The sequence below is a fragment of the Neomonachus schauinslandi genome, chromosome X, assembly GCF_002201575.2.
Source record: "Neomonachus schauinslandi chromosome X, ASM220157v2, whole genome shotgun sequence".
In the NCBI taxonomy this organism is placed as follows: domain Eukaryota; kingdom Metazoa; phylum Chordata; class Mammalia; order Carnivora; family Phocidae; genus Neomonachus; species Neomonachus schauinslandi.
This window is the reverse complement of record NC_058419.1, coordinates 8,920,004-8,992,092: the sequence shown is the minus strand read 5'-3', so window position 1 is coordinate 8,992,092 and position 72,089 is coordinate 8,920,004. Positions and strand designations below refer to the sequence as shown.

Below are 72,089 nucleotides of genomic sequence, written 5' to 3'. Positions count from 1 at the left end.
ACACTGTATGATTCAATTTGTATAGATTCTTACAAAATGTAATCTATAGTGACAGATAGCAAGCAGATCAGTGATTGCCTAGGGATGAGAATGGAGGCAGGTTGGAATACAGACAGACTTGAAAACACTTAGGAGACTGAAAACACCATTATCTTCACCATGGTGATGACTTCATGGGTGCAGATGTATGTCAAAATTCATCAAAGTATATACTATAAATTATTAGTTATGTTAATTATACCTCAGTAAAGTTATTTAATAGGTAAGCTATTTGATTTTACCCTTTCTATACATCCAATCCTTAATTTTGCATAGTGGGGATTATAAAACTAATACCCACCATGTAGGACAATTTTGAATTATAATTTAGATATTTTTCTAGGTATTTCATACATACTAAGATATAGTAAATGCTAATAAATTCTTACTACTACATACTAGATGTTGGGACATACTATCTCATTTAATCTCAAATTACCCTAATATTTCTGTAAGAGAGGTATTTGTATGCTCATTTGACAGACGATATGACAGAAGTTCAAATCAATGAAGTGAAATATCTAGTTCTACAGCTCACATTTGGCAAAACTGCAATTTGAATATAGACCCACCTGACTACAAACCCCTTGCTAGTCTCCATGGCATATTATCAATATATTTATTGATGTCCTACTGTTCAATACTTTTACTTGAAACATAAATCAGTATTTATAATTTCTCCAACTGACTATCACACAGGCATGGTGTAGGACATTGTTGATGGCCAGAATTCCTAAGCCCAGCATTTCCACAGTTGTCATGTAAAGATAGCCCTTGGTCATCAACACAGGACAGATATTCTTGCCTCCAAACCTTGGGAAAGGCCAGACACTACAGTGATGGGAACTGGAAGTACTTCCCTTTATCTGCTTGTAATCCTGTACCTGGTGCTGTAAGAGCTTAAAAGTCTGGTTTTTTTCCCTAGAATCATGCCATAGATCCCAACAATCTTGGTTACTGAATGCCTCGTCACTGAATAAATTAAGTTTTATGGATGTCTGTAAAACATTTATCTTCTTGCTTATATCAACAGTACTCATTCTGTGCGAAGGCATAGATCTTATATCATTTATATTTCAAAATCAACTACCTCCGTGTTGTTTTGGTTGTTACTAGTAACACTCATTCATTATTCACTCAACAAATAATGAAGCACCGACTCTGTATTTACGATGTTGAATAAGATCTATTCCCTGATCTCACTGAGCTTATAGTCTAGGGCAGTATATATGATTTAAGGACTTCTATCATCAGTTATTTGAGTGCTTATTAAAATGTGTGATTCTAGGCCTCACCCAGACCTACAGTATCAGAATCTCTAGGGATGGGCCTCAAGCATCTACATATCTACATGCTGGTAAGAGCTCTCAAGTGATGCTGATGTAGGGCAAAGCCTATGGGTTAATGTCAAATTCAAAAAACATCCCAGCACTGGATCAAGTACTAGCCCTTACAGCTGCAAGATAATTTGGTAATCTTCTGGTGTCTCAAAACCTTATTTTACACATGAGGATCTGGAGATCAAAACAGTAGCTTGTCCAAAGTCACCTGTCCTCTGGGCACATCCACCACTGTAACGTCAGTCTCCTCGTCATACTAAGTTCACTACATATTTTACTGGCCAAACTGGTTTAGTTTTGAGAGTGGAAAAAGTGAACTATTAATAATTCCAGTGGGACAACAGATGTAAACTGGAACTTTTCTGGGCAAACCAAGACCTAGCACCACCTTTCCTAATCCCCAATGTTTCATAATTCTATAATCACATATAGGTTAACCTACCCTCAAATGTCTTCCTTCTTTTAGGATCAGTTTCTCATGCATAGCCATTTATAAGTTCCCCCACTGGCACCTCCTGCACATTTGAACTTAGTGGAAATGTATTTATTTCTCCTCTTCTAACAAAGGAGAGATGGGACCTTTACCTTCCCAGGTCACATTAGGGCTTTATGGTAGAATGCAGGTTTTGAGTTCAGGCTATGGAATCTTACAGCTGAGTTTAGATCACAGCTATATCAGATAGATGTGTGACCTTGAGAAACCTACTTCATCTTTCCGTGACTCAGTTTCCTCACTGAAAAACGAATTATTCAGAGTGTTAAATAAGTTAATGCAACCAAAGTGATCAGAAGAGGGGTGCCTGGCTGGCTCAGTTGGTAGAGCATGTGACTCCTGATCTCGGGGTGGGGAGTTCGAGCCCCACGTTGGGGGTAGGGTTACTTAAAATAATAAGTAAAAATGATAAAGTGATCAGAAGAATATACAGCACATGGTGAGCACTTAGGTAGTCTTCCTCATTATTGCTATTAATAGAACTTGCCACACTGATATTTTAAAACATTTTTTAAACAAGAGATTATACGTAGAAAGACTAATTAGAACATCATATACTTTAGGACAGAGGTTGTTATTTGCATTCTCTTTATGGTTTCAAATCAGGCCAACCCAAGTTTGAATACTCACTTAATCATTACATGTCCCTAGTCAAGTTACTTCACCACCCTACCACCTCAGTTTTCTCAACTATAAAACGGTAATAAGTCTACTAACAGTCTTACAGTCGTGTTGTCATGTTTAAAAATCATCAGTACAAGTGATTTCCAGAGAACTGTGGATAGTAGGAACACAATAAATATCAGATCCCATGGGGCACCAGGGTGGTAGAGTCGGTTAAGCATCCAACTCCTGATTTCGGCCCAGGTCATGATCTCGGGGTTGTGAGATTGAGCCCCACAATGAGCTCCATGCTGGGCGTGGAGCCTGCTTAAGAGTCTCTCTCCCTCTCTCTCCCCACCCTTCTCCAACCCCTAGGCATGCTGGCTCTTGCTCACTCTAAAAAGAAAAAAAAAAAACCTATCCCATTACTGTTAATATTTTTATTATAGATCATCAATAATTACTTGGTTTTAAAATAAAGGAGAATTATAAAGGACACAAAGCTTAGAATGTTTGATAAATATGATTCAAAATCTAACAGGCTGGTGGCTTTTGCACACATATTTATGCTGCTACATTTTCATAAATCCAACTCCTGGCTTGCCCATTCCAAAATTTTTCAGTAAAACTGGACAAAAACATAGTATTCACAATGTATTACTCAAAATAAAATAGCTAAATGTTCACGCTTATATGTGCTAGGATTTCTTGTCTTTTTGGTATGGATGATACATAATGTAAGATTCATTTTAGAAGTACAAACCAAAAAGTGTGTTCTTCTAAAAACTACTCATCCTTTTATAACACTGGATATCAAAATAATCTACTTGCAACCAACTTTCTATCCTCTAAATATTTTAGCAACACCAGTGTGATAATGAGAACTTAACTAGAAATTATAAATTTTTGAAATGTGCATTTTGTTAAATTTGACTACAACCCAAGGTCAATGAATAAGATCATGAACAAGCCCTCACTACTTAGCAGTGACCACTAATGATATTCATTTTAAATTTGCCTTTGGGGATTTTAATTGTTCTTATGCAGCTGTGGTTCCTCATTATTTGAATATCATACATGTCATTGTAAACATCAAAAATCTCATTCAGGGCGCCTGGGTGGCTCAGTCGTTAAGCGTCTGCCTTTGGCTCAGGTCATGATCCCGGGGTCCTGGGATCGAGTCCCGCATCGGGCTCCCTGCTCAGCGGGAAGCCTGCTTCTCCCTCTCCCACTCCCCCTGCTTGTGTTCCTGCTCTCGCTATCTCTTTCTCTGTCAAATAAATAAATAAATAAAATCTTTAAAAAATAAATAAATAAAAATAAAAATCTCATTCAGAGGAATATTTCAAAATGACATTAAAATGAGGCCATGTATTTGAGGGCATTGGGATGGTACACTGCTCCCAAGAGTGTGCCTATGTGGGGGTCATATATGAATGTATGTGTGGGTCCAATTCCATATAGTATGAAAGAGACAATTTAACCTTGAACATTAAGAAAAATTACATTTTTATAACTGTATTAATTATCAGCTTGGCATAGGAAACTCTGATTATCCATTCTCCATAATAGATGAGCTCAGAGTTGTTTTTCCAATGTTGGGGATGAGTCTGTACAAACAAATCCAAGGGTTATGGAATAAAACCTTTTTAAGAACATTTTTGCAAAAAACACCTGGCTCAGATTAGATATTCTGTACCTGGCTCCAGACTGGAGTTTCACCCAGTGCAAGGTTAAATGCCCCATATGGAAATTTAACCAACATATTTAAACCCAAGATTTGGTCTTCAATGGTTCTAGTTCTTACATACGTGACCATTCATAAGTGTCATTATGTTTTAGGATATTCATGTAGGAGTATTTCTTTCCTATACTTTTCTTCCCAAGTTTAAGTATTGTTTTACTCTTTAATGATCAGCTCCATCAAACTGGCATTACCTTAATAATTACTTAAACGTTTTAAGCAAGCTCTCATAACACTAAGTTTAGATATTGGATAAAAATGATTATTTAATGAATATCATTATTTTAGTGCCATTCTACCCAACCAAATATATGCTCTGGCAAGCACAAGCTGAGTTGAAAGTCCTTGCCATGACTGTTCTGCTTAAGATACTGAAGACATTCATGAATATTTCATAGGAGTACATAGTCTTAGGAATTTCTAATTGCCAACATAATTTCTCGAAAGGTAGAATACAGAAGTGGTAGGTCAGAAATAGAGGGCATTTTTAGAGGCTGCTCTAGCATATATCTGCCATTTCCATTCTATAACCTTGAGTTATTAATAATCCAAATAATTCCTAAATACCCACTATGTACCAGGTACTTTCTGAAGTGCTAAGGATAGAAGGAAGAAATGGATACAGTCAAAAACTTTGAGGTTTTATTGATTGGAGTTTAGATTTCATTAGTTTGAAATGTTTTCTATCTTGTTATAAACAAATATTCCCAAGTCAAGTGATTCTATGTCAATAGTACTTCCTCTCCACTGGGGATGGAATTCCCCTGAAGTAAGGTTAGGACAATTATTGACAAGAAAATAATGTTGTAAATGCAAGGCATTTCTTCCAATTCTTAAGTTTTAGAAATGTTGGATGGATTTAAAATTGTGTTTCCTCATCTGGCTTGTGCTCTCTGCCAGTTCGTGTCTTGATCTTATTCCAAGAACTATCCAGTTATTTTCTTCCCTCACCAGTAGTGGTACAAGGATGACTTTTAGCCAAACAGCTATGACATGCTTCATTCTTGGGAACTGCAACTTGGACAGATGTTTCCTCAGCTTGTCTTTTAGACTCTGGGCTGAAGTTCAATCCAGATTTCACAATGAGTAATGTCAACCAGAATATACTAACACCCCAATAGAAAAATGATCCACAGGTCATCACTAGAAAGCAAAAACAAAACAACAAAACATAAAAACTCACAAGGACACAGAATTATATTGATAAATTCATTCTCTTTGCCATAAAAATTTTTCTCCACGTTGTAATCCTGGCTTGTATGCAATATAAGAAACCTTGTATTTGGATTAGTGTTTTGTTAGTAAAATTTCAATTAAAAATTATTATGACATGTGCTTAATGCATTTATATTATTAGGTCATGTAGATTTTTGGATCTAAAACGATCATATAATCAATAATAAATATCAACAGGTAATAAGAGTTTTAGTAAAGACCAAATCTCAAGTAGGTCTTACATTTATTGAAGCATCAGATATAATTATTTAAACCTCTGAAAACAAGTACGTGTAATGACAATATAGAATTTTCTAAAAATCCTTTATCCAGACAATTTCTGCCTGTAAAGCAAATCATATTTATTTCAGGTTCAAGATAAGGAATAAGTGTAATGAGATATTGTCCTTATAATCAGGTGTCTAAAGTATTCACAGTGAACATGCAAGAAGTCTTGAATAGTGAAACATTATTTCCATACCTCAGAACAGAGCTAGGCTTATTTAACAGCAGGAAGAGGTTTGAAAAAGGATTATCTGGGCTGCCGTATTAAAAAGATGGCAAAAATTAAAGAAACACACAAAAACAAGATAAGTATGTTGATGGGGGTTAAAATGGCTTAACCTTTTTGTAGAGAAAGTTTCAATATTCAAATTATGTAGAATTTGCATACACTGACCCTGAAACTCAACTTCCATTATTATATCTAAAGAATTTTAAGGAGGACCCGGGTGGCTCAGTTGGTTAAGCGTCCGACTCTTGGTTTTGGCTCAGGTCATAATCTCACGACTCTGAGATTGAGCCCTGCATCAGGCTCCACACCAGTGCGGAGTCGGCTTGAGATTCTCTCCATCTCCCTCTGCCCCTCCCCCACTCCCACCCATGCCTACACACATGTGCTCTCTAATAAAATTCTTTCTTTTTAATGATTTTAACACAAAAGAATATGATAAAGGAATAAATGAATACCACCACAAAAAGTCATCAAATCACAAGGGAAGACAGCAAGAGAAGAAAGATCTATAAGAGACAATAATTACCAAAGTAATAAGTAATTGTACATCCTTACCTATCAATAATTACTTAAATGTAAATGGACTAAATTATCAAAAAACACAAAACTATAGTAATCCAAAAAATATGGTACAGGCATAATAATAGACACAGACCAATGGAACAGAATGGAAATCCCAGAAATAAAACCACATATGTATAGTCAACTAATATTTGCAAAGAGAACCAAGAATAGTCAATGGGGAAAAGATAATTTCTTCAATAAACCATGCTGGAAAATTTGGATGATATCTACATGCAGAATAAAAGTGAACCCCTATTTTATACTACTAAAATTAACTAAAATGGATTAAAGACTTAAATGTAAGACCTGAAACTGTAAAACTCCTAGAAGAAAATGTAGGGGAAAAGCTCACTGACATTTGTCTCAGCAATGATTTTTTTGGATGCAACATCAAAAGCAAAAGCAAGAAAAGCAAAAATAACAAACTAAAGGCTTCAGCACAACAAAATGAAGTAAAATAAACTAAAAAGGCAACCTACAGAATAGTCGAAAATACTTATAAATTATATCTGACAAAGGGTTAATATATAAGGAATTCCTACAATTCAACAGTAAAAAAAAAAAAAACAAAAAAACGAACAAACAAAAACAACTAGATTTAAAAAACAGGCAACAGGGGAGGCTGGCTGGCTCAGTCGGTGAAGTGTCTGCCTTCAGCTCAGGTCATGATCCCAGGGTCCTAGGATCAAGCCCTACATCATCGGGCTCCCTGCTCAGCGGGGAGCCTGCTTCTCCCTCTCCCTCTGCCTGCTGCTCCCCCTGCTTGTGCTCTGTCAAATAAATAAAATCTTTAAAAATAAATAAAAAATAGGCAACAGACCTACACAGATCTTTTTTTCCAAAAAAGACCAATGGACAACAGGGAAATGCAATTTGAACCACAAGGAGATATCACCTCACACCTGTTCAAAGGGCTATTATCAAAAAGCCAAGAGATAAGAAGTCCTGGCACCTAATGTAACACTGTATGTTAACTAAATGGAATTAAAATAAAAACTTAAAAAAAATTTTTAAATTTTTAAAAAAGAAGTCCTGGCAAGATGTGGAAAAAAGGGAACCCTTGTGTCCTTTGGTGGGAATATGATTTGGGACAGGCATGAATGGAAAACTGTATGGAATTTCCCCCCAAAATTAAGAATAGAATTACTATTTAATCCAGCATTCCACTTCTGGGTATATATCTGAAGGAAAAAAAAATCATGATCTCTAAAAGATATCTGTACCCCCATATTTACTGCAGCATTACTTACAATAGCCAAGACATGAAAACAACCTAAGCATCGTCCATTGACAAATGGATAAACTGTGGCATATATAAAATGGAGTATTATTCAGCTATAAAAAAAGGAAATCCTTCCATTTGTGACAATGAGGAAACTTGAGGGCATTATGCTAAGTGAAATAGTGAAAGACAAATATTGTATGATCTCACTTTTATATGGGATCTAAAAAAAGATAAGCTCACAGAAACAGGTTAGTGGTTTCCAGCTGTGGGAGCGTGGGGGAAATGGGTAAAGGTGGTCAAAATGTAAAAACTTCCAGTTACAAAATGAGTAAGTTCTGGGAATCTAATGTACAGCATGGTGACTATAGTTAAGAATACTATATTGTATACCTGAAAGTTCCTAATAGATGTATTAAAAGTTCTCACCCCCAACAACCAAAACAACAAAAAGGTACCTATGTGAGGTAGTGAATATGGTAATCATTCTGCAACATGTATCTGTATCAAATCATCACACTGTTCACCTTAAACTTACACAATGTTACATGTCAATTACATCTCAATAAAGCTGGGAAAATAATCTGTATTTCAAAGCAGGCTTTTATCTCCCCACTGAGGGAATTAATCCTAAAACTTCTTTAGAGATTAGTTCCCTTTCACTGCACCCTAGAGAAAAAGTATGACTTATTGGAGAAGAGACAAAATATAGTACATTACAAGCTACTGCCTGGTTGTAGGCTCTAGAGAAGTCCTTGACCTACACAAAGGATTTATTATTTTGCTGTCAATGTTGTAAGTGGAACTTTATGTACAACAAAATTAATTAATCCTAGCCCATTTGATTCTTGCTCTAAGATCAATGGTGAGCCCGTTGACAGCCAGAGTTTGAAAAACATTCAGATCATTCTAGTCCAACCCACTCACTTAACAGTGAAAAGTCAAGCCCAGGGAAGTTTCTTATGCAAGAACACACAGTAAATTAGTCATTGACCTGAGAATTGAAAACATGTGCTCACATTCTAATCAAACACATTTTTCCCCCACCACACCACGTTACCCATATTTCTCACCAATTTTAATCATGCACCAACTTGTACACAAGGGCAGATGCCTGGTTTTAGTAACTTTTACATAACACATAATAGCACAGTGTGGGCCACAAAGCAGATGTTTGCTAAAATGTTATCTAAAGAAAGAGGTTATTACCACCAGAGAGGCAGTAACTAAGAGGTGATACAGACACAGAAAATCTGAGTTTGAACCTTAACTATGTTCCCAGTTGAAGAACAGGCTGAAATGGAAGAGCTAGTTAACAAGTGGCTAAAGAAGTAGAAACAGTATACTCAAGGAATATAAGAACTCCTAGTTTATACGCCCTGAAGAGCAAGGACCCGGTTACGTTTTTTTGCAACATCACCATGTTTGACTCACAGAACCCTAAACCTCCCAGACTGAGATCACAGTCAACTTAGGTTTTGGAGGGAATTTTCTTTTCACTGGCAAATATTTGACCTATTTAAGGAGTATCCTCACAAAATTACAAGTTGCAAAGATTTCTTCAATGTAAGCAACTCAGGAACTTTCCACCATGATGCCAATGCCATGCATGAACAGATGTTCGGTAAACATTTCTTGACACTGCTAAGAAAAGTTGTCTTGGAATTAGGGTGCTCAAGCAGATATTACATGAACAAGCCTTAGGCATATAATCATCGAGTTACTTGTAGCCAGAAAAATAACTGAGGCAGCAGAATCTTCTCTCAAGCTCTGTAGAGAAACACCAAACAGATTCCCTCCAGGAGAAATCTGGTCTTGGCCTTGGCTATTTTATAGAGTTCACTATAGATTAAGTAGTGATATGGATATTGCTGCTGATAATAAACCAACTATGACTCTTATGTGAATGTATTATTTCCAGGTTCGGTAATTAAGCTCTAATAGACACATTTAAGGTAATTATTTCTAGGTTCTAGGCATTTCCCTCTATGTGGAAAACAGAGGATTTATTTCCAAAAAAGCCTAAGTTGAGATGAATATATTGATCTTCCTCAAAATTACAGGAAGGAATGTGTAATAGCCTCATCTCTTCTACTCCTCATCTTCTATTGCTGGTAGCAAGTTTTAAAAGTAAGCAGGTCTCCTGATGCTAATAAACTGACATTTGTGGCAAAGCCTATAAACTATGTTCACAGGTCTAGTGTAAGCCACACGATATTCAAGAATACCTGCTTCAATAAGCTATCCAACATAAGGAATATGCATTCCCCCCTCACTATTTTCATTTCATCTCTTTTGAAGTAAACCATTTCATTAATACAAAAAATAGACCAACGTAATAGACATGATATAAATTATTTGGATAGAGACTTATATTGTTACATAAACCAATTAAATTTCCAGTGACATGTCATCTGATAAAATGGTGAAATAGTGCTTGCAGCAAACATTCCACAAGGATTTGGCTCAATTGTATATCATTTGACACTTTGGAAATAAATTCCTTGTTAAGTTGAAAGTGATAAATTTGGTTTATAGTAATTATACATAGACCATATAATTAAAATGTAATAACATTTCAACTCTTAAAAATGGGCTCTATTTAGGATTTAACATAGTAGCAACTTGAAGATAGCATAAAACAAACTTATTTTTAATCATTTTCTAAAAAATTCTAATTAAGGGAAAACATGGTTCTGAAGTCAAAATAGATCAATAATGCAATGGAAATCTCAGGTGACTGAATTAAGGTATACAAAACAGAAATAGAAAGCCTTTTAAATACTATGAAAATATCTCATTCTTGCCTCAATCACCTGCATATTACAGAGAGGGGAAGAACTGCATAAAATATGGTTCTTTAAAATAGCAGCTAATCCAAAAATAATTCACACTTATATTTTGGGAATTCACAACTTTTCAAGTAAAACAGTGACCTACAATTAAAAAAAAAAAACCCTTAGGAATAATGTCAATTTAATTCAATTTTACAAACATTTACTGAATACCTACCAGGAGCTAAGAAGGCTCTGGAGATATAAAAAAACCATTAAGATCAAGGTTTCTGCCTGTGAGAATGGCAGTAATGAAGGGAAGCCAGATGTGTAAACAAGTTTTAAAAATGTGAGGACTGCTATACTCTCATGTGCACATAGAACCATGAGGGCACAGATGAAGAATTCATTCAGTCTCGTTTGAGGGTGTCAAGGGAAGCTACAGAAGAAAGCACCCGAGATCAGACTTCATCAATGAGTTCACCAGGTTGGGAAGCGTGGAAGGGACATTCCAAGTGTATATGACAGCATGATCAAAGACCTGGGAGAACTCAATGCGCATGGCAAAGAGCATGATGGGAGATTCGGACATTGATTCTTGAAATGGAGTACAAGAATCAACCCCACCAGAATCTGGAGTTAAATGAAACTAAGATTCTTAGGTCCCACTTCTAAAGATTCTGTTTCAGTAGAACTGGGATGCCGCTCAAGAAACCTTTTAAAATCTTCTTAGCTTACTTTGTTGTCCAACATTTTTGATTCTGTAGATCTAGACTGGTCCCTGGACCACACTGCAGGGACGCCAGCTTAAAGTGCTGGTGATAGGAAGGAAGGGGGACTTGAATTGAGGCTATAGACCTAGATCATGGCAAAAATGTAGAAGATTTCATATTTCATGGTAATGAGTTTGGTCTTCATTTTGTAGACAATGGAAGTTATGAAAAACACAGTGGCTTAAAATGACAACCAGCTATTTAATTCAATTCTGCAGACTGGCTTAGCTGGATGTTTCTTCTGATCTTGGCCAGGCTCCCTCATGCATCTGTGGCCAGATGTGGGTCACGTAAGCAGTTTTGCTGATCTGTGCTAGCTCTCATCTCTGGTGCTTCAATTAGGGCAATTGGGCTGACTCAGCTCTGCCCCCTGTGGTCTCTCATCTTTAGGAGTCTGGCCCAGACTTGTTCGTGACAAGAGCTGGATTCCAAACGAGTGGAAGCACTCAAGGACACTTGAGACCTAGCCTTGTAACTGATAGAGCATTAAATCTGCCACATTCTATTGGTCAAAATAAGCCACAAATCCACCCCCACATTTAAGGGGTAGAGAGGATTACCTCTTGATGGGTGTGAAGGGGAACAGAATTCACCACTCCAAAATAAGCCTCTTTGGCCTAAGGATTTGATCTTGAGCTGGTTATTTTTAAGAAACAGCAGACATAGGAAAAGCTCTGAAAACCTAGAAGTTACTCTTTTGTAAGATATTTACAAGGGAGACCTCCATTTCTAAGGGTGTCTCCTCCTCTGTACCAGGAAGAGAAGGAGGACTCTAATCTCTAGAAACCCTTATCAGTGGAGAAGGCCCCCCAAGTTAAATCTGCAGAACAGTCTTACCCTTGTTATTGTTATCAGCAAGAGCATGGTAAACCTCCCCCACCTGGTTTCCCTCATCCCCAGATCTTTCTTGTGTCTTTAGCTGGAGATGGTATTTAAAGTGGTGGCTTGGGCCATTTCAGGGAGTTGCTCAGTTTTCCTGGGTCTCTCCCATGGATACAGAAGGGATCCAAATTATTCAACTTCTGTTTCTCTCCTCTTAATCTATCTTTTACTATGGGGGCAGGGGGGCATCGCAGCCAAGAGCCCTGAAGGAAAATTAGTTTCCTCCCCCACAGGTGGAACTTTAAAGTCATGTTGTCAAGGGGCATGGATAAAGGGGAGCCACTGATTAGGGCCATCATTGCCCATCAATCCACCACTGAAGTTCTCTCATGTCCTGTTTCTCTTCATTTTCATAAGTAAAGCACCTAGCAGAGCCTCTGGCACAAGATAGGAATTTAAAAGGGACAGGGAAAAGTGGTAGCCATCTACTAAACAGGATAGAGATGTTAGCATAGCAATGTTTCAGGAAGATTCCATTGACCATGCCATTGAAAAATCAATTAGAAGTAGTGGAGACCAGAGCCAGAAAAATTATTTTAACATTTTCACCCAAACTATGAAAAGGGGAAGAATGCCGACTGAAGCAACGGAAATGGAACAAGAGAACAGAATTGAGAACTGTTCTGTAGGGTATATTCAACCGGTCAGTATGGCCGAGTGGCTGAGAATATGAACCCTGGACTGTGAATAAGAACTCTGGATTCAGGAAGATCGAGGCTTACATTCAAACCCTGTCATCTTGATCAAATCACTTGATTTATTTAACCTTCAATTTCTTCATCTGTCAGATGGTGCATGCACCGAGAACAAGGTGCAACACACATGTAGTAAGGATCAGGGCTCCGGAGAGACACAATCGTCCTCTGAATCCTCTCTGCAAGGATCTGGAGCAACGATGAGAGCTGTTCCTGAAAACCACAGGCATAATCTATGTAGAGACCATATTACTCACAGAAATCACCACCAGCAGGCCAATATGCATCAGAAATATGGGTGCATGCTCTCTGTACTGCTGCCTCCGGAAGTACTTAGAGCCAAATGCAGACACTGGTTTCCCTATATCCCAGTAGAGGACAGAATATTGACACTAGCAATTGGAGAAAGACCAAAGTGAGAACTGCTGCCCTCCCACATACATGTTCAAAAAATGCAATCCCACTATACATACGGTTTTGTCAGCTTTTTCTACTATGTCCTGTGAACATGTCAACCGATATAAATACTTCTACCAAATCATTTTGTTTTTATTAAGTAGGCTCCATGCCAAGCATGGAGCCCAACATGGGGCTTGAACTCACGACCCTGAGATCGAGACCTGAGCCAAGATCAAGAGTCGGATGTTTAACCCACTGAGCCACCCAGACATCCCTCTACCAAATCATTTTTAATAGCTGTGTAAAATTCCACTGACTTGTACCATTATTTAATCCCTACTTGAGAAAAACCTTATTTGCTCCATTTTTTTTAAAACAATTGTATCCTATTACAGAGAATACCATACACACCTGATTCTTTACAACAAATATTTAGAAGCAAAATTCCTGAGTCAGAGTGTGTGGACAATTGTAAAATTCCTGGATCTACTGCTAAACTGTTTAAGTGAATTATATTCCTGTCAAAGGAGTAACAGAATGTTACCGTCCTGGAATCTTCACCATCACTAGATATATCAGTTATGTATTGATACATAATGAATTACCATAAACATAATGGTTAAAACAATACACATTTTTTTTTTTTTTTTACCTCACAGAGTTTGTCAGGAGCCTTCACATGGTAAAGCTCTGTTCTCTGCTGCTTCAGTTTCACCAGCTAAAACCAAGACCTCAGCTACATTGCATTCTTATCTGGAGGTGCAATGAAGAATCCACCTGGAAGCACTCTCAGATTGGTGGCCAAATTCCTTTCTACATGGCTAGCGGACCAACCGCTTCCTTTTTAACCTAGCTAGAAGGCTCCCTCAGCTCCCAAAGGTCTCCCAACTGTTCCCTGCCATGCAGCCCTTTTCACCAGGAGCTCACCACATGGTATCTTACTTTGTCAAGGCCAACGGTAGTATAAAATAGAGCCAGTTTGCAAGAGTCGTCTATAACATTATGCAATCACAGGAAAAAAATATCCCATCAGCGTTACCACATTCTATTGGTTAGATGCAAGTCACAAGTTCGACTCAAACTCTAGTAGCAGATTTTCTACAATGATGTGGACTAGGGAGGTAGGAGTCATTAGAGTTCACCTTAAAGTCTGTTCACCCCCTAGATGTTATCATTTGTTTTACTTTTTACAAATTCCACATAAATTAATCATTGTTTTCACTTGTGACTTCGTTTGCATTCAATTTGCCTTGATAATTAAAATAATTTTTAATGGGAAAAGTGGTCAACATTAAGTGCTGCTCACAAAAAAATAAGTAACATAGAAAGCTCACAGCTCTAGCAGTAATTAACCATAAATTGCCTAGAGCTCTTTCCGAACTGAATTTAAAATGACCAGACATCAAAATAATATCAAGAGAAGTAGTATTTCATGATGTTTAGGAGAATGCTCTCTGGAGCTAAAATGCCTGAGTTTGATTATCGACTTTACAAGCTATGAAACTTTTTGGCCAGCTACTTAGCATCTGAGCCTCAGCATTTGTATCTGTAAAATTTGGACTATGTTAATTATGCTTAAACTTACTGAGCACTTTGTACATTCCACACTCTAAGTACTTTAACATGAATTAACTCATTTAATTCTCACAGTAACCTCATGAAATAAATATCCTGAAATAGATTATCCTAGGGTATAGAGAAAATTAAATGAGTTAAGTAAAGGCCATAGAACTGTGCCTGGCACATAATAAGCACTCAGTATATGTTAGTTATTATTGGGTTATATGCAGTCCTGTGTTCATGTCAGTGCTCTGGGTGATAAAAGGAGGATAATATAATGTTTAACCCAAAGAAGATTGAGAGAATAAGACATTCACAGGAAAATCAGGATCACAGATATTTCCTTAGGCAACATAATTAGGTGGCACGTGCTCTGGCTAAGTCCACAGCATCCAGGAACTTCTCCTGGAAGTGGCAAGCCACAGATACGTTTTTGAAGAATGGGTAGGATTTGGGTCTAGAGAAAAGTAGGAGTGGGAAATTACAAGTGAATGGAATAGTTGGTTCAAACCCCCCCCCCCCAAAAAAAAATGGCCAAGGCTGCTCTCTGTCAGTAAATTAAATATAACTCTGGCAGAGTCAGGTGTTCAGGAAGGAACAAGGTGAGGCTGGACAGGAATGTTGACACTAGAATATGGGGGGCCTCAATGGACTGCATTAACCTGTGAATATCTACTTATTTATTCAGGGAACAAAATGACGTGCTCGCTTCGGCAGCACATATACTAAAACAGGGAACAAAATGACGATTTGTCATAACAAAGACTACTGTAATAAGAACATGAAATTCAATGCCAAACTTACCTTCCATATGAGGAAGGAAAAGGAATGCCTTCAAGCCTTCACTGCCTCTCATTTACTATAAATCTATCCCACAAGACTCAAATAAGACGTCTCCCCAGATATTTATGAACTCCTGGAATATCTACTATCATTTATCACATGAAGACATAGTACCGATGGGATTCAGGGCAGGCCTCCCCCCAAATATGCCACTTTGGTTATTTTGAGTAGAAGTTTCTTAAGAAATAGCCAATGCAAGAAGGAACACTCTGACCCCTCCTCTGAAACCCTGAATGCAGGAAATTCCATGTGAAGGATATTCTCCCTGCACCTATCATGTAGAAGGCATCCTTACAGTCAGCGGTAGGGAGTTCAGGGCCAAGAAGGCTATAAAAAACAGGATTCCTTCTTTAATTTGCTACGGTTCTGTGCCAGTCTCAGCATACTGATAGTAATGCTATCTGCTAGAAACGCCTGGGGACACTCACCTGGGAATCAGTGACATCTCCCCTTTCCAAACCATTGCTACAACTGGAGCAACCCTTGTGATTCTTAGAATTACAACATGCCCTTCGGCAACAACTATCAGGAAAATTTGAAAAATAGAGGTTTACTACTTACAAGACCTGAAAATTACACAGTGCACCTAGGACCACACAGTGAGGTCGCAGGCAAAGAGAGTGGGCACATAGGCCTGGGGTTCTGTTTCTTTTGAAGGTGGGGGCCTAGGGTTTCACAGCCTCCCTCTTTATTGGTGAATTTAAAACACAGAAAGAAAAAAGACAAGTAGTCCAAATGGTCAGTTACTAAAATCAACCAAGAGCCCTTACAATGAAGGAGCCTGGGTGGGTGGACAACGCCTGGCTCTTGATCTAATGTTGTGGCTGGCATGTGTTTATTCGAGACAGCCATCTTTGAAGTGGACACCCAGGCATCAAAGCTTAAGTCAGGCACTTGCATTACCAAAAAAGGAAAAACAAAAACAGAAACTTACTGAGCACACCAAGCCCAAACCCCTCCTGTCAATCCTTCACAAATATTTGTTTCTTTGCTTAAAAGATAGAAAAACCTGCCTGCTTTGGTCTTCTTCAAGCTCATATTTCTGTGGGCTTCCATATATATGCAATTAAAATTGTTTTATTTCCTTTTCCTAGTAATCTGTCTCATGGCAACTAATTATTAGCCCACCTAAAGAACCTAGAAGGGAAAAAGGAAAAATTTTCCTCCCCTACAGTCCACTGCATCATTAAGTAACTACCAAGTGTACAAACTGCGACTTTCAATAAGAGAACAGGCTGCTGGCTGAGCAGGGACCAGGATTTACAGCAGGAAATGACACTATTGTTTATTGAGCACCTCATACATTCCTGGCATTATGCTAGGTATGCTCACACTGTGCATTTAATCTTTACCACTACCATGTGCTATAAGCCTAGCTCCAGAACCAAGTTTCACTGCTATTGTGACTAGACAGTTTATGCTGAGGAAATATATTCTTTTTGTTGACTTCTCTAGAATTATGAGCACAAAAATTAGACCATACAACTCATAGCTTTCTACCACACTAACACACAACAGCACCCCTGATTTTTTAAACCTGTGATTTGAAAGGAGATATGTGTTGGACATGCAGAGGTATAAATGCAAGAGAATGGAGACTATCCTGAAAATCAGGCAACATGAAGCCTCCATCCAGGTTCTAAGCCTTGTCCTGCTACTCCTAATTGGCACACAAGACCAATAATAAATGATGTATCTAATGAATTTTTCCTATAGCCAGACACTCTTCTAGGCATATCTATTCCTTCAATCCTCACAACTACATGAGGCTAAATACTATGATAAATTTCCTTTTTATTTTTTAATTTTATTTACTTGAGAGAGTGAGCGTGGGTGCTAGAGAGCAAGTGGGGGAGGAGCAGAGGGAGAGGGAGAAGCAGACTCCCCGCTGAGCAGGGAGCCCAATGTGGGACTCGATCCTGGGACTCCAGGATCATGACCTGAGCAGAAGGCAGACGCTTAACGACTGAGCCACTCAAGTGCCCCAATAAACTTCATTTTATACATGAAAATACTTGTCTTCTGTCAAATGAAAAAGTTTCACTCCATATCAATCTTTTCCCTTACTAGTGAATTTTGACATGATATTCCTCTTCACCCTCTATCCCTAGCCTTTTGGGTACCAAGGGTCAAATTATAGAAATGTTTTATTGTACTTTTTATATATAACAAACATACATCTTCTGCTTGTCAAAGTTACTCAAGTAATATGGATAATAACTAGTTTCAAAACATTAGAAGTATCACCTAACTCTGCATCTCAGCCTATTAATCTAAAAAATATCAATGTAATTCTATGTTCTACTTACAGGGAGATTACTAGTGTAAAGTTTCATTTCGACTAGAAAAGCATTTACAGAAATTTAAAATCCTTGACATGTGTAAGGATTAACCAACTGTAATACTTGCTAAATGGAAGATCTTATTTTTCCTGGGTGCCTTTAATTTGTTTTTCATAAGAGCTATGTTCACTTTAAAACAACAATACTATTTTTCTTGCTCTTTGAACTGCCATTATATCAGAGGAAACTTTCTCTACTCTCCTTTATCTGGGTCTGCTTCTCTGATCCTTGATAATAGTTAGTTCTAGTCAAGACAGATTGCTTTGGTGCTGTTCATATTAAAATGGGCAGCCACAGAAAACCTGGAAAGGCAAAGGGACTGTGGGAGTTGGGAAACTACAAATTAATGTTTATATTGCAGCACAGCAAGGAGCAAAAATTCAACCAGTCAAGGGAAGGACTTGAAGAGTAAGTCTACCAGGACAGAGCCTCTTGCTACTACACAAGGCCCCTGAGGATTCTCAGCAGCAATGAAAGAGAAGCAGAGCTGGCTCAACACAGAGTGAAACATTCAGGAATCTCAAGCTTAGTAACAGGGAGGATTCCAGAGGTGAATGTACATGGGTGCTGCTTTTCTAAATTCACAAGCTATAATTAGGTATATATGGACAAAGTACCTTGGTAAAATGTTAAAAAAAAAAATGATTCATCGTGTTTTTTCATAAAGAAATATTCCTTTATACCTTGAGGGGTCTTCTGTATTAAAGCACAGAGTTGTCAGGATGCCAACTATCTTTCTTTGTAGCTTATCAATATGTTATGAGAAAGACATTGCTAAAAATAGCAGTGAAGTAAACATAAGCCTTGGGATTAGAAATAACACTGGGTCCTCCATCATGTGTTTTCCTTACTCAAGACAGCTATACTGAGTTTCATCCTGGGGGTTAAGTACCTTTAAATGGGTTGAAAATGTTTAGGATTCAAAGTTCAATAAAATAATACCTATTTTTTAAAGATTTATTTGACAGAGGGAGAGAATGCACGCATGTGCAAGCATGTGCACACAGCGAGGAGGGGCAGAGGGAGAGTCTTTAAGCAGACTCCCCGCTGAGCACATTGCCCTACACTGGGCTTGATCTCATGACCCTGAGATCATGACCTGAGTCGAAACCAAGAGTCAGACACTTAACCGACTGCACCATCTAGGTGCCCCAAAAGAATACCTAAAGATATCAAAACTGAGGTTCAGACTGTTTAAAAACCTTCCTTCCCTGATATTAAACAGCTAATGTGAAGGTCATAACTTTCACTAACACCTGTGTTCAATTCCAAAGCTCTTGTCCCTTTTACCAGGACAGAGCCTGGTAGTCTACAGAAAAATAGGAACATGTCCCAAAGAGTGCAATAAAAATAACTGAAGGGATGGATAATGGGCTTCATGAGGAGTTCTTAAAGAATCTGATAATATTCTGGATTATTAATATAGAATAATGTACACCTCTATATGTTCCCAGTAACTAAAACAGAGGATATTGCTTTAAGGCATAAAGGAAAAAAATTAAAACACTTTAAGATATAATAAAAGCATACCAAGCACAGAAACCCTGGAGAAAGGAACCATGCATAGTGTCTATTCCTAGAGTACTTCAAGCAAAATATGGAGAGTCCCCTTTAACCTGCCCAAAAAGACATAGCAGGAGCAGATGTGCGCTCTATGGTCCTTTCTGCTTTATGATCACATAATTCCATTACTTAATAGTTTGCAAATTACGGAGTCCACAGTTTATGATAACTCCATTTGTGCCTGACAGTAGGGTAGGGAGTATACAGCATAAAATTGCTTGCCAGTTACATGCAGTTACTATTAATACAGTATAATGAAATAGGATATGTTGACCCTCTTTTGATCTAGGAGCTCTAGAAATGAAATAAGGTGTGCTCAAGGAGCACTGGTGAAACTATTTTTCTCCTAAATGTCAGATAGTTAAGAGCCCATTTAGACACACTCATTTATATATTAAACCTTGTTCTTCCATGCCTCACTTCCAAAGCCATCAAAGATGAATGGTGTAGGGGCGCCTGGGTGGCTCAGTCGTTAAGCGCCTGCCTTCAGCTCAGGTCGTGATCCCAGGGTCCTGGGATCGAGCCCCGCATCGGGCTCCCTGCTCTGCGGGAAGCCTGCTTCTCCCTCTGCCACTCCCCCTGCTTGTGTTCCCTCTCTCGCTGTGTCTCTCTTAAAATAAATAAAATCTTTAAAAAAAAAAAAAAAAAGATGAATGGTGTAATGGTTTAATGAACCAAGATTTCCTTCAAGTCATAGGTCACAGGGAGTGAAAGACATTAAAAATATTTCATTAACTATAAATTTCTTCAATAACACCATTTTAATAGTATTCTTCCCTAGACAACTCTATCAGAGTGCATTAGTTTATAGCTAAACTTATTTCCCTCCTTACTCCGTTCATCTCATCTGTTGAGATGATGCCTTTTGCCTTTCATAGTTCAGAGCTCAATCTTCAAACTAGGCTGCTCACCTGCTCCAACATTCTCTTTCCTATAAAGCCTGTAAAACTAATGAACACTTTCACAGGATAGGAGACTCAGTGATTGTGTGAGGGCTAACTGTATCATCTACACAAGAATGAAATAGAGAGCAAATAAAAGGCTCAACTAAACCAAAAGAGTGGCAAATCTGAAAGCTCATTTACGCTTCATAATATAAATGTATTTGGAAAGAGAACATGTGAAAAAATATGGTATAGGGACTCTGAGGGAATAAGGTGACTTGAGCTAATACATGCAAGGCTGCCTTCACCCCCATTCCAGTAGCTGGTAGACTGGGCAATGGAACAGAGAGTCAGGGAAGCATGCCCCAGCACTGGAGCGGGGGGGGGGGGGGGGGTTGCCATGGGCCCACCATGAACTAAACAATTCCCACTAAGTAAAATTCATATAGGATCACTTTAAAAGACTGACAAAATTCAAATAATCACAGAATATAGAAGTACAAAGCCTAAAGGAAATGGATACGTGGTACATATTGAGAAATCAAGCATGGTTCGGATTGCTTGAGAAGAGAATGAAGTGAGCAGAGAGAGGGACCTGGGAAGAAGCCCTGAGAAAATTCACTATTAAAGAATTATAAAAATGCTGCTGCATAAAATAAGATTATTATAGCACTGAAGATGAGGAATAAGAGTGTACTTGTGAAAAATATTTATTCCAGAAAACAAAAGTCATTAACGCCTTTCATCAGGGTGCCTGGGTGGCTCAGTCAGTTGAGTGCCACAACCCTTGGTTTCAGCTCAGGTCATGATCTCTTGGGTCCTAGATCAAGCCCCATGTCAGGCTCCTCACTCAGCGGGGAGTCTGCTTGAAGGGTTCTCTCCCTCTGCCCCTCCTCCTGTTCTTTCTCAAATAAATCTGGAAAAAAAAAAAAAACCCACACCTTCCATCAAATTAAAGCAAACAAACTCCATAGGAAAACAAAACACCAACAGATAATCTTAGTATTAGAACCAATAAAGAACAAAACAATTATTGCAGAAACTGAATCTACCATGCAGCAATCTCTCAATGGATATTTCTGTGGAAGACACTAGAACAACTGTAACAAAAGTAGTATACAAACATTAGAAGATAGCTTTCTTGAATGAAGATGTTAGCTTTACAAATTGAAAGGGCAAAATTAAAGAAAATAGATGAATACCTACACATATCGTGGCTAAATTTTTTAATTTTAAGGATAACAAGTTTTCTACTCATCAGGTAAAAAAATAAAATAAAAAAGATTACTTACAAAGAGACACGGCTGGCTCTAGGCTTGTTAGAGTCTGATCACGTATGCCGACACATGCATATTAAAACTCCCCTACCACTACCACCACCAAAAATATGTTAAATATATAATCTTAAAATCCTCAATAAAATATCAGCAACTTGAATCCAAACATTAAAGGTGTAACAATTATTCAGTTAGTTCAGGAGCCAAAGCATCCACTTCAACTCTTTCCCCGTTATCTCCTTCCTCGTGGTACTCATACAACAGGGCCCTGTAGACACCAAGTCCCTCAACTTACTACCCCCTGCCATTTTGATCTATTCCCTTAACCATAACTTCTTGATCATTCCAGAAACAATGCAAACACTGTTCCTTTTTCTTATCTTACATGAGTACTTGAACTTTTTGGTTCAAGTTTTTATTTAGATTCCAGTTAGTTCATGTATAGTATAATATTAGTTTCAGGAGAATTCAGTGAGTACTTGAAGTTACAAAGCCTGCTGCCTCTCCACAGCTGTTTACTATTTATTCTCTAGCAGCTATTTCCTAACATAGATGGGAGTTCTCTTTCATTCTAGAGACATACCAAAAGCATACAGGCAAGTAAACAAGCCTCTCCCAAGCCGACTTCCTTCTCCCACAGCCATCTTACTCCTTCACTTCCAAATTTCTTGAAATCGCTGTCTGCATTGGTGGCCTCCATTTCTTGTAATCGACTTCCTTTCCCACCCCACCATTGGCTTGAAATACTTCACAGCCTTGTCTAAATTGACCACTCAGCTGCATTCAGTCTGATGTGCTATAGCTTGCTTCTAGAAATACCTTCTTCCCTTGTTGTCCACAATAACACACATTCCTGTTTTCTTCCAACTTCAGTGGGAATTATTTCTTAATCTTTGTTGCCAAATTCATTCCTACAATCTATTCCTTAAATGCTAGTTTGTCTAGAGTTTCTCACCGAGGCCCTTTTCTCACACTACACTTTCCAAGTATGACCTCATGTGTTCCCATGGTTACAGTGATAATATATATGTTGGTAAGTTCTAAACTGATCCAACTACCCATTAAACACCCTTATATACACATCCCATAGGTTTCTCAAATAGTATTACTATTTTACTCCCACTAGCCCTTAGTGTATTATTCTGCATGTATAGCTTTCTCCATTTATTATTTTTCCATATATGAATCAGTGTACACACCTTATTAAGTACCCTGAAACTTTTCACTTAATATGCAAAACACCTTACAGTGTCCTTAAATATCATATGGCAAGGTTTTAAGATTTACTAAATGCATACACAAGCATAAGTAACACATGTAGAGTTTAAAGAATAGTGAGGGGAAAAAAATGGGAAAACATATGCCCTACAGGAAAATAAACTTCAATTTAACCCCAAGTGGAATATTAAAGTGCTATCAAAAGGGAAACCTCATCTAACAACATGAAAAATCTTAGCAAAATGATAGAGAATATTAGCAACATGGTCCTGAAGAAAAAAAAGTGAGTCCCAGAACAAGAAGTCCCCATTTAGAAAGTGAAAACTGTATTTATACAATATACTTTTGAACATACATGCATTATATATATATGTATATATATACAGGTGTATGTGAATGCACATGTGTGTACAAACACTATAAATAGCTTGATCTAGAAAATAACCCAAGATTCAGGATGGTTATTATCTCATGTAGGCACAGGATAGGATAGGATGGGGCACACATATGTAGAGGTTATTAGCAAACTTCTTCTAACTCGGCTGTTGACAGACCCCGGAGTCGAAGCGGTCAGAGGCCTTTACGGCTGTGGGATGCCGGAAAGTGCGTATGTTATCTATAAAAGTGGATACTTTCCATAATAAATGAAAATGGCCAATTCTTTAAGAGGAGAAGTACTGAATCTTTATGAAAATCTGCTGTATCTTGGACAAGACTATCCAAAAGGAGCAGACCATTTTAAAAGCTGTCTGAAGAATGTTTTCCTTAAAAACAAAGATGTGAAGAACCCAGAGAAGATCAAAGAACTTATTGGACGGGGCGAATTTGTTAATGAAAGAGCTAGAAGCCTTATACTTCCTTAGGAAATACAGAGCGATGAAACAACGCTATTATTCAGATATCAACAAAACTAAGCGATCACTATTACTATAATTTGACTGGAATTCAGTGCCAGCTGTTTATATATACCAGATATGATAAAACTAACCTAAAATGGCAAGATTTACACGTCATGTAAAAAATGCCTGAGCTGCCTTAATGAACTAAAATAGGTTTCAACTTCTGTTCACAGAGCTTTATCAGCAATCCTTAATGTTTAATTTTTATACAAAATCAGCAATATAGCCAACTACCAATTAAAAATTAATGAGTACCCAATTTTGAATGAAAATATAATGTACTTAAAATAATTTTTAAAAGTTTTTACCAATTATTCTTAGCCCATTTCTCCATTTTACTGACAAGAGAATGCCATTTAATGCATGTAACTAAGCAAAATAATTTATTGCACATTAATTTCCCTTAACTTTTGAAGGAGTACCATCTTATTTCCTTATTTTTGAACCTATTTGGTACATTAACAGCACACATTCAAGGTTCACTACAAAACAAATAGCACATGGTAATGATTTAAGTGCAGTTATAGAAATAATATATATGGAGTAAGATTATTTCTGATCTTGAAGTAGGCTGCCAGTGACTGGCATTATATACATACTTATTTAATATCTTCCATTAATTTTGCTGCTGGCTCCCTTTGGGTCTTAAAACAAGTCACCTGTTGTGTATCAATTACCTTTACTGATAAAAAGTAATAAATGTTATTCTGTTCCTTCATCATAAAAAAAAATTCTTCTAACTCTTGTGTTGAATGAAGACTTCACAAGTATTTATTATGCAATTCACAGATCGAACTATGCACACATGCATGGGTCAATGAAGGGAACTTTTCAGGAACCAAGTAATGATTTATTCAATTCTGCGTACCTTAGATGCAAAAATAAAATCAGTCCACAAAGACAGTATTACTAGGACCTGTGAAGTGCCCAACTACATCATATTCATATAACCCTCCTTCTTTGTCCCAAATTGTGTCAACTGCTCTAAATATGTATTGCTAGACTATTTCTCAGTTTTTACTTTTAGAGAAATTATGTCATACTAAATATATTCTTGCATTTCTTAATTTTCCTCAGTATTTTCAGATACATTCATACTAATGCATTAAGCTGTAGTTCATTGTTTTTATTATGTAGCATCCCATACGAATATAACATCTTTATCCATTCTAGTTATTAGTAGACATCAGTCTTGTTTCACATCTCAAGCTTTTACAAACAACTTGTTTTGAACCTTCTCTACACGTCTCTGGAAGCACATGCACAAGGGTTTGTTGGGAAATTTTATAGATATATATATATAATTATATATATTATATATATATGGAATCCATAGCATAATTTGCTCATCTTCACCTTTAAGAGGTAACACCAAAGAATTTTCCAAAGTTGTACCAATTTATATCCTCACCAGCCATTTGAGTTTTATGATGTTCCACATCCTTTGGTTTTTGTTATGGATACAGTGAAAGTCTTCATATGTTCTGTATACTTATCCATTGCCAATTTTGTGTTGCACAGATCTGCAAGTTCATGGTTTAACTTTCCATTTCCTTTATGGTGGCTTTTGATAGATAGAAATTATTTAAATGTATCTAAGTATACCAAACATTGGAACTTCTTGCCTTAAAAAAAATCTTTCCATGAACCAAGAGCAGGAGTATATGAACTATATACCCCAATGGCCAAAATTTGGGATTCTACATTTTTAATGTAGAGAATGTTTATTTCCAAAAACTTGTAAAAATAAACAAGGACTAATATGCAATAGAGATAGTATATTAGGTGCAAAGCCTAAAGTATTTACTCTTTAGTCCTTTATATAAAAGTTCGCTGACCCCTGCCTTAGGGCCACAAAGATCATCTTTTATAGCAGCACTGTCCAGTACAAGTTTCTGTGATAGAAATGTTCTATAATCTATGCTTTCCAATATGATCGCCACTGGCTATATGTGGCTATTGAGTACTTGAGATATGCTTAATGGATTGGGAACTGAGTTTTGTTTTCTTTTTTTAATTTAAATCACTAGATGGGTCTCACAGCTACAAACAGGTAGTCCTATATTTTTATTTACAAGTTTTAACATTTTGCCTTTCAAAACTATCTTTAATCCAACTAGAACAGATTTGTGTTCACATCAGAGATTAAATGTCACTTTCTCATAGGGATAAAAAAGGTTTCCTAAGCATTTTCCTGTAATGGTCCAATTACAGTGTGTGTGTAACAGACTGGAGTAGGTACATGCAAGTGCTTGAGGCCAGAGGCAACTGCAGAAACTTGTATCACCTATGATTTTTTTATGTAAATGTTACACCCAACGTGGGACTTGAACTCACAACCCCGAGATCGAGAGTTACATGCTCTACCAACTGAGCCAGCCAGGTGCCCCTCACCTGTGATTTTTTTCAAATTCATCATTTTCATGACACTTGTACACTAGGCTTACTTCCAAGCATTTTACAAATATTAACTAATTTAATCCTCATATTAGTACTATTAGTCCTATTTTTCACATGGGGAACTATGGCACAAAGAGTAGATCCAAAGACATATAGGTAATAGGTGCCACAACCAGGACTTGGACCCAGACATTTGGGCCCCAAAGTTCATACTCTCAAATCACTACCTTGTATGACTCAGCAAATAATGGTTTTGTTTCTTCCATTCTTAACTATATAATTTCTTGAACTTTTTAGGATCTTACCACACATGCTCAGGACTCCAATCACTGCATTGTAAGACTGGTAGCAGTAGTATTCTTTCTTGCCTTAGTCCATCTTTTAAAGGGATTATTTTAGTATGGTATTTGCTTCATTCATGTCAATATACCTGATCAAGTAATTTCTTTCTATACCCTGTTGGCTAAAATTGTGCATAATTATGAAATTCATGAAATAAATTTTAATCAAAGCCTTTTTCTGAATATACTGAAATTATCATACAGACTTTCACACTTAATTTCTTAATAGGAGCTGTATTAATCATTTTTTCTAATGTTGAGACAGCCTTGCATTCTTGGAATAAACAATCTTACAATGTTATGATAGGTCATATGTAATATGTGGTATTTATATGTAAATATAAATTGGGAGTTGCCTTTGCAAAATTAAGAATTTTCATGACCAAGACCAGCATATAGTTTTCCTTTGTTCTACTGCCCTTGTCTGGTTTTCTGTCAAAGTACATGAGCCTAATTAAGTCAGTTGAGGAGTACCATTTTAATCTTATGTACTTTCTGAGAATAGAAAAGTATTCATTGTTTGGTAGAATTCTTTTGAAAAATGAATTCTTTTAAATCTGTTTATTAGGAAAACAATGTCTGTCCTAATTTTTAAGAGCTAATTTGAATCTATTGTTCTTGGCTGTTTCCTGGCTTCCATCTTTACAGTTGCTAGCTCAGCTCTGATTGTCAGTCTTTTGTAGATGACCTAGGTTTTCTCTGGCTGCTTTTATAATATTTGTTTTACTGCTCCTTAGTTTATCTATAAGTGTACTTCAGCATGGATTTAATCTTATCTATCCTATTTGAGATTTGTTGGGGATCCTCAGTCTGGAGATTTGATTCTTTCACCAATTTCGGGAAATACTCAGCTATTAACTCACTGAAAACTTCCTCTTTTCCATTCTAGTCTATCCCTCCAGTACTTTAACTAGATGCTTGTTAGTCCTTCTAAGTCTGCTATCCATTATTTTTGACATACATGTCCTATTTTCCATCTCTTAATTTCTATGTGCTGAAATCAGAGTAATTTCAGATATACAGTCAAGTTTATCAATTCTCTTCAGCTACATTTAACATTCTTTTTAACCCATATAACCAAGTTTTAAACTATTATTTTTAGGTCTAGAAAATTTACCCTTTGTAAATTTCACTAGTCAAATGGACAGTTTATTTCTTAGTCTTACTTCAATACCTTATTTCTTTTTTTTTTTTTTTAAAGATTTTATTTATTTATTTGAGACAGAATGAGAGAGAGAGAGACAGACCACATGAGAGGGGGGAGGGTCAGAGGGAGAAGCAGACTCCCTGCCGAGCAGGGAGCCCGATGCGGGACTCGATCCAGGGACTCCAGGATCATGACCTGAGCCGAAGGCAGTCACTTAACCAACTGAGCCACCCAGGCGCCCAATACCTTATTTCTTGAAACATGTTAAATATACTCCTTTTTCTTTAAGATTTTATTTGTCAGAGAGAGCGCGCACGCACAAGCAGAGGGAGAAGCAGGCAGAGGGAGAAGCAGACTCCCCGCTGAGCAGGGAGCCTGATGCGGGACTAGATCCCAGGACTCTGGGATCGTGAACTGAGCCGAAGGCAGACACTTAACCGACTGAGCCACCCAGGTGTCCCAAATATACTCCTTTTTCCGATAACTCTAGTGTTTACAGTCTTTATAGGTTGGTTTAAATTCTGGAGTTTGTTGTTTCTCTTGATACTCAAGAGTTATGGTTTGTTTTGTGTTGTCTTTTAGGAGTTTTGATTATGAACTCAATACTAGGTATGTAAATATGAAGAAAGTGATTCAATTATTAGGAATTAGGTTAAAGAAATTTATCTCTTTGATAAGTCAAATGAGATAAAATAATGTAATTATCTTGATAGATGCCGAAAAGGTCATTTATAACATCTGTCATCCAAGCCAGATTTCTTACTTTTAAGGAAATAGTAAGGAGTATATATCCCTAAATACAATAAAAATAATATGTATCTTAAAATATCAAACACTTAATATAGTGGTGATGTAGGAATTAAGAACTTCAAAGTATTCTTTCAAAAGAGGTTTATTCCACAGCTTTAGGAAAATGGGCTTTCCACAAAGGCAGGAACTAGAAAGAGGTACCTCTTAGGGACTCAAGGGCGTAGACTCAAGTATCACAAGTGAAGATGTGACCACAGATACTGAGTTTGGGCCACTATCTAGGAAAGCCTAATGTCTGCAAACATCCCCTTAAATGGAAAGACTAAGCAAAGGAGAGGTGGATATTTTTCTTCAATACTGATGTGAGCCCTGAATATAACAGAAGTAACTGTGGAATAACTTAAAATTAAGCTTCTCTCATGTAGAAGTCTCTACCTCCTGCAGTGTCATCATCAACTGGGTGCTGTTTATCAGGAGACTGAGGGATGCTGTACTGTTAGATGTTAGGTCTGTTAAGATTCTGTGCCCTTGGCTAAATTAATCTGGAAGCTACAGCAAACTATGAATGTGTATGTTGGTCTTTTCCAATCAACCAACAGTACTTCTGAAAACACACAACAGGACACTAATGCCAAGGGCTGAAGTCAAAACAATACTACAAACAAAAAGTTTGGAAAATATCTATTAGCTCTTTTTAACTTTTTAAAACTTTATGTTATGTTAGTCATCATACATTACATCATTAGTTTTTGATGTAGTGTTCCACGATTCATTGTTTGCGTATAACACCCAGTGCTCCATGCAGAACGTGCCCTCTTTAATACCCATCACCCAGTACTCACCCCTCTAGAACCCTCAGTTTGTTTCTCAGAGTCCATAGTCTCTCGTGGTTCGTCTCCCCCTCCGATTCCCCCCCTTCATTCTTCCCTTCCTACTATCTTTTTTTAACATATAATGTATTATTTGTTTCAGAGGTACAGGTCTGTGATACAACAGTCTTACACAATCCACAGCGCAAAGACATCCTCTTCTGAGAAATTTACAAGTTCACTAGATAATTAAAGGCTCTGTGAACTCTAACAATTAAGAAGACTTCTAGGTTCAGACAGTGGGTTAGCACACTTTTTTCTGTAATGGCCAGACAGTAATATTTTAGATTGTGCAGGCAATCTAAACATATGGTCTCTGTTTATCTACTTAACTTTCCATTTGTAGTTCAAAGGAGCCATACAAAATATTAGAATAGATACGGCTGTGTTTCAATAAAACTTTATAAAAACAGGTAGAGGGCTGGATATGACCTGTGTGCCATAGTATAGAGTAACTGACCATCTCCTATACTTGATTATAGAAATATTTTTCACCCAAATCTCCATTAATAACCTATATACTTTAAAATAAGAAAGTTAAAATGATCAATCCTGGGGTGCCTGGCTAGCCCAGTCAGTGTAGCATGTGACTCTAGATCATGAGGTTGTGAGTTTGAGCCCCACATTGGGTATAGAGGTTTTTGTTTTTTGAAGATTTCATTTTTCAATGAATCATGGAACACTACATCAAAAACTAATGATGTAATGTATTGTGATTAACATAAAAAATTTTTTAAAAGATTTATGTGAATTAAAATAAATCCTACTTGAAAAGCAAAGAATTATTTTAAACTGTTTTTATTTAGTCTCTTAGCTTTATAGGATTTATGCAAGATATATTACATATTATCTAAAAGTATCCAGGTAATAGAAAAGCATTTTATATATTGTATTCAATTTCCTTATACATGCACTTCAATATTTGTTTCTCATTCAACCTACCTTTAATGATATATCTGTGTTGTGATTATGTTATGGAAAAATTTGAAGGCATGATATCCAGAGTTGGGGCTAAAACATAACAGAATATTAGAATAGCAACTGCAAATTAAGATTTTAAAATGCATACATTTTATGATTTTCTGTTCTTAAACTCTTAAGTGAGGTAACATGTGCCCATGAACTGAATAACCAATTCTGGGACAGACACGTATTTGGTAAATGCTGACATATGGACACCAAATTAAGTATGTGGCATCCTGCAACCCTTACCTCATGATTGCCCTGACTTTTGGTCACTGTATTTGAAACTTTATTATTAAGTAAAATCAATAAAACATAAGAGGTACTATGAACAAATGATATAGATTTTCTTTCTACTTTCTAAATATAATAATTTTTCATCCTTCTGCTGGATTGATAGGTCCTAAATGTATAATTTGGCCTTCATTTAACATTTAACAGTGTCTCAAGGCAAGCCTTGAGATTTTAAGAAACGTAGAGTAAATGTAAAAGAGCAAGGTTCACCTTTAGCTTAACCACTGTATGAACCTGAACAAATCACTTTATTTCCTCAACCAGTTTCATCGTCTGTCAAATAGGATAATTAAACCCTTCTCATGAGGTTATAATTACAGGTCATCATATATGTGAAAATCTGAGTAGAGTTTCTGACTCATAGCACATACTTGAGAACAGGTAGCTGCATCTGAAGAAGTAACTATTTCATTAACTCCATTCACCATGACTTATCTGTAACCTAAACATGTTTAGAAGGAGGGCACTTATTATGGTGAGCACTGGGTGTTGTATGCAAGTGATGAATCACTAAATTCTCATTCTTCAGGAGACTCAGAGGAATCAACAAGAATCAAATTACATTTCATTCACATTTCAAAAAAAGATATTGTGAGGATTCTCCACAGGGTTTAAAAGTTTTCACTAGAGTCGTGGTAAGAGTCCTAAATAGTATAGTGATTGCAAGATAGCATTATTCATTCTCATGACAATTCCAGAGCAAACAGCCTGGTGAAGGCCACACTTGCATTACTAACAGCTGTAAGACTTCACTTATTTTAAAAGCATTCAACCAGCAAAACCTCCCTTTCCACTAACCATTTCCCCATCACAAACCTCTCTTGGCAGACTAGAGTGCATTTCTAATATGATGCTCTATCCCACCCAGCTTGCAGTTCAGCCATCTCCAACTACTTTACTTCAGATTACAAATATACTACTTCTATCTTACTGACCTTCAGAGATCAGAAAACAAACAATTCTAATCTACAGAGAACATCAAGTTATAGAATACAATTTATCAGAAGACTACATGTTAAAAAAGTTAGCTTGGAAAAAAATTAAAAGCTTTGTCTGAACTTACTTTTAAATAATGTTATAATGCTTGTACTCAGTTTTATTCAACATTTTTTTTTTTAAAGAGCTAGAACCTCTGAACTACATCCCCAGACAGGTTTGGGCAAGCACTGCCTAGCATGAGCAAAGCTATTCGAACATCTCCATTGTGGAATCTAGTTTGCTGCCTATAGGCCACTATACATAGCACTTTCAATTAGGGAACCTGGCCTATTCTTTCAATGCCCCACAGGACATCATCTAATTTTAAACTCCAATCTTCATTAGTACACCATAGTCTCAACCCTTAATCTCCGGCCTAATTTCTGTTCATCTACTCAATTGACCTCTACAAAATTAAGGTGTTTTGCACAATTGTAAATATCTTGCCTGGATACACATGATGGAGGATAAAGCTAGAGGACAAGAGGATGGAATTACGAGCTATTACCCCAACAGGTCACAAACCTTCCAAACTTCTGGCCTTGGGGTCAGTATTTCTCTACCTGGATCAGCCTTCTTTTCCTCTTGCATTGGAAAACTTAAACATCTTTCCAACTCAAGCCATCTGACCTTCCCACAGCAATTATCCTACATAGGTGGTTTTATCCCTCACTAGACCAGAAATCCTTCAGAAGCAGAGACCTATCATTTCCTTTCTTCTCCTACAGTTTGTACATTAGGAATAGGGGGGACTGCTGTGCTACATAAGAATTTGCTTAAAATAGAATATTTTGTGCTCCACGGCTCTATCACCCGCCAGAAGTGGCCGACGGAGGCCCCTCCCCCGCCGTCTATCCTCCGGAATATCGCCTCGGATTCACTTCTCCGCACGTCCTACCTTCCAGAAAGTGGTTGCTTTTCTGATGAGAAAGTTGTTGCTATTCCTTTCTTCAATCTCCTGTTGAGTTTGTAGGTGTTCAGAATGGTTTGATCCCTACCCAGCTGAATTCCTGAGACCAAACGAAATCCAGGTCTCCTACTCCTCCGCCATCTTGCTCCGCCCCCTAAAACCCATTTTTGAATAAACTTACTCTTCTCCAGATATCTCATCTCAACAATGTAACTTTTATGAATGGTCAGTGGTCATTGTAGGTTGAATTTCTCTAAAATGTGGTGGAAAAACAAAAAATGAAATTTTTTAACAAGTATAAAGAAAAACACGGTCTAACCAAACTTCTCTCAGGTAGTTAATGAAAGTAATAATAGCTAACACTTGTGAAGGTTTATTATGTTCCAATGACTAGGCCAGGACACTTTATACATATTCTCTCATTTAATCCTCACAAAACTTTTTTGGGGGAGTGGGCTCTTTGTACACACAGAGGTTAAGAAAATTGTTGAAGGAGGTAGAATTGAACTCTAATCAAAATTGGTTTCTTCCATCATCAGGACATGGGATGGGTTTTGAGCCTAATAAAGATTTCGTTTCAACAAGATATTTGCATTTTTGTTATTACATAAGAGTACTATGGTCAAGTACGGTAGTTCCTAAAAGCAAGTCTACATCAGAATCACTTTGCAGCACTTAATAAAAACAGATTCCTGAGCCCTACCCCAGACCCACTGAATCAAAATCTGTTGGTGGGGCTCCGCAACTGTTGTTTTTGTTGTTTGGGGGAGGCATGTTTTGTTTTCTTTTTCATGAAGATCAAGTTATTCTAAGTAAAATTCACATTTAGGAATGAATAGTGTGTGGTACAAAGAATGCAGTATTTAGAATCACACAGGGAGAAGGCAAATCCCAGCTTTGCCTCTAATGACCTGGGTGACTGAACTATTCTGAGCGTCAGACTCCAAATAGGTAGGGGTGACCAGGGTGATGGAGGGTGACCAACGCATCCTAGTTTACCCAAGAATTTCCTGGCTTAGCACTAGTGGTCCCATATCCCAGGAAATGCCTCAGCTCCAGAAACATGGGAATGGTAGCTCACCTTAGTATCATAAGAGTACATTTCACAGGGTTAGTAGGATATAAAAGATAACCTTTTCAAAGCATCTAGCACAGTACATTACATAGTATACCCTTATCCCAGATCATCTGAGCTCCAAGCATGTGTATTTAACCACACTGCTGACCTCTATTCCTTGATAGCATAAAGGCTCCTCAAACTCCCCACTCTATCCAAGTCCCAGCAGTCAGAGATGGCCTCTTAGGAAGGGGTGATCAGAAAAGACCTTTTTACAAAGAGTGTACTCAGGCTTATGGAAAGCAACAAGAGATCTTGAGGCACCCAGTAACAGCAGTATTGGGAAGATATTGCCACTCTTAGGCCTAAAGGGGACAGAAGAAAAAAGTCACAGCTGTAATCGTGAGGAAAACTATAGCTTGAGAGTGAACTACCCTGTAAGTACTGTGGTCTTAGGTTAGGAATGAAGCCCATAAGCAAACTGTAGACAAAAAGGAAGTGCTAGAAGAATAATGCCCCTACTTCTCCGCCTCTCTGACCAATGATCTCCTGTCAAAGTCTCTAATTCGCCAAACACAACCAGATGACAGCAGGGAGCTAAGCTGATGCAATTTATAAAGGTCAGCCTCCCAGGGCAGACAGCAGGATGAAGAAGCATAAAGAGTGGATCAGGAAAGTCAAATAGAAAATATCTAGCACACTGAGTAGTACCCTATCTCTGATCAACACTGCCAACCATTTAGTTGCCTAAGCCATGGTTCTGGCACTTATCTTCAATACCTGCTTCTCCCATCATTCCCCATATACTATTCAAGGGAAACTCCTACTAATTTCACTTTCAAAAATCCCTCCTGAATCCACCCTCTTTTCTCCATCTTCACTGCCAGCTTGGCTCAAGATACCCTTGTATCTTGCCTTGATAGCTCTGTGAGCCTCCCAACTAAATCGCCTGCTCTTGCTCTGAACTCCTTCCAATATGTTCTCCAGGGAATGAGAACTGGTAAGAGGTAAGACTGAAGATGTAGGTCTGGAGGTGCCTTGTAAATAAAGGGATTGTTGCAGTATTCCTGGAACAATAATGTACACCCTGTTTTTTAAAGATATTTATTGAGAGACACACAGACAGACACCATATAAGCAGGGGCAGAGGGAGAGAGAGAATCCCATGTAGGCTCCATGCCCAGTGTAGAGCCTGACACAGGGCTCAATCTCACAACCCTGAGATCACGACCTGAGCCAAAATCAAGAGTCAAACACTTAACCGACTGAGCCACCCAGGTGCCCCATCAACACCCTATTTAAGGCAGTAGCAGTAAGGACTGTTGGTTCACAAGCTCCTGAGGAGCTTCCTGGGTGAAATCTGAAACAGGCCGCTGTACACAAAAGGGAGGGAGAGTCCTAAGCAAGAGGCAGCCACTCCACACAGGTAGGTGGCAGGTTTAAAAAGCAAGGGAACGAGCTTATGAGGCATGTCTTAGGTGGCTAAAAGACAAGTAGATCTCAGAAACCCTCCTGCCAAATCTTAAAATGTCTTATAGAGGCCTTACTGGGGTTCAGTTCTGCCTACAGTCCAGATGGTCTCAATACCATATCACTATTACAAGTCTATGTCCTTGGGACACCTTCTGGGAGTGGGGAAGGCCAGCACAACGTACATTCCAAGAACAGAGGAGGGGGCTGAGGAGCCTCCAATTGCTGGAGTCCAGCTCGTAGGTCAACAACCAGTCCTTTTGATGACCTCTCCCAACTGGGAGGGTGAGTCTAGGAAAATTGGAGATATTAAGCAGGTAAAAACCACAGGGCTTGGTTACTGATGACTAAATAGATGCCAGGGTGAGAAATGAGAGAGGTTCCAAGTTTCTGATATGAGCAACTGGATAAAGAAGAGACTTTCACAGAGACACAAAATGGAGAGAAAGTAGAAATTTGAGAAAAATACTTACAAATGAGAAAATCATGAGCTGCATTTTATCTGATTATGTACATTTTTCCTGACCTTAGAGTAAATTGCATGGATTACACAATTTGGTCCAGAATTAGAAGAGAGGGCTTTCAGATAATAGCTAATGTTTAGCCAATAGTTATTAATGAGAATCTGATCCTTCATAACTATGGGAAACTGCACAGAAAACCGCTGATACCCCTGTCAGCTCTCACCACCATCACCCAAAACTCCCTAGCCTGCCCATCCCCAAATTCTTACAGATCCTAACCAAATCTTACTCTGCCCTCTGGGCCTTTCCTTATACAAGCCTTCTATTCTCCCTGGAACAGCACTGTTCTTGGCCTGATTCACTCTACATCCTCTAATATCCAGCCCAGATATTTCCCCACAGGAAGTCTTGCCAGACCCCCCACCAAAAGACTTAGCTTAGCTCTCCCTCTCTTTGTCCAATAGCACTTTATGTTTACCACTACCTATCTTGGCACTGGTCATATTGTTTTGTAATTGACAGTCTACTTATGTGCCTCTCCCATTATGGTCTAAGGCACTTCAGGGAATGACCATGTATTACTGTTCATAACCATATTCTCAGCAACTCAGCCTTGTACCAGACACACAGTAATAGTTCAATCCATGTTTATCAAATGAAAGCCCATTCTTGGCTTGGAATTTTACTCATTTAAGTACCACAGCAAGGAAATATTTCAGATTTCAGAAAGGGCATTTCTCCTCCCCCCCACCCCCCACAAACTGGTGATTTGTAGCAAATGTGCTCACCATCTCTGTGGGCCCAATTTGCTGGAGAGGAGGTGAGGCCTAAATCCTAGAGTGCTAAACCTAGAGCGCTGCAAGATTCAGGATGTAAGGTCATCAGTCTTTTGGTAACCAGTCTCCTTTTCTAGATACTATCTGTGCGTGCACACACACGAGGGGGTGAGGGAGGAGATGAGGAATATTCAATGAGCATTTAGTATATGCCTGACTCAACTGAAGCACTTTCAGTACATTATCTCCTACATTCCTTACAACCACCCTACAAAGTAGATCCTTTGCCATACCTATGGTACGTGAGGAAACTGAAGGCATAGACACTTGACGTGACTTACCCCATATCACAGTAAATAAGAGGCCAAAAAAAAAAAAAAAATTTCAAAATTTAAATCCAATCCTATCTGATTTCAGATTCTGCATTCCTCCATGATGGTGGTTATCAAATCTTTTTCACAAAGAACCAGACAGTACTTCTGCTTTTATGGGTTATCTGGCCTCTGTCACAACCACTCAACTCCACCATTGCAACACAAAAGTGGCCACAGACAATACATAAATGAATGAGCATGGCTGTACCACAATAGACTTTATTTATAAAAATAGGGGGCTGATCAGCTTTGACCCTTGGAGAATGTGCAGATACCTGCTCTATTATGTTTCTCAACCCTGGCTACACAGAAGGATCACCTGAGGAGCTTAAAAAAAAAAAAAAAAAAAAAGTAGATGCATAAATCACACCTCAGAGCAGTTGATCCTGAAAAGGTTTTTGAGACAAATCTCAGTGTGACCTTGGAAGATGCTGGACTTTTGTTTTTATGATGTTTTTAACCTACAGATGGGGAAGTTGAGGTCCAAATAGGTTAAGGAAATTGTTCAAGGCTACAGCTGTCAAGTGAAAGACAATGGGCAATTATATCTTTGGCCTGCCTTCAAATTCTTGTCCGTTTCTATGTTCTGTCCCCACAGCACCTGGCAGCCTGTCAGCTGTGAAAGCTTTGTGTTCTCATGTTGGTTAGAGTGATCACTAGTGTGCCTTTAACCAGTTGAAAGGCTTGATTCCACATTATGTCTCCTTTTGTTTGTGGAGGGGAGAATTTAAGTGGAAGAAAATACTGCTAGTAAGAGGATTTCAAGGGGCTCCTGGCTGGCTCAGTCAGTAGACTGTGGGACTCTTAATCTCGGGGTTGTGAGTCTGAGCCCTACACTGGTGGGGAGGGGGGGGTAGAGATTACTTAAAAATCAAATCTAAAACAAAAAAATAATAATCTGTTTTATAGGACATCTCAAATATCTCATTTATTATTCTAAGTCAATCTTTTTATACCCAGTTAACATTTACTTTTAAAATACTGGGAATGCAGAATTTCAAGCTCTGAATTGCACTCTGAAAACTTGAAACAAGAGTACCAGCTTTTGCCAGAATTAAATATATCATTACCTCTCAAACAGAAAAGCATTTATTTTTTCACACAAAACCAGTGGCAGAGGATGATAAAGATGATTCTGTTTGATGTGAGATTATATTCAAGACCTCTGGGTCAGTAAATCTACCGAATGCCAGAAGTCATGGAAGATTAGTATAAATTGTGAGAGATGCAAAACTGCTATTAAAATAAAATACTTTAGGGTCCTGTTTAAGAGTTGGAATGTGCTCATCAGATTTAAATTCAGAGAGAGGAGAACCTGACACATATTTTAAAATCTACAATAGTTGCATATATAGGTCTAGGGGGACAAGATTTAGCTCAAAAAAACCTTGTAAATTCTTACTAGTATTCTTCTACACCTCAAATTCTACCTGAAATTAAATATAAACAGCTCAAAATTGTTCCTGTATAATCTCAGTTTATGTAAGAAAATAAAAGTATCGGGACTAACATGGTTTAAAAAAAAAAATCAGCACGATGCAAAATTTAACCAAGAATGTTAATATAAGTATGTTTTCTTGTTTCTATAGTGATTTTTAACCACGTATTATCTTTACGGAGCTGATTATTAAATACAGATGGTTTGCAGTAATTTGCAAACTATAAAAACTCAGTATTTGTTAGATGGGTCATTTTGATGTACTGAATGATTATCACACAAGAGCTAAACAATGTTTACTTTAAGGGAGAAAACCAATCTGAAAATAGGACCTCACTAATTCACAAAATAAAAAGACGACCTCGGATTATTCCCCAAAGCTGTAAGGAACAATCACAAGGCATTCTACCAGCTGAAATCTTCCTCAGCACTTCTGAGCAAGCTTTCAATCAGATAATTGGAGAGAGCAGGGGAATTGGCACAACGGCAGAATCAATCACACCCTATGGTGAGTCAGAAGCTCCTATAATTGGCCAATCTGTCTGAAGTTGGGAGACTCAAGCATGAAACTACCAAAAATCCAGGCTACTTCAAGGTTTCCTTCACTTACCTAGATTTACAATTTTCACCTCCCCACTTTGTAAGCACAAGTGAATATATTAGTTAATGAATGGGTTACTGAGAAGGTATACGAAATGTATAGATTTTTACTTGCTAAATTCCATTTTAAATGTGCAAGGCAAGTTGACTTTTTAAAGGAACCCTGGGAAAACCTTTATGAAGAAAAGGTCTCTCAAAAAAAGCACCACACATTCCCTGACACAGGGATTAACCCTTCTGGGTCACTGGACCACTACTTTGAGAATATATGGAAAGTTTTGGAACTTCTTGAAACAAAACAGGACACATGGACACAACTTTGCGGGCAATTTCAGAAGCTCAAAGACCCTACCCCAAAGTCTCACAATTTTAGAATTTCTGCTCTAATCACTTCAGAGATGTATTAAAGCTTGAGGCAGTAAGCGTAAATCAAAAATAACATCCCATTTTATCTGCTATCAGGTTGAAAATACCTTTGATTCTGTTGCTTTGGCTATACCAACTGACTGATTTCCATTCATTTATTCAACAAATACTACTTGGCACCTACTGTGTACCAGGGCCTGTTTTAGATGCTGGGAATCAGTGAACAAAACAGACCAGCTCTCATGAAGTTTATATACTGAAATGGGATTCAAGCTGTGTACAGTGTATGTACCAAGGCTGGGGGTGGGGGGAAACTTAAGAGACAATACCAGAATTACTTTTAAGCTGTGATTCTCAACCTTGACTGTTTATTACCATCATCAGGGGCACTTTAAAAACATCTCAATGACTCAGCCACACTGCTGGCATGGCACCTCCCTTCTCAATCTTTCTGTACAGTTTTCAAATATATTGTGTATACTGTTGCACTTTATATGTTGGGAGAGGTTGTTTGGACACCATGGAGAGGGAAGGGTTTGAGGTGCACACAGGACTAGATAGATCGCAGAGGTGGGCCAGCACATAAAGGGTGAGGAAATGATCAATGAATAGGACAATTCAGTAAAAAAGGATCTCAGGGCCAGAGGTGACCATGAGAACCTAGGGCCCCTAAGGAAGAACAGGAAGACTCCCAGAAGCCACTGATTTCTCAGGGTGGATCTTAAAGGTTAGGGAGATTCCAACAGGCATCTGGGTCACACTTACTTTGGAATATAGCTGTGCTAATTATAAGAGGAGGGATTACAAGGCACCTGGGTGGCTCAGTCGGTTAAGCGTCTGCCTTCGGCTCAGGTCATGGTCCCAGGGTCCTGGGATCGAGTCCCGCATCGGGCTCCCTGCTCCTTGGGAGCCTGCTTCTCTGTCTCTCATGAATAAATAAATAAAATCTTTAAAAAAAAAAAAAAAGAGGAGGGATTACAGAACACTGATACTTTTCCCCTGCTTGGAGTACAGCGGAAGCTAAAGAAGTAAGGGGCTGCACATTTGAGGCAATCCCCCTAGAAATTTAATTCATTTGAAGGGGCAAGTTATGCGACATTGGTGTTCTTTTCCTGCTTTCTTTCCCTCTCTCCCTTCCTTTTTGTCTTCCTTTCAATCAGCTTTATTAATTGAACTTAAGGAGATAATACTTCCCTTATCCAACCTAGTGTAATCAACAATAATTCTTGTAACAAGGCAAGAATGTTACAATTCTAGAAGCGAAAGCAGACTGAGCTCTACAGTAGCTTTTTGGCTCTGAATAGAATCTATGCTGGGACTTGACCTTTTCACCAGGTTAAAAGCAGGATTCAAAAAGGAAACTCATGAACCTTCCTGAATGGAAGTTAATTAGTTTTCTATGCTTTCTGTAGTTCTAAATTTGAAGAATTACAGGCTTCGAAACACAATCCAAATGATTTAAAGACTTAAGGAAAGGGTGGGATTTTGTGAGCCTTGGTTGCTGTTGCAAGCCTCTTACAAGTTTTTTTTTTTTTAATCTACGAAGAAAATAATCCAACAAGAACTTTTAATATACACTATTAAGTGCTAGCCAACATTTCATCACCAAGTACTTGTAAAATTTCACAATTTGAGTTATATTCTCTACCAGGGTTTCTTAACCTCAGTAATACTGACATTTTACACCAGAAAATTCTTCACTTGTAGGGGTGCTGTCCTATGCGTTGTAGGAAGTTAAACAGCAACCTGATCTCTACCCACTAAATATTAGTAGCATCCCTCCTACCAGTTAAGACAACCACAAATGTCTCCAGATATTTCCAATTGTCCTGGAGTGGGGGGGCAAAACTGCCCCGGTGGAGAACCACAGGTGTCCACTATTCCATAAAAAATTCGAAACAGCTTACAAAAACAATATATAAAAATAACTCAAGCATCACTAAGGAAATCAATATGAACAGAAATCCAAAACCAGTGGAAGATAAAAGGAATAGAAGTATGAAGGTAATAAGGACTCAAAAGTCTGATGTGTATATACATACACATACATATATACATCCATATGCATTAAAAGTACTTGTTACAGGGACTTTACATTAGGCAAGTATAAGTAACCAGTCTCTGTAATGCTGTCTTCAGGTCTTATTTTGGAACAGGCTATTTCCAGGAAAGGTAGGCAGGCAGGGGAGATGGACGTAAAGTTGGGGAGAGCAAGAACAAGCTGAAACCTACAAACATGAGCTGCCGCCCGGGAGCTCGGGCAGGAACCCATGAACATGGGACTGGAACCGTGTCGGTTCTCATCGCCTCCTACCTTGAAAGAGTGGGTGTTCTTCAGGAAAAGCTGGTGCCCTTTGTCATGACGCTTAACACTCACCTGATCTAAGAGTGAAAGGAGCTGAGGCAAGATGGAGAGGAAGACAGAACAGTCGGCAGCCAGCCCACTGCCGCTATATAAAGGACGTGAATCAGCAGGTGAGTGAAAAGGCCTGTGAACTACAAAGGCACCCACCTCAACCACTCACAGGTCAACAACCTCAATCCCTGCTGCCTTTCTTCCACCCACCAAACTCATGCAAAATGTCTCTGATGGCCCAAACTAGGCAAAAATATACCGGGGAAGGAACTCTGTGAAAAGTAGTTCAGCTTAGCCGTGTTGACACATATTCTCACCTGATGAAATTCTGGTATAGAATATAAATTTATCTATTGATTTTGAATAAAACACAGCCAAAATTGAGAAGACCTCCATGGGAAAAAAAATTAAATAACACAGGTCTCTTAGGCTGCTTTATCAGTAGTTCTTCAAATATTCAATCATTTTTTTTTTATTTGAGAGAGAGAGAAAGCAGGAGGGAAAGGCAGAGGGAGAAGGAGAGAGAAACTCTAAGCAAATTCTGCGCTGAGCCCGGAACCCGACACGGGGCTCAATCTCTGGACGCTGAGATCACAACCTGAGCCGAAACCAAGAGTCTGACGCTTAACCGATGGCACCACCCAGGCACCCCAAAAATTCAATCATTCCTAAAATCAGATTGATCACGGACATCAAACATGTCTAAACAATTATGCTGATGTTTTCAGTTACTATTACAAAATGTAAGTATTTTCACAAAAACATAATGGAAATAGTTTGTATATACGTAATGCTATTTTTTAAATTTTGAGAACCACAGCTTCTATTTGAATTGGTAGAATATTTTATAGGTGGAATGGTAGAATATATATATAGGTGTAATTATGACTTATGTATACATTACTACCAATTCCAAGCATATTCCTGCTCTGTATCTTTTGTTTTATTTTAGTAGAACATTGTTTTTCCCATTATGCTGGGCTCGACCAAAAATTTTATTATCACATTCGTATTTTACCACAAAACAAATTGCATTTGTATTTTAAATTTATTTAAATATAAATAATACATTGACATGCAAGTGTAAATTACAAAATAAAATGTTATTTCTTCAGTTTTGAACCTTTTTAAAATTTTTATTTTTTTTAAGTAAACTCTACTCCCAACATGGGGCTTGAACTCAAGACCCTGAGATCACAAGTCACATGCTCTACCAACTGAGCTAGCCAGGCACCCCTTCAGTTTTGAACTTTAATTTTTTTTAAGATTTTATTTATTTGAGAGAGAGAATGAGAGAGAGAGAGCACGCACAAGCCATGGGGGGGGGAGGGCGGGAGGTAGAGGGAGAAGCAGACACCCTGCCAAGCAGGGAGCCGGATACGGGGCTCGATCCCAGTACCCTGAGATCATGACCTGAGCCAGAGGCAGACACTCAACTGACTGAGCCACCCAGGCGCCCCTCAGTTTTGAACTTTTAAAGTAGCATTCACAAAAATGTCAGATATTTCATCTTTGACACAATGATCTTCCCAAAGCCTTGCCTTGATTCCATAAATTTGGTTTCTTAAAAATGGTACTATTACTGAAATAAACTCATTTTTAATCTGAAATATCTGATGATACTGATATGAAATTCAAATCTTTGAACTATCTGCAAAGATCCTCTTCTGCCCGTGGAGCTACCCTTTTATTTTATCTGTATGCATATTTTGAAGTTTAAAAAATTAATTTAGAACAGTGATCTCATTCTGAAAGACAAGTCACGTTTCAATGAGTAACCTGTAAACACACCTTTTGCAGCTGCATGTGTTAGCAGGAAATCATCACCCTCTGAACAGTCTTCTTAAATGACAACTAACATTTGAAGTGGTTGCTGATACTTCAGCAGATTTGTGATTTCTGGTTTTCACATGATCAATCATACCACTATGAACCCAATGAGGGAATGGGAAATACTGATGAATATTTTGTTTTTATCATCAGTTTTCATGAGAGATAAAAATTGAGCACTTAAATATTTAAGCATTTAAATATTCATTAAATATGCACTTTCACTTTTTTGGAGCTCATAGCTACAGAAAAGGAATGTTGCAAAAAATTTCACATAAAAACAGTAAAATAATTGCCAAATTGTATCTTATAAAACTGAAAAGCCACATGGGGTGCCTGCATGGCACAGTTAATCGTCCAACTCTTGATTTCAGCTCAGGTCATGACCTTAGGGTCATGAAATCAAGCCCCACGTAGGTAGGGCTCCAAGACGGGTGTGGAGCCTGCTTAGAGTTCTTTCTTTCCTTCTCTCTCTTCCCTTCCCCACTTTTGAAAAAAAAAAAAAAAAAAACTGAGAAGCCACAGTAGGAAACACATTTGGATTACTCTACGCAGACTACGGCATGGCTGCCTAGCCCCAGTTTCCCACCTCTATTTCTTGGACACAACCTCTAATTTCCCATGTTTCCCACTGACCCAAACAAGTGAGGATTCAGTAGCTTCATGAATTTTGCAGTTCTTGGCACAGACAAGATGACAACTGAGTCAATTACTTCTCCCATTCCCATTGGAGACTAGAAAGTAGTCATCCCCAGCACCATGTGTTACACGCTTCCTTTTATCTTGCAAACATTTTGCATGCTATCTTTAGAAAGAAAGGGCAGAGAATGAGAAATGGGCTAGCACTGTTCACTACACAAGCATCTCACACACCACTAGATGAGACCAAGTCAGAAAACAGAAATATAAATTGCAGATCTGCCAAAGATACCCTGACATATGTTAATGGAACTATTAATATTAATACTCCATTTAAAGTTAAATATTCAGGAAAAATATAAAGTCAGACTGGACTCCAGGAGTTCAGGAGTAAACAGGGACTCTCCCAGGCAAACTGGGACTTAAAAGTGTTCTACATTTAGTAACGATGACTCACTTTCAGCCTTAAGTCTGATTCAAAGCACCTCCCTCTCCTGAATTAGGCTCTGGGGGCTTCCATGGAGAAGAGGGGGTGAGCAGCAAATATTTGGCCTCCTCTTTCCCTCTTCCCTCAACTTGACCACTCTTGCTAGCCAGAGGTGGCCAGCCTTAAAATGACCTCAAATAATTTGCACCCCCCGGGTATTCACCCTGTTCTTGTAGTCCCCTCCCACAATGAATAGGGCTGACCTGCATAACAGCAAGTTTCAGAAGTGACAGAGTGCTATTTCTGAGTTAGTCATAGAAGACACTGTGGCAATCCTCCCTGTTCTATTAGATAATGTTCTATTAGAAAACCAGCTGCCATGTTGTGAAGATCCTTGAGGAACCTAATGAAGAGGTTCACATAGAAAGGAAACAAGCCCTCCTTCTAAAAGCCAACAAAACTCTGAAGCTTCCTACCAACAGCCAAGGGAGTATGCCATCTTAGAAGTGAATCCGCCAGCCTCAGTTAAGCCTTCTGATGGCTGCATCCCCAGCCAACATCTGGAATGCAACTCCATGGAAGATCTTCAGCTAGAACTACCTACCTAAGCCACTTCTGAATTGCTGACCCAAAAAATTGTGAAAAAATTAATTTTTATTATATCTAAGACATGACGTTTGAGGATTATTTGTTACATAGCAATCAATAACAGACTCCTCCAGGGTTAGGAAGGAATAGGGGAATTAGAGGAGGAAGGACAAGTGTAATATTGGCTGACATATTTATAAATCTAGGCTCTAGGACTCCATTTCATAATATGTGGGCACATGCTGCCTTCTTTGTGGGGTTCATTAGTCATTCTTCAGAGCACCAGCCATGGACCTTCATAATGAATTCTTGCATTCTCTGGATGACTTCTTGCAACACCTCTAAGCTCCTGGGAGGGCAGTACACCCATAGCTTCTCCCTGTTTCTGTCCTTTCCCTCCATTAAACAACTTTCTTGGGCATGGTCCCATCCAGACCTCAAGATGACTCAAGCTGACTACCTTTTGAGCTGTCTACTTGGCCCAAAGGAAAATCACTCATTTTGACATACCAAAAGATAAAACCACAGTCTGACCACCTGCTGATCTCTCCTTCTCCTTGCACTGCCATTTGGAGCTACTACTGAACTCCAGAAGATAATGTCCAATTCCTCCAAGAGCTGTTGCACTGTATCCCATCTGAGTGGGAACATGATTTGGACATACAAATTTCTGCAGTTCAGGAAGTTTCCATCCAGAGAATGTAGTGGCAGTCTCCTTTTACAGGCATACTGAATCTGTACAAGTAATTTCTTAAGAAACCCTCTTCCAACTCAACTTTAGAGGGAAATTTTTAAAGTCATTCTAGTTGCTATTCCTAAAAATTCCCTCAACAATTCCATTTAAAAGTTTTATATTTCCCTTATATAGGAACAATGGAGAAGAGATCACTGGACCTATTTCACTAGCTTTTAGTATGTCCTACATGAATGTGTCTAGCACTATTTTTCTAAGCTTTAGGATTTTAGCCAAAATTCCTAGAAAACTGAAAATGCACAATTATCCTGTTACATTCTAGCTAAAATGTCTTTTTTTTTCCCCACTGCCAGGGATATGCTGGTAGGTGTACAATATCTATTTTTGAGTAAATAGATGGAAATACAAAGATCTCATTATCAGAGAGGTAAGAATTACATATATATATATATGTATTTTAAAGTAGGCTCCACACCCAGCATGGAGCCCAATGCAGGGCTTGAACTCACAACCCTGAGATCAAGACCTGAGCTGAGATCAAGAGTCAGACGCTTAACCAACTGGGCCACCCAGCCATTCCCTATCTATATTAAAATAAAGTTTCATATAAGGCATTCTGTAGCAGTTACTTTGTAACATAAAAGCTAACTTCTTTAACACTCATTTAATTCAGTAATGACTTTATAAAACTTTTTAAAAATACTGTTCCTTGCTAAAAGGAGAGGACATAACAAAACTATTGTTTCTAAAAATAACCTAATTCGTATTCTTTGCCAGACTCTGGAGGAGAATGCCCCGAGTTAAGTAGATCAAACATTATAAATGAGGGATAATCTGAAATAAGGAAAAAGATGGAAACCACAATTGTCAAATGAAAAAGTACAATGAAGAAAATGAATACATGACCCCCCCACCCTCCGCCGCCCGGAGAAACCAGATGATGAATTGCTTTGGAACATAGACTCTGGGGTTGAAATGTACCATCTCTATGAATATGTGAAAATTACTTAAATTCTCTCAGCATCAGTCATCTCATTTGTCAAAATAGAGATGATAACTGAACTTCACTCATGGAGAGAGAATTAGGAGAATTAAACAAGATACCGTATATAGAATACTTAGTATCTAGTCAATATGTAATAAATGTGAGCTGAAGAATGACCAAAAGTATGAGCAACTTGAACAAGTTCTTCCAGATCATGAAGGAAAGGGATAAAACGATAAAAATTCTATGATAAATACGTGATCAATGTAGAAGACATATTCCAAAAATGCAACCTACTGTTGAAAGAAAGAATAAAACAGAGAGAACAAAGCTAATAAGCAAAGATATAATAGAAAGCTTTCCATCTATAGACAAAGACCTTTTTCCTGACAATGGAGAGTCCTCAAAATGTATTAAGGAAAATAAATAAAATTAATTCCATACCTACACTTATCTCAGTGTATTATTTTTTTTCTTAGTGGAATTTCTAGACTTCACTCCCAAAGAAAGAATCTCAGGAATATCCACTAAAGTAACAAAAGAAGAAGAAAAGCCTACGAAAGACTGATTTAGGTTGACCCCAGGCTCCTCTGCAACACCAAAGTCCTGAAGAATATGGAAGCAAAATCTGAGACAGTTTTACTCAGAAAAAGTGTTGTTCATGTGTGAATACATCTGTAAGCAAGCTATCACTCGGGAATTATGCCAACTTGGTACTTTTCATGAATAAAATATTGGAAGTTCTTCCCAAATAAAAGTACTTGCAAATGTATGTGAGAAAAAAAAAAAGAGAGAGAGAGAAAATATCAAGAAACAAACAATTAAAATTCAAGGCAATTTTGGAAAAATTTGAAAGAACAGGCTGCTGTATAAATATACACTCTAAATAACCGTAAATATACACTTAAAATAATTGCTTTTAGTGTAATTACAAAATTAATTTTGTATTTAATTTAAAATGACAAAATGATATTGTGAAAACCAAACAAAAATAAAAGTTAAAATGCAAAAATCAATTCTACAACCCCAGGTTGTATTTTAAAACACTTAGAAAGAAAGAAGAGGAAAACAAATGCAAGAAATTCCAATTCTCGGGGTGCCTGGGTGGCTCAGTTAGTTGAGGGACCTACTCTTGGTTTCAGCTTCGGTGGTGATCTCAGAGTGGTGGGATCAGCCCTGTGTTGGACTCTGTTCTTGGCATGGAGTCTGCTTGTCCCTCTCCCTCTGCTTCTGCTCCTCCCCACACATGCATTCTCTCTCTCTCAGATAAATAAATAAAATCTTTATTAAAAAAAAGAAATTCCAATTCTCACAAAGGAAATGAAAATTAAAGGAGTTATGTCAGACAAAAGAGTAACAATATTCTTAATAGTGAAAGAGTAGGGTTCTACCCATTAATATCAAGTAGAAGGCAAAAATACTATCACCATTACCACTTAACATGAACATTACTTTGCAAGTTCTAGCCAATCTATTAAAACAGAAATAAAAAGTATCAGTGGACAGGAAGAAAACTGTATCATTATTGCAAATTATGTGGTTATACAGCCAGAAGTTTTTTTAAAAAAATTGAAAAGCTACCATAAATAAGAAAAGTTTTCAATTGGACATTAAATTAAAAGCTCAAAAATTAATAGTGCTCCTGTGTATAGAAATAGACAAGTTATAAATAATAGGGGGAAATACCCAATTCATAGAATTAATTAAAAAATAAAGCACCTAAGAATGATCTTAACAAGTATGGTTATCTACATGAGAAAATATAAACTTTAAGGAGTAAATTTTTGAAAATCTGCATAAATGAAGTCATCCCATGATTCTGGACAAGAATATCAATATCATAAATCAATTCCTCCCAAATAGACATTATGTATTTGATATAAACGCAATCAAAATATCTACATAATTTATTTAGAGAAATTTAAAAATAATTCTGAAGATAAACTGGAAAGATAATTTGACAGAAATTGCTAATATTTTTAATTTTATATATTTGCAGATATCAAAGCATATCATAAAGATTAACAGGGCAGTATAGAAATGGCATAAGAATCAACACTTTTATGGGATAGAATATATGGCAAAAAAATACACAGTAATATATATGTCACTTTACTATATGATAAAAGAAGTATCATAAGTTAACATAATGAAAAAAAATTTTCAAATAGTAATGAGACTCTTCAGTTATTGGAATGGAATTGAGAGAACAGGAATAAATTAAAAACTCCACCTCACAATACGTGCAAATATAACTTCCAGAGGAATTTAAGTGTGAAATACTTTTAAATCATATATTTTTAGAAAAACTGGTTAATATTTATCTTATATTTGGAACTTTCAATGCTTAGGTGCAATGCAAGAAACTGCAAAGTGGTAAAACAGGAACTTTAAAAATGGATAAACTTAAAACATCTGAATGTAAAAAAGAAAGACCAACCAAAATCCAAAGGCAAAACTGAAAACTTTGCCTTGCATATGGCAAAGGGTTAATAATTCCATTTATATTGAAGTGGGGGAGCGAGGTTCTTGGCAAAGAATGAATCTTGCAGACAAAGGAGATTGAGTAAATCAATAGTTTTATGAAGCAAGGATACAGGAAAATGCTCTCGGGAGTGAGAGGGGTCCTAACAGGGTTGCCGACATGGGCCTCCACTGACAGTCTTTTGTTTAGAACTGACCAGGTAACTTGTGGCCTTATTCTTGTGATGTCTTGGTTTGAGTAAGGACTAGTGATAACATCTTTAATGGCTTACTTTTTCTTTGGGGTCTGGTTGTTCTTTGTTGGTCACAATGTGACTGCCATAAAAAGATCCCACATCTGATGCCCAGGGCAGGGTGGTCTGGTTTTGTTACGCCTCAGCATTTCTGGAATTTCTGTGAGCCTGATCACATAGCCACCTACCTATCTCTCCCTAACTAGCCCCACCTGTCCCTTACTCAGTGAGACCCTTTAGATGTATATCGGTGGTCATATACTTGGGGGATGACTGCCAGCATGTATCTTGGGGGGGTGGGATAGAGATAAAGGAAATGTCCAAAGGAATTTTTACATGTTAAAGTAGACTTACAGGATCCTGGAGGTCAGGCTAAGATTGCCTTTGCCCTTAGCAAAGTGTCAACATCCAGGTAGTTGAGTTCCTAGGGGAATGTCACTCTGCCTGTTTCAAGGACATGTCAATGGGCAGTAAGTAGTAAGGAAATTTAATAATTTCTCTTCTGCCTTTGTTTCCCACATCAATAACATCCACATGATATAGTATTAAACAACTGGTATGTTTATGAATAAATTTTCCCTAAAAAATTTTCTCATAGGAAATTATTGTTATAATTTCATTTGCAGAATGCTAATTTACATAAATAGTGTGATATCAACTGTTTGGAAAATGTACAGATATGAAAACTGCATGTATGTATATCAAATATCCCTAGATAATGGGATCATAAGTAAATTTTAATTTTTGAGTATTTCTCTGTATGTCAAATTTTTTACTTGTTTTCATAAGCCATACACATTAAAGGTGAATATACATTCTTAAGTTTATACATATCTATTAAAAATACTCAAAAACCCAATCAATAAATGGACAAAGAAAATGAATAGACAATTCATAAATGAAAGTATATAGTTAGTTATCTATCAAATGTATGGAAAATTTTCCACTTTACCCCAGTGGTTGAAAAAAACAAAATGAAGCAAAGACTCAGGATTTTTCTACCATCAAATCAGTAGTGATTAAAAAATAATGATTATGGATGCTGGTAAGCACGTGATGAAACATGTCCCCTCATATGGTGGTAGGGAGGAATATGAATTAGTACAACTTTTCCTAACAGGTACCAAGAAACCTAAAACTGTTCATGCCCTTAAGCTATGCAACTCCATTTCTAGTCATCTCTCTTGCGGTAGACAGAATGACTTCCCAAAGATGGCTATACCCTAATCCCTTTAATTTGTGAATATACTGCCTTCTGGGGCAAAAGGGTTTGCAAATATAATTAAGGTTATGAACCATAAAATAAGGGGATTATCCCAGATTATCCAAATGGACCCAATTTAATCATATAAACCCTTACAGAGAACTTATTATTTTTACCTGAAGCTTCTTCATAGAATTGCAAACATTTTCATTTCCTTATTCTAATATCCTTGTGCTATAATGAAATGCCAATTTTTGTTATGTATTTCCCATGCAGTTTCTTTCAATTAAATTTTTATCTAAATTTTTTTATATTTTCAATCCCTCAAAAATGTTTGTAAACTTTTGTCAACATTACTGATAGTAAGCAATTTTTCATACCAAATAACTGAATAGCGTAAATTCAAAATAATCACTCTCTACCAAAGATACAATTTGTTCCTAAATAAGGATCTATGCTCTAATGTAATCTGTACCATGCCTAAAATTAAATTTAATTGCTTTGATGGCATCACTCCCATTTTATATTTAGATAGTTTTAAGGGAAAATCAGATATGTACTTCATGAAGATATTCCATTTGGGAACAGATCCATAAATATTGTTTGGAAGACCTTCTTCTGCGCTATGGTTTTTCTAGCTGGACTTAGAATCACATTGACATGAAACAGATCAATAGGAAAAATCAAATTTAATAGGTGTGTGTACAGGGAGTCCACACAGGCATGGGATTCCAAGAACAATGAGGCAACATGAAGCTTCTAGCAGCTAAGGAGAGGGGGAGGGGTCTGAGGATACAAAGGCCAGGAAAGCCATTAGCAGGAAGGTGAAAGGAGATGTTTGGAAAAACAAGGTTACTACATAGATAAGTTTCTTAGGTAAAGCGGAGTCTCTGTTAATAGCTCTCTTCCTGTACATGCTCTCCTTTCCATTGTAAATTTGTTGTCAGGGAGGCAGAGAGCTTTTCCTGAATCTGCTGGGTTTTGATTACTTTTAACTCGAAATTATCTTTATGCCAGAGTGACCCATCTTGGGGCAGCCTGCCCCAGGCCCCTACAATATAATATTTAGTTTTTTAAATTTTTCCAAAGAATGTTATCACTATCAATACAGTTAAGGCCATCTTTCCAAAGAATAAGATTAAAATAAATGTCTCATGTGGCACAAAAAAATGCTTCAAGATTTTGACCAAAATTCTGGTTTGCACACCCTTGCCTTTGCCAGATTTTTAGAACCATTCACACAGGCCTGCCCTCAACAGTATTAGTTTATTTAAATAATGCTGATACATATTTTTTATAAATTTATGTCTCATTAAATATTCTTATAAAAATAAAACTTTTAATTTTAGCAGTCAGTCCCTATCTATCTTGTTTCCAATGTAAAAAATCAGTATCCTGTTTTACACATTTTATATCTAGCACATATAAATACAAATTTAAGAAATATGGATTTTTGCATATTGAAAAAATGTTCCTCGCTGCCATTTGCAAATTTTGCAAAAACCATACTATTTTATAGCACCTTGGGATGTAAGGAAAAACCAGAGAATTAATGCTTGCCACCAGTAAAAAATGACACTTCTTGGGCGCCTGGGTGGCTCAGTCGTTAAGCGTCTGCCTTCGGCTCAGGTCATGATCCCAGGGTCCTGGGATCAAGTCCCACATAGGGCTCCCTGCTTGGCGGGAAGCCTGCTTCTCCCTCCCCCACTCCCCCTGCTTGTGTTCCCTCTCTCGCTGTGTCTCTCTCTGTCAAATAAATAAATAAAATCTTTAAAAAAAAAATGACACTTCTTCATGAAAGAATTATTGCAATTATATAATTTGAGAAAAAGGATCTGATTAATTAATTTGCCTTTTTTCTCACCTTAGCATATTTACAGCTCAAATCCTCCCTACATTATGAGGCAGGGTTTGTCTCCAGTGTTGCTGGTGACATAACAAGAAACTTTCTTGGCAATGAAACCGTTACCTTCTGTTGTAAGAACAAGACATATGAAGAAACGTTTCCCTGAAGCCTGAACACACTGTTGGTGATAGGCATGCATACAGCTTGGGTGCCCATGTCTAAGGACTAAGTCACTGCGAAAGTGAGGAAATAATGATATTAAAAATTTTTTAGATTTTATATGAGGATCTTATTACCTAAATTATAGGAGCCTTTTTTTTACTGATAAAAGGATTATCATTTCACAATGTATTATTACAACGAATAAAATCTGGTAATGAAACAGCTGTCAAACTTAATTGGTGATCATTCTCCTGGCCCCAGTGGTGAAATACAGGAAACCCCAGTGGTGAAGCTGACCACATCCCTGAGCAAACCATAACTATTTATTTACTCTGGGGAACTTTTTGATAACAGAGAAAACTAATAGCTATTTAAACTGTTTTAAGAATGCTTTAGGGAGGGGCGCCTAGGTGGCTCAGTTGGTTGAGAGTCTGACTCTTGATTTTGGCTCAGGTGATGATCTCACGGTAGGGGAGGGTGGGTTGAGCCCCACATCCGGGCTCCATGCTCTGCTCAGTGCTCTGTTCAGCTCTGGAGTTGGCTTGAGATACTCTCTCCTTCTCCCTCAGCCCCTCCCCCTGCTTGCACTCTCTCTCAATTAATAAATAAAATCTTCAAGAAAAAAGAATGCTTTATGGAATTTTTATTATTATAAAAATATAAAACAATTCTTTGAAAAATAAAACTTTCTCTTATGACTCAATTAAATTCAAATAGATTAAACGCTGAATAGAACATTAGAAATCACCTAGTTAAAATCCTCTTCATTTTTCATATTAGAAAAAGGAAACTGAGTTGCCCAACACCTCAGATTTCAAAAGCAACAAAACAGGACTATTGTCTTGGTCACCTGACTTCTAGGCTCATTATCAATGTTTGCTGATCACTGATATATTAGGCTGGCAAAAGCAAGTGGAACATTTAGGAAAATGCAGGGATTTTGATCAAATTGTAAGAATTAGTACTTGAAGCAAACAAGTTTTCTACAGCCTGAATGTCCTATTTTCTCACTTTCTCTTAGTCTGAATGTGTTCTTAATTTAATCTGAGGAAACAGTATACCACAGGGATGGATTTAGTAGAATTTTTAATGAATGACAGTAGACTCCAATAAAACGAAATAAAGTAAAATCCCATAATAACTTCAAACGTTGAAAAGTACTTGGATAAAAGAGGAAATTTAGAGCAGAATTTTTTTATAGAATTTCAATTAAGTTTGACAGCTGTTTCATTACCAGATTTTATTCGTTGTAATAATACATTGTGAAATGATAATCCTTTTATCAGTAAAAAAAAAGGCTCCTATAATTTAGGTAATAAGATCTTCATATAAAATCTAAAAAATTTTTAATATCATTATTTCCTCACTTTCGCAGTGACTTTCATGGAGAATGTTAGGAAAAATACATAACTAAAATGTGGAAAGAATAAGACAATTTAAATGTGATGAATAACCAAATTACATAATAACTGGTGGGAGAAGCCTAACTTCTCTGTACTCATTCTAATTTGAGCTCATTTATTGAATCACAAAGGGTTTCCAAGGTAAAAGGCAATTAGTCTGAATAGTTATAAAAATAAGATTTAACCTCAGGTTCAAGTGAATGCTTAAAGAAACAATACTGGCAGCACAGACTTATGATTGGATGGAAACTACTAGAATAAATGCACAAACTTTAACATTTGAAACAACTAATCATTGTACTGGAATCACAGCAGTTTGACTATAGTAAGACTTGAAGAGCATTATCATAGACCAGAATGGTAAATAAAGATAATTTATCAAAGAGAAAACATCAAACAGTGTCAAAACTAGGGAAAAGAAACAATCATGAAATTAAAATAGCATGAATTTTAATCAATTCAGATACAGTAACACAATTCTCAAGTGTACCACAATCAGATCCCTACTTTATAGTATTATCTGAATTACCAACCAAAAATGAGAAAAGAAATGGATCACAGTATTTCTGGAGATAGCTTTTAAGACCCAGTTAGCAATGTTGAGATTCATTTTTGAACAGTAAAAACACATTATATTAAGACCATTCTTCCAATAATTTGTTAAAACTGCTTCTTATTCAAGTCATGAATTCTAGGTCTTACGCAACTTTACACACTTTCCGTTTGCTCAGGGATGTGGTCAGCTTCACCACTGGGGTTTCCTGTATTTCACCACTGGGGCCAGGAGAATGATCACCATGACTATGAAAAGCCCTACTTCTGACATTATGCAATGAATAATAAAGTAATAAAAATATGTCTCCACATTTAGTTCAGATTTTCATATTTCAGCTAATGAGTTAAAATTTCAAACTATGGCATAGTGATATTAATCCAGTCAACAATTCTTGCTCAGTGTCACCATCTTTGTTTGGAAGTGCTTATGCAATTATTTTTTTTTAAATGCTATGTACTGTCATTTTGTTAAAAAAAAAGTGGAAATAAAAAATAGAAGTACTGATGAGAAGCCTAGAGCTCATTATTTAAAATGATAAAAGAAAATCATCATGCCTGCTAAAAGCAATGATTCTCCAGTTTTAGACACTCATTGTATTAATTTAAAAAAAGGAATAAAGAACATGAAAAATGCAATACTGTATACAAAAATTAACACAGAATCAATCATAGACATAAATTTTAAAATGTGAAACTATAAAACTTCTAGAAAAAGAGAGGAGAAAATCTACATGTCCTTGGGTTGGATGATGACTTTCTATATGCAATATATAAAGCATGATTCATGTAAGTTGGACTTAATTACAATTTAAAAAAAAACTTCTGTATGAAAGATGACGTTGAAAGAATGAAAAGACTGGTCAGCCTGATAGAAAGCACTAGAAAAACACATATCTGATAACGGACTTTTAACAAAAATATACAAAGAACTCTTAAAACTCTACAATAAGAAAACAAATTTAAGAAAAAAAAATCAATTTTAAAAAGATCTGAACAGACACCTCACCAAAGAAGATATACAGATGTCAAGTAGGCATACAAAAATTTGCTCAATACCATTTGTCATTAGAGAAATACAAATTGAAACAACAATGAGATATCACTACACACCTATTAGAATGGCTAAACTTACCAAGAAAACCTAACAACACCAATTGCGGTAAAATCTGTGGAGCAACTGGAACTCCCATTCATTGCTCATGGGAATGCGAAATGGCACAGCCACCTTGGAAGACAGTTTGGCAGATTCTTAAAAAGCTACACATAGTCTTGGGTGCCTGGGTGGCTCAGTCAGTTGGGTGTCTGCCTTCGGCTCAGGTCATAATCCCAGGGTCCTGGGATCGAGTCCCACATTGGGCTCCCTGCTTGGCGGGGAGTCTGCTTCTCCCTCTGCCCCTCCCCACCCCCCGCTTGTGCACACTCTCTCTCTCTCTCTCAAATAAACAAAATTTTTTTTTTTTAAAGCTACACATAGTCTTATCATACAATCAAGCATTTACACTCCTAGGTATTTACCCAAATAAATTGAAAATTATGTCCACACAAATACCTGCACAATGTTTATATCAGTTTTATTTATAATTACCAATAACTGGTAGCCACCAAGATGTCCTTCAATAGATAAGTGAATAAACAAACTGCAGTATAACCATACAATAGAATATTATTCAGCAGGGGCACCTGGGTGGCTCAGTCGTTGAGCGTCTGCCTTCGGCCCAGGTCATGGTCCCAGGGTCCTGGGATAGAGCCCCGCATCAGGCTCCCTGCTCAGCGGGAGGCCTGCTTCTCCCTCTCCCAACTCCCCCTGCTTGTGTTCCCTCTCTCGCTGTCTCTCTCTCTGTGTCAAATAAATAAATAAATCTTTAAAAAAAAAAAAAAGAAAGAATATTATTCAGCAATGAAAAGGAATTAGGTATCAAGTCAGACAATGTAACTGCATATAGCTTGGGCTTCTGATAATGAAGACATTTCTTTGGAGGAAGGTCTAGCCCTACTGAGATTCTCTACTCTCATCTTTGTAGGAGTATGCCATGTTCTTCATCTCAAGCCTAATGAGAGTTGGACAGCTTGACGTGTGTCCTGCAGTTGAGGACTACCAAGAATAGGGATCTAATTGCTGTTCTTCGAAATCTAGAGGGCTAGAGATGAGCTAACTGCTTTGGTGGCTGAATCAAAGGAATATTGTCAAACTGGAATCAGCCTGCACCACTAGGTTGGGGCAAAAGTTGCCCAGCATTCCACATGGGCCAGGTGTGGAACCCAGGTGAAAGGAAAACAGAGGGTAATTACAAAATACTTAGATTGAATGGTTATCGCCAGATGGCAAAATGAGAACTGAAAGTATAATATCTGAAATGGAAGGAGAAAAAAAATCAATTTATCTACATCACTTACAGATCCAAGAAGCTCAGTCAACTCCCAAGCAGGAAAAAAACATCAAAAAGCACATCATAGTCAAATTGCTAAAACTAAAGATAAAAAGCACATCTTAAAAGCAATCAGAATAAAGAAACAGAGAAACGGGGATAGAAATGAAGAATGATTACCATCCAAAACAAAAGGAAGCCGGAAGACAATGTAACAATATATTTAAAATCCTAAAGAACCAAAGGAGAGAAGAAAAAAACTATAGGATTATTTCAACATGTTCTAATGTCTGATAAAATTCAGCACTTCAGAATGAAAGCAAAAACTCAGAAAGTTAAAATAAAAAGGAAATTTCTTGATGAAAAAACCTCTCCTCAAATCCTCCAGTAAACATTTTATTTACTAGCCATTAACTTTAGCATCTAAAATAAGAAAAGAAGCTCACTGTCAATGCTCCTTTTAAACAGAGTACTGTAGTTCCTTGCCATCACAGTAAAAGAAATGAGATGTTTATGGATTTTAAGTGAAGCAACACAACTGTTATAATCTCTCATGATAGGATGATCTACATAGAAACACCACTCAGTAAGTTCACAATTTATCAAAAATAGAAATTTCAGCAAGGTTACCTGACACAATATTAATTTATACAAATGAATCATTTTCCTTTACAGCAGCAATAATAAACTGTAGTAAGAAATTAAGGCAGCATTCATAATAGTATTGATAGTTATAATGTATCTAAGAATTAACCCAGTAACTTCCTAATACTCATGTTCAGAAAGTTGCAAAACTCCAAAAATACCTTTAAAATGATATGAACATGGGTACCTGGCTGACTCAGCCGGTGGAGCCTGCAACTCTTGATCTTGGGGTTGGAGGTTCAAGGCCTATGTTGGGTGTAGAGATTACTTTTTTTAAAAGATGTTTTAAGTAATCTACATACCAAATGTGGGGCTCAACACAACTCCAAGATCAAGAGTTGCACACTCTACTGACTGAGCCAGCCAGGTGCCCCAAAATTACTTTAAAAAAATAAAATCTTTATTAAATAACCTCACTAATATGAGGAATTCTTAATCTCAGGAAACAAACTGAGGGTTACTGGAGTGGTGGGGGATGGGAGGGATGGGGTGGCTGGGTGATAGACATTGGGGAGGGTATGTGCTATGGTGAGTGCTGTGAATTGTGTGACTGATGAATCACAGACCTGTACCTCTGAAACAAATGATACATTATATGTTAAAAAAAAAAAAAAAAGAAGATAGCAGGAAGGGAAAAATGAAGGGGGGGGAATCGGAGGGGGAGACGAACCATGAGAGACTATGGCCTCTGAGAAACAAACTGAGGGTTCCAGAGGGGAGGGGGATGGGGGGGCGGGTTAGCCCGGTGATGGGTATTAAGGAGGGCACGTACTGCACGGAGCCCTGGGTGTTATACGCAAACAATGAATCATGGAACACTACATCAAAAACTAATGATGTAATGTATGGTGATTAACATAACATAATAAAAAATAATATATATAAAAAAATTTTAAAAAGATATAAGCAAATGGAGAAAAATGCAATGTTCATGGATTTAATGACTTAATATTGTAACTATGATAATTTTCCCTAAAAATAATCTATGAATTCAATATAATTCTAGTAATAATTCTATAAGAATTTATGCAGGAATCAACAAATTCATTTCTTTCTCTTTACTAATCCTCTATTTTATTAATCTTTTTAAAAGATTTAATTTTTAAATTTTTTTTAAAAATTTTATTTATTTATGGGGCACCTGGATGGCTCAGTCATTAGGTGTCTACCTTCGGCTTGGGTCGTGATCCCGGGGTCCTGGGATGGAGCCCTGCGTCGGGCTCCCTGCTCGGCGGGAAGCCTGCTTCTCCCTCTCCCACTCCCCCTGCTTGTGTTCCCTCTCTCGCTGTGTCTCTCTCTGTCAAATAAATAAATAAAATCTTTAAAAATAAATTAAAAATAAAATAAAATTTTATTTATTTATTAGAGAGAGAGTGTGTGAGCAAGCACTTGTGCACGTACGGGGTGGGGCAGAGGGAGAGGGAAAAGCAGGCTCCCCACTGAGCAGGGAGCCTGATGTGGGGCTCGATTCCAGGACCCAGAGATCATGACCTGAGCTGAAGGGAGATGCTTAACCCACTGAGCCACCCAGGCGCCTGTTAAAGATTTCATTTTTAAGTAATCTCCACATCCAATGTGGGGCTCGAACTTACAACCCTGAGGTCAAGAGTCACATACTCTACTGACTGAGCCAGCCAGACACCCCTATTTTATTTATCTTCTTAAATGGGTTTCTGGACCCAATTCCAGTGTGTCTGTGGAGGCTTACCCGCTATCAACAAGCAACTGTCAAACACCCTGCTAGTGTCCAAAAATGCAACTCAAATCTAGGAGATAGCATCAGATGCCACAGGTAAAGGACTTGGTCCCCCAAGACCACCCTCCACTTCAGAGGTCAATCACAAACCCAGTTTGATAACCGTGCTTCTGAATGACCAGGTACAAACTGAAGGTGCCAAAGATCCCTTCCAACTAAGGATGCCGCTCCCTAGACCAAGTCATTCCTGTGCTTCTGACCGACTGGCTATAAATCAAAGGTTCCCATGACCCCCTCTTTGTGTTCAATTAATTAGCTAGAGCAGCTCACAGAACTCAGGCAATTCATTTACTCACTAGATTACTGATTTATTACAAAGGATCTTAAAGGACACGAACCAACAGCTGGATAAAGAAACATAGGGCGAGGTCCCGAACAAAGGAACTTCTATCCTCGTGGAGTTTGAGGCCTAGCTCAGTAGCCCATGAAAGTGGTCTAGTTCCCCAACCTGGAAACTCCCACTCCTTTCCTTTTGGGTTTTTATGGAAGCTTCATTACATAGGCATGAATGATTAAATCACTGACCACTGAGGACGGATTAAACCTCCAGCCCCATCCCCCTCCCCAGAAATCAGGGGGTGGGACTGAAAGTTCCAACCCTCTAGTCAGGGTTAGTGCCCCTGGCAACCAGCTACCATCCTTGGGTGTTTTCCAAAATTCATCTTATTAACAAAAACCTAGTCGTGGTGGAAAGGGGTATTATGAATAACAAGACAACCATTTCACCTTTATGGCTCTAAAGCATTTTCAGGAACTGAAAACAAGAGACCAAGTATTATAACAAAAGACGCTCCTGTTGCCCTTGTTACTCAGGAAATTTCAAGAGTTTTGGAAATTATGAGCCAGGAAATTAAGACCAATGTATATATACATATATTTTTTTTCTCATAAACCACAATATCATACTTATTTACTATACAATATTAATATTATGCTATACTAATACCCACTAGGCATTAGAATGTAGTGGAGAAGCAGGCTGCCATTAAGAGCACTGGCTCTTGAACCAGACTCCCTGGGTTCAAATCTACATTCTACCAGTTCTTAGCTATATGACCTTGTGCAAATTACTCAACCTCTCTGGGACTCAGTTTCCCATCCAATTTTATGGGTATAATAACAGTACCCACCTCATACATTGTTGTGAGGATTAAATGAGTTTATACAGGTAAAGTACTTAAAATGGTATGTATTAAGTATGAACTATTATTAGTTTAACTACCTCTGTGGCACAGTAACAGAAACGGTATAGTCCTGGCACATATACACAAAATAATAGATGAAGAGAAAAGAGAGATCAGAAGCAGATTTATGATAAAGGTAACATCTCGAATCAATGGGAGAAAGTCATTTAGTACATTGTACTGAGAAAACTGACCCATAATATGGATTCATAACATAAATGTGAAAGGGAAGTTAAAAGAGGTAAGCAAATGAATGAGATTTTTTCTTTACCTTAATATTAGTGAAACTCTTCTTAAATCAAGACCCCCAAAATACTAACCATATTGTTTACATATAAAACCTTTATTTAACTACATTAAAATGGAGGATTTCTGGTCAATGAAGGGAACCAAAGACAAATTTACCAGATAGGTGACAGACTGAAATAAGATGTTTGTAGCATTTGAAACTGACAGGAAATAACTTAAAGTACACGGGGACCTTGTGCAAATTGACAAGAAAAAGACATCAAATCTAAGAAAAATGGGCAAGAAACAAAAGGGACACATTCACAGATGATAACAGATACATGGAGAGACACAACCTCAGGGAAAACCCTCAGACAATGCTACACCACTTGACTGACACCCATCAGATTGGCAAAAATGAAAAGTGGGATAATATCATGTCTTGGAGAGGGTGTGGAAAAAAGGCACATTCTCATGTCTTGATGAGAGAAGGTAAGTCTGAACAGCCATGCTGGTGAGCTAGGGTGCAAGGGTTTGATAAAATTAAATGTGCATATGCCAAATGCCTCAGCAATCACATTCTTGGTTATATGTTCTAGAGAAATTTTCACACCTTTCACATCTGCTCATTAAAGTATGTGTATGAACATGCTTATTACTTTGTTGGTTGTGAATTTGGGGTATTGATGAACCTATGCTTCCAACACCTGAGGACAGATGAAGGAAGTGTGAGGATGCAAGCAATGGATCACTCTTCAGCACTCTGAAGCCAGGAATTTTTGATGTACACATAGTATGAATGGATCTCAAAACTAAAGTGTTGAATAAAAAAATAGAAGCAAAACAAGTTCACAGTACCAGTTGTATTAGTTTTCCAGAGAAACAGAACCAAGAGGATATATAGAAATATATATAAGAAGAGATTTATTATAGGAAATGACTCACGTGATGATAGAGACTAAGAAGTCCCATGATCTGCCATCTGCAAACTGGAGAACCAGGAAAGCCAGTGGCTTCATAGTTTGAGTCTGAAGGCCTGAGAATTGGAAGGCCAGCAGTGTAAATCTCAGTCGAAGTCAGAAGGCCTGAAAACCAGGAACACCTATGTCAGAGAGAAGGAAAAGACGGATGTCTCAGCTCAAGCAAAGAATGAATGTACCCTTTTTCTGCCTTTTTAGTCCACTGAGGACCTCAGCAGATTGGATGATGCCTGCTGACACCGGTCAGGAGGAATTTTCTTTACTCAGCCTGTGGATTCAAATATTCAAATGCTACTCTTTTTAAGAGACACCCTCATAGACACACCCAGAAATAATTTTAATGAAGTTTTTATGAGCTATCTGGGCATCCCTTAGCCCAGTCAAGTTAACACATAAAATTAACCCTCACATTATTTATATAACATTTTACAAATATAAACAAAGACATATCAAATAATTAATCAAAAACTTGTGTGGAGGAAGAGAATGGGTAAGGGATCAGAGACAAAGAGGAAAAAATAAATTAAAGAGGAGGGCTTTGCATGATCCTGTATCCTGAAGTAGCAGTACGATTGGATCCAATTTCTGCACCTCAAGAAACATATAATTGACACATATGTGTGTGTGTATGTGTGTGTGTGTATAAGAGAGAGAGAACATTCTGAGAATACCCATCCATCCACCCACACACATATTATAACACTTGCTGTTATTTATCTTACACATTCAAAGTTTTCAGTTATGCTTTATGCATAAGAGCAGAACTGAGGGTTTTCCCTGAGGTTGTGTCTCTCCATATATCTGTTATCATCTGTGAATGTGTCCCTTTTGTTTCTTGCCCAAAATCCATCATTTAATCCTGAGACACTACTCCTATAGGTAAGTGTTCCTATACTCCTATACTCTTTTTTAAAAAAAACTTTAAGTGATCTCTACACCCCACATGGGGCTTGAACTCACGACCCCACGATCAAGAATCACAAGCTCCTCCAACTGAGCCAGCCAGGCGTCCACCTATACTCTTCTCAATAAAAAACTTGACATTCAGCAAAGTTAAGTACTTGCCCCAACATCTCTCAAAGAATAACAGTGGCAGAGCCTGGGAATTAACCTTGAGTCCAAGCACTTATCCATTAACTACTTTCTCCCAGCACAAAGAAAGCTTGATATGATTCGCTTGCTTATTGGTGTTATAATCATTTTGGAGTTAATGGTTTTCCAAGGGCCTCACTATAGGCTGTCTTCTCACATTTATGAACCGAATTTATTGTCAAACTTTTCCCTTCATAACTATTTGGAGAAATGGGCAAAGTTGTTCTTTCACATTCCTATTTTGTTGTCAAGGAAACTGATGCCCAGTGTTGGAGGAACGAGGCAGAAGTCTTAATCCTGAGTACTTTGATGAGGAAACTCAGTGAAAAGTAATGCTTTCAACATAGGAAACATATTTGCTCATGAGTCTAGCAGTTGATATGTATATAGTACACGAGATATTCAATTAATTTGCTCTATACATTTATTAAATTTGATAAATATGTTGCTTCTTATCCTGAGGGAATTTTGTTACCAGAAAGCACCAGACAGTGAACAATTGATCAGTACTGCTAAATCCACACCCATAATCTGCCTGTTCTTCAGATCAGCAGCTTCCAATCAAATTTAATTGTCAAATATAATTCATGTGATACTTTCAGGTTCATTTCACTACAAATAAATTTCAATAAGTGTTTTCTGGTGAGACTAATTGTCCTTTACAAAATCACCCTCTTGACACCATTACACATGCAATTTCATCAGTAACTACCAACATTTGGGCAGTTAACATTTTTCTCAGCTTAAATTTGTACACTTTTCAATATTTTATTACCTACAATCAACCAAAAGAAAGAAAAATGAACATGTTTCGTTATTTACACTTCTGGAGCATAGTCTCAACTGTATGCCATTTATTCGCATAAATCCTAATAGGACAAGATATTAATACACATGGCCTGCCTAAAAACTTGAAGAATATAAAGATGACAAGGCAAACTGGAAACAATGCTGAGAATTAGCCAACAAGAATCATACTAACTAAAAAACAGTATTGTATTGTAAAGAAATACATCATTCATCATTCCTTCTGATGAAATCTACACTGATTTATACTTATAAAAACGGTCATTCATTTATTTTTTATGTCTTTATTCCTCACTATGTTCCCAAGAGTACTAAAGACATTTAAGAATATGCACATAGTATCACAATATCAAATACAGGTAAAAATAAGTTGAGACAAAATTAACTACATAGTAAAGCAAGCTGAAGCCAAGCCTGAAGGAAGGGTAACACACAAAATATTATGAATCCATAAACTAGATGTGTCTAAGATTCACAGCAACCAATATCAAGAAAAGATACTCTTTGGGGCGCATGGGTGGCTCAGTCTGTTAAGCATCTGCCTTCCTTCGACTTGGGTCATGATCCTAGAGTCCTGGGATAAAGCCCTGCATTTGGCTCCCTGCTCAGTAGGGAGTCTGTTTCTCCCTTTCCCTCTACCCCTCCCTCCCCCCCACAGGCTTGTGCTCTTTCTCTCTCTCTCAAATAAATAAATAAAATCTTAAAAAAAAAAAGAAGAGATATGATTAAACACAATGTTCTCAGTGTCCACCAAATAAACACTAGTTTTGCAGGAGAAAATACAATCAAGGGTCCTCAAAGAGAAGGCCCCGTGTTGCTAACAATTATGTTTTTCCATGTATAAATCTTATGAGTTAACTTTTAAAACGGTAGTTTGCTCTGTTTATTTAAATTTTGCCAATCTATCCATACTTCCATTTCCAGGAATTAACCTGAAAAACATAATTCTAAATTCCAAACAATATGCCGACACAAAGATATTTATGACAGCATTATTTACAATAGCCAGAAAACTGGAACCAATCTGAATACTTAATAAGAAGGTAATCAACTATATCCATGCACTAAATGATTTTCAGTCAATTAAAAATGTTACTGTAAAAATAGTTATGATATTTAAAATGTTTAAAAAAAGAGTAAAAAAAAGTATAAAAGAGTATGCATATTATGACCCCAAGTTTGTCCTTAAATTATATACATGTATATTTAGGGATAAACAACAACAAAAAAAAAGGTTAAACCAAAAATTGTATAGTGGTTACCTCTGGGCTATACAAGAAGAGATCATTTTTACTTTGATCTTTGGAATTTTCTCTCTTCATGAAATTCTTTGGCATCAACACGAATTATTTCTATAAGAAAAAGTAACTTAAAAATAGTTGGAGGGATATATAATAGTTGGGGACTTTCTTACATAATGACAGTGGTACCTATCCTCTGCATCTAAATGTCTTGGCCTAACCCAAGCAAAAGATCACCCAAATGACAGAACCAATATTTGAACCCAGGTTTTCTGCTTTCCAGTCTAGTTTATTCAACTCTGTAACACAACATCAGTCAGGTATGAAAGTTAGGCCTACTAGAAGTAATTAATGAATATAAGGCAATATCTTCTCTGTAATATATGGCCATGATATTTAGTTTTTTTTTCTAAGTAAAAGTTGTAAACTGATAGTTGATTGATAGATAGTAACTTTTTATTAAGACTTTTTTTTTGAGAGACAGAGCACACATGAGCAGTGGGGAGAGGCAGAGAGAGAATCCCAAGCAGGCTCCACACTCAGTCAGTGTGGAGCCTGACACGGGGCTCAATATCAAAACCCTGAGATCATGATCCAAGCCAAAATCAAGAGTCAACACTTGACTGACTGAGCCACCCAGGCACCCCAAAAGACTTTACTTTTTAGAGTAGTTTTACCTTTACAGAAAAATTGATCAGTAAGTACAGAGTGCTCCCATAAACTTGCTCTCCAATTACTCCATCTTCCCACAATTTCCCCTATTTATTAGCATCTTACATTGGTATGGTACATTTGTTATGACTGATGAACAAATATTGATACATTATTGTTTTGTTTTGTCTCTAAGTAAACTCTACCCCCAACATGAGGCTTGAACTCATGACCCCAAGATCAAGAGTCACATGCTCTACAGACTGAGCCAGGCAGGCACCCCTGAACTGCTTCCAATTTTTGGCAATTATGAATAAAGCTGCTATAAACATTTATGGGCACGTTTTTGTGTGAACATAAGTTTTCAACACATTTGGATAAATATCTAGGAGTGCAACTGCTGGATTATATGGTAAGATTATATTTAGCTTTTTAAGAATCTGCCAAAGTGTCTCCCACAGAAGCTGTGCCATTTTGCATTCCTGTGAGCAATGAATGGGAGTTCCAGTTGCTTCATAGACTCCACAACAATTGGTGCTGTCAGTTTTTTGGAAGTTTAGCCATTCTAACAGGTGTGCAGTGGTATCTTGTTTTCATTTGTATTTCTCTAATGACGAATGATGTTGAGCAAATTTTATATGCTTACTTGCCATCTGTATATCTTCTTTGGTGAGGTGTCTGTTCAGATCTTTGCCTTTTTAAAATTGGGCTATTTTCTTATTGTAGAGTTTTAACTATTTGTAAAATTTCAATACTAGTCCATTATCAGATATACGTTTTACAAATGTATTCTCCCAGTCTGTGAATTGTTTTTTCATTCTATTAACAATGTTTTTCATAAGGAGGAGGTGGGGGTTTTTACTGTTGTAGTTTTTTTTAGTAGACTCCACACCCAATGTGGGGCTTGCACTCATGACCCTGAGATCAAGAGTTGCATGCTCTACCAACTGAACCAGCCAAGAGCCCCCAGAAGAAGTTTTTTAATTTTAATAAAATTCCATGTATTCAATTTTTCTTTCACAAATCATACTTTTGTTGTCATACCTAAAACCTCATCATCCAATCTAAGGTCACTTAAATTTTCTCCCATGTCATATCCAGAACTTGTATAGTTTTGAATTTTATATTTAAGTTTATGACTTATTCTGTATTAATTTTTATGTAAAGTATTTTTGCATGTTATGAATTTGTTCTTTTTTTCTAAATTCACACAATGAGCATCTAACTAAAACAAGACTCACAGCTTTTAGCAGGTCTGATTACTTTCTTCTATCAATTTTATTAAATGATGAGATCTATGTTTATTACTTTTCAAGACTTCCATTGTTTTTCATCTCTGTTTTTTTAAAGATTCTATTTTTAAGTAATCTCTACACTCAACATGGGCCTTGACCTCCCAACCCCGAGATCAAGAGTTGCACACTCCTCCAATTGAGCCAGCCAGGCACCCCTCATTTCTATTTTTTTAACAAAATGAAAATAAGCAAAATTGTTTTTAAATAATTGCACAAACACTGCAGAGCAAACAAAGATGATGACAATAAAGAAGTTGACCAGTTGGCTGGATGGAGACACCATCATGCCATGATCTGAAATGTTAATTAGCTGAAGTATAACCATCTTACCTAAGAGTGGAGACATTTTGGGGGTTTTAATTTTAATAAAGCTCAACTTACCATTTTTTTCTTTTATCAATAATGCCTTTGGCATAGTATCTAAGAAGTCATCACCAAACTCAAGGTCACCTACATTTTCTGCTATGTTATCTTCTAGATGTTCTATGGTTGTGCATTTTACATTTAGGTTTGTGATCTATTTTGAGTTAATTTTTGTGAAAAGATTAATATCAGTGTCTAGAATCAATTTTTCCATGTAGATGTTCAGTTATTACAGCACTACCCTGTTGAAAAGGCTACCCTGTTTACAGATAGTAGTTATATATATTTATTATTTCAATAAAAATGTAATTTTTAAGTCCAGATTAAATGAGTCTAGCAACCATGTTCTTACCCCTAGATTCACACTGCTAAAACTGTGAATTTCTTATCTGTCTCACACACTAAACTCTGAGCTTCTCTAAGTAGTGATCCAATCTTGTTCACTGTGATATCCCTAGTACCGAGCAGTGTCTGATACATCGTAGGAGCTCAATACATACTTAAAAGAATGCATGAATGCCCCATTTCAGTGCTATACAAATGTAATACCAGTTTAAAAGTGTTGAAGTGATTTAATCAAAATTATTAAACATTTCTAAAAATTCACATGGGATTATGAGTTGTGATGTAGCCATCTACTGTACCTAATACACCTTTTCACCCTACCTACCATTGAAAATATTAAATTCAAAATAACACATGAAAAGCTACAAAGTTGAAATGGCTCTGTAAACTAAGGATATCAATAAATGTTAATCTACATAAAGAATTACCCTTAGAACAGATGGTCCTAACTGAAATAATATAATTAGAAGCCAACTCATGCCTAACCCTCTGAAACATGAGCACAGAGGGAGGGGGAAAAAGAAGCTTCCACCTACCCACACCTCATATCCCACTATCGGAGAGTTGGAAGGCTGAACTAAGGACCACGAACATGGAATCTCACTTTCCTTATAATTGGGAGCTGCTTTCTAAGCCACTCAAGAGTGTTTCCTTTTTATCCCACCTCTGCTCCCAATGCAGTGGAGATGGATTAAAATAAGAAGGCTGGCAAACATTTACCAAGCAAACATAAACCACACATAGGAGTAACAAAATTATTTGCAAGACAAAAAGTATTTAATGTGAAAAAGCGTGTCATTTTATAGGATAGCCATAGCTTTTTACATGGCCAATGTATGAAACTGGCATCTGTATAGGAACGGGAGAAATTGACAAAAATATAATTACTAGAGTTTTTTAAAAAAGATTTTTAAAAATTTATTTGAGAGACAGCATGAGCAGGGTGGAGGGGCAGAGGGAGAGGGACAAGCAGACTCTGCGCTGAGTGGGGAGCCCAACACGGGTCTCAATCCCAGGACCCTGAGATCATGACCTGAGCCGAAGGCAAATGCTTAACAGACTGAGCCACCCAGGTGCCCCACTAGAGTTTTTTTTTTTTTTTAAACAGCTCTACTCTGGGGGCACCTGGGTGGCTCAGTCGTTAAGCGTCTGCCTTCGGCTCAGGTCATGATCCCAGGGTCCTGGGATCGAGCCCCGCATCGGGCTCCCTGCTCCACGGGAGACCTGCTTCTCCCTCTCCCACTCCCCCTGCTTGTGTTCCCTCTCTCGCTGTGTCTCTCTCTGTCAAATAAATAAATAAAATCTTTAAAACTAATAAAAAAAAATTTAACAGCTCTACTCCGACAAATAATCACACCAAAGGAGGGAAAATTATATAGAATAGCAGTCAGCAATATTTTTCTGTAGAAGGGCCAATACTAAATATTTTAGGCTTTGCAGGCACTATGCAACTCTGCCACCGTAGTATGAAAGCAGTCATAAGATAATGCGTAAATGAGTGGGCATGGCTGAGTTCACATAAAACTTCGTTTACCACACAAGTGGCTATCCAGATTTACCTCATGAGCCATAATTTGCTGACTTCTGATACAGAATACCTAAATAATATAATTTATATGTATGAACAAATACAGTGCAAACATGTCGACCAATTTTATAGAATATAAATATGATATAAATACTATATTTATAGGAATATAAATATGCTTTTTACAAAAGCATCTATGACACAATTTGATGAAAAATCACTTACTGGGCCGCACAAAAAAAACCCCTCAGTAAATCTGGAAAATGATAAGGCCAAATTCTTTAACCATAATATGGTAAAAATAAAAACAGCACATTTAAAACAGAACCTACCTACATGTTTGGGAAAAAACAAAACTCCTTAATGAATAAATACTGACTAAAGGAAAAAACCAAGATTAAACTTTCAGAATATTCAGAATATGAGAATCTGTTTTCTCATAACTATGCCAGCAATTGGATATATCAATCTTTTTTATCTTTGCTAAATGATAGGTGAAAAACTGTATTTGTTATTGTTTTAATTTGTATTACTTTATTTATTCATGAGGTTAAACATCTTTTATATGTTCATTTTGCATGGTTATTAGAAAACAAGATATAGAAGAATACTTTCTCTCTATGGATTTGAACATTGTACTCAATGGTGAAAAATTAAATCAGGAACAAGTATTGCTTTGAAAATATAATCAAGGCATTAACACACGAAATGGTTAAAATAAGTATAACTATTAGGAAAGAAGATAAGAAATTGTTTTATTTGTGAACTTTATGATCATAATTAGGAAAATAAATCAAAAATCTATGAAAATGAACACTAGTTACTACAGGCTCCACATGTTTCTTAGTCATATATTTTTTAAGAACAAGTAGAGACTTACCCAAAGAGATAAAGCATTGTAGTACTTAATCTAAACTCAAAAGAGTGATTAAAGATAATAGAATAGATGACCCTGAAATAGACCAAAGTACTGATTCATTCCATCATTCATTCATGTGCTATGAATCAGTGATACTGGCCTTCTTTTGTTCTTTTTGTTCCTCAAGAACATCCAAGCCCCTTCCAATCTTCATGTCTTTTTACTTTCCTATCCCTCCAATCAAAACTTCTTCTTCCTCTCTATTCTTTGTCTGGCTTCTTATTCATCTTTTCACATCTCAGCTCATCTCTTCAGAACCCTTTTTTGGCCATTCTGCCTGAAACAACCCCCATACCACCATCACTCTTCTCTATCCCAGTAATTCTCAAAATGTGTCCATGCACCAGCAGCATGAGCATTTCCCCAAACCTACTGACTGAGAAACTCTGAGGGTGGGCCCTGGCAATCTGGGTTTTAACAAACCCTTCAAGTGATTCTGATGTGCCCTCCATTCTGAGAACCAGTACTCTAGTCCACTGTCCTGTTTTATTTTATTCAGAGCACCTGTGATAGCCTGAATTTGTCTTTAACTATCTTTTAACTTTTTTTATGTTTCCTATCACTGAAATGTAAGTTCCACGATGCATGAATCTTTGCTTTGTTTATGGCTAAATCCCCTATGCCTAGATCAGTACCTTCCAGATACATAGGAGGTATTAAAATGTATTTGTTGAAAAGTACACCAAAAAATCACCAACGGCTGCCTCTGGGTGGTGAGATTCTAGATGAATTTTACTTTCTTTACAATTTGTATGTACTGTCTAGATTTTAAACCGTAAGCATATACTTTATAATTATAAAAACCAACTTACATCATAGAATGATATGCATATAAGTCTGCATTTCCCATATTGATAGCAACAGAGCAGTCTACTTTACTCTCTGTTGGAATCCCATGATCTCCATGGCAACAAAAGCTGCACTATTATCTTAATATTGAATTTAGCATTATTGTGATAAGCTTCTGAGTAGTATCTTCAGGGGCAAGTAATTTAAAATCCAAGCCCTTATCAGTAACCCTTGACTGTTTTACAAGCAAATGACCTTCCAAATAACATGCACATGTTCTTATTCTTCCATCTAGAATTTTCTAAAACGTCTCTTTTTAGATTATACTATTTAAGTGTATCACTTACTCCAATCTAGTCTCTATAAATAATCCTGAGACCTACTGTAACAGCAACAATAACAAAACCAGCATATTTAGGACAACTTATAATAATTCCATTGTTTGATAAGAACTCTTCCCCTATTGAGACATAATAGTTGGATTTTGAACTATCACTCAGGAAAGTTGTTTAACTGACATGATATTTGAACAGTTCTTCTAAGAGAGGGTAGTTCTAGCAGGACAGTATGTCCCGCTTCACTCTGAAGACCAGAGATCTCGGGGCGCCTGGGTGGCTCAGTCGGTTGGGTGTCTGCCTTCGGCTCAGGTCATGATCCCAGGGTCCTGGGATCAAGCCCCACATCAGGCTCCCTGCTCGGCGGAGAGCCTGCTTCTCCCTCTCCCTCTGCTGCTCCCCCTGCTTGGGCTCTCTCTCTGTCAAATGAACAAATAAAACCTTAAAAAAAAAAGACCAGAGATCTCTGCTCTGACTATTGTAAATATGATGAAATTAGTGTCACTTAGTGGATGAGAATTTTTATCTCTTTCAATAAATGATGGACTATATCTAGTCCTACTTCCACCATTAATTTCCTGTGTGACCTTGGGCAAGCCACTTAAATTCTCTGGACCTTGCTTTCCTTATTGGTAAAAAGAAGATATTTTATTAAATGAGCTCTTAAACATTTTCTAGCTCTAAAGTTTATTGAGATCGATGTCAATTATTCAAATTGGGATTTCACTGTGGTGGGTGTCACTTGCTCATGATTTAGTCAGTATCAATTTAAGGGAAACTAAGATTAGAAAAAAAGTAAGAAGGCAGTATTGCTGACCCTTGGCAAACCTGACTTCATTATACACTTTTGATATATGCAACTGTTCATGACAATAGAGGAAGAAGAAAAAAATCAGGCTCAGTGAGAAAAAGCAAATGCGTGCTGCATGCTGAGTGATGACCCTGTACCAGGCACTATCTTATGTGTTTTACATCTATTTACTTATTTAACCTTCTCAACAAGTCTGTGAACTGGGTTTTAGTATTATCCCACTTTACTGGTACGGAAACTGAGGGACAAAGTGAAATTGCAAGGTCACAAAACTGGTAGGAGTCAGAGCTAGAATTCAAACTGAGGCA

The 72,089-nt window shown here is 37.3% G+C and overlaps 1 non-coding gene and 1 pseudogene across 1 annotated transcript; one reads left to right on the top strand and one right to left on the bottom strand.

The window, feature by feature from the left end:
- The first annotated feature begins 23,554 nt into the window (after positions 1–23,554).
- On the top strand, positions 23,555–23,877 carry LOC110575860 (annotated as a pseudogene).
- Positions 23,878–26,155: 2,278 nt separating this feature from the next.
- Positions 26,156–26,228, bottom strand: TRNAE-CUC. The gene has a single exon. It is a non-coding gene; the product is annotated as a tRNA-Glu (tRNA).
- Between the last annotated feature and the right edge of the window lie 45,861 nt (positions 26,229–72,089).